At 38.2% G+C, this 72089-nt stretch overlaps 2 pseudogenes; one reads left to right on the top strand and one right to left on the bottom strand.

Moving 5' to 3' along the window:
* Positions 18405–43962, top strand: LOC102553648 (uncharacterized; annotated as a pseudogene).
* On the bottom strand, positions 51570–60389 carry LOC147998000 (igE-binding protein-like; annotated as a pseudogene).
* Positions 60390–72089: the final 11700 nt, after the last annotated feature.

Here is a 72089-nt window from a genome sequence, read left to right as displayed (position 1 = left end):
CAGGGTCCTCGTTGCGTATCCAGTTTGTTAATCTATGTCTTTTGATTGGGGAGTTGAGGCCATTGATATTGAGAGATATTAAGGAATAGTGATTATTGTTTCCCTTTCTATTCATATTTGGATGTGAGGTTATGTTTGTGTGCTTTCATTCTCTTTGTTTTGTTGCCAAGACGATTAGTTTCTTGCTTCTTCTAGGGTATAGCTTGCCTCCTTATGTTGGGCTTTACCATTTATTATCCTTTGTAGTGCTGGATTTGTAGAAAGATATTGTGTAAATTTGGTTTTGTCATGGAATATCTTGGTTTCTCCATCAATGTTAATTGAGAGTTTTGCTGGATACAGTAACCTGGGCTGGCATTTGTGTTCTCTTAGGGTCTGTATGACATCAGTCCAGGATCTTCAGGCCTTCATAGTTTCTGGCGAGAAGTCTGGTGTGATTCTGATAGGTCTGCCTTTATATGTTACTTGACCTTTTTCCCTTACTGCTTTTAATATTCTTTCTTTATTTTGTGCGTTTGGTGTTTTGACAATTATGTGACGGGAGGTGTTCCTTTTCTGGTCCAATCTATTTGGAGTTCTGTAGGCTTCTTGTATGTCTATGGGTATCTCTATTTTTAGGTTAGGGAAGTTTTCTTCTATGATTTTGTTGAAGATATTTACTGATCCTTTGAGCTGGGAGTCTTCACTCTCTTCTATACCTATTATCCTTAGGTTTGATCTTCTCATTGAGTCCTGGATTTCCTGTATGTTTTGGACCAGTAGCTTTTTCCGCTTTACATTATCTTTGACAGTTGAGTCAATGATTTCTATGGAATCTTCTGCTCCTGAGATTCTCTCTTCCATCTCTTGTATTCTGTTTGTGAAGCTTGTAACTACAGCTCCTTGTCTCTTCTTTTGGTTTTCTATATCCAGGGTTGTTTCCATGTGTTCTTTCTTAATTGCTTCTATTTCCATTTTTAATTCCTTCAACTGTTTGATTGTGTTTCCCTGGAATTCTTTCAGGGATTTTTGTGTCTCCTCTCTATGTGCTTCTACTTGTTTATTTATGTTTTCCTGGAATTCTTTCAGGGAATTTTGCGATTCTTTCAGGCATTTTTGCGATTCCTCTCTGTAGGCTTCTACTTGTTCTCTAAGGGAGTTCTTCACGTCTTTCTTGAAGTCCTCCAGCATCATGATCAAAAATGATTTTGAAACTAGATCTTGCTTTTCAGGTGTGTTTGGATATTCCATGTTTGTTTCGATGGGAGAATTGGGCTCCGATGGTGCCATGTAGTTTTGGTTTCTGTTGCTTGGGTTCCTGCGCTTGCCTCTCGCCATCAGATTATCTCTAGTGTTACTTTGTTCTGCTATTTCTTACAGTGGCTAGACAGTCCTATAAGCCTGTGTGTCAGGAGTGCTGTAGACCTGTTTTCCTCTCTTTCAGTCAGTTATGGGGAAAGAGTGTTCTGCTTCCTGGCTTGTAGTTTTTCCTCTCTACAGGTCTTCAGCTGTTCCTGTGGGCCTGTGTCTTGAGTTCACCCGGCAGCTTTCTTGCAGCAGAAAACTTGGTCTTACGTGTGGTCCCGAGGCTCAAGTTCGCTTGTGGGGTGCGGCTCACGGGCTCTCTGCAGCGGCAGCAACCAGGAAGACTTGTGCCGCCGTTTCCGGGAGCTTCAGTGCACCAGGGTACCAGATGGTCTTTGGCTTTTTCCTCTGACTTCCGAGATGTGTGTGCAGAGAGCAGTCTCTTCTGGTTTCCCAGGCTTGTCTGCCTCTCTGAAGGTTTAGCTCTCCCTCCCACGGGATTTGGGTGCAGAGAACTGTTTATCCAATCTGTTTCCTTCAGGTTCTGGTGGTGTCTCAGGCAGGGGTCCTACCGCTCCTGGGCCCTCCCCCACGGGAGCCCAGAGGCCTTATACTGTTTCCTCTTGGGCCAGGGATGTGGGCAGGGGTGATCAGTGTTGGTGGTCTCTTCCGCTCTGCAGCCTCAGGAGTGCCCACCTGACCAGGCGGTTGGGTCCTGTCTTTTTTCTTGAAGTTGAGTTTTAACTAGACCTCAAGCCATTCCTCTCCCTGCCCATTCTCATGAATGTTATGTTTGGCCTGAAGAAAGGATCAAGGAAATATATCCAAAACCCTCAAGTGTGTCTCTGGGAACTCAGGAATTTAGATATTACATTACTGATATCTAATGGGACTCCAGAACCACAGTCTATAGTCCATGCTGTCCTTTGTTTTACTGATATCTGGAATTTTTGGAAAATATAAGAATTTGGGAGTTTATCATTTGAAGTAGGTACACAATATTTAAACTGCTGTATCCATTATAGCTGGGCCCCCTTTGTTGCCAAAATCATTGCATAAAACTGAATTGGAAAATAACATTTTTAGTACACATACAGGAATATTTAAAAATCCCCTATCATAGAATGTACAATAAGAAAATGTAATACAATATTCAGTGAATTAAAGTTGTGTGGTGCAAATACTGGCATTTGGGAAATAGAGAAAACCTAGGAAATAGCACGGTATGTCACAGGAATGGAACTGGGAATAAAATTATTATCCTTAAGAATATCCTCCACTTTATGTACCTAGATCATTTCTACCTCTGCCAAGCCTCTGAATAACTTCTTCCATTCAGAGCATGTAGCCAATAATGAACAAAGAGAAGTCTCTAGCTTTAGAGAGATGTAGTACATAAAGGTTTCCACTGTGTCACATGATACACTCCTGGAAAAGGCACCCTCAAATCTGGTCAATGTAAGGAAAGCTGTTTAGCAGTTAGGCCATGGAATTCTCAGAGACACCATCATTAGGCCTGCCCTGAAAAATCTCTTCTATCCTGGAGAGTCCGAAGTTCTTCGGTGATGACACAAGCTTTGGCACGACAGCAACTCACAGATATTCCTTCACTACCTCTAGGGTTTACTATTTGGCTAATAATTCAGAATAAACAACAATTTGGGAGGGAGATCAGGGAGGATGAAGAGATTAGAGATGGGGAGATGGAAGTTGGCTTTCTCTCTTGGTATAAAAAAAAATTCTTCGTCCATGGGAAATTTCAGTGAGTCCAGGGTATTAGTTAAGTGTGTTCTGAAGAGATAGCCTTGATCTGAGCTTTCCACATATGGGAATCAGGAGTAGGGTGCCTCTCAAAAGCATCTGTTCTTCCCTTTTTTTTTATGGTTCCTGGAAGTCAGAGAGTTTATATCATTAACAGCTTTATCCCAAAAGTCAGGTTATTTGATGGGCACCGTTGTTCCGTAGAGCTCATGGCTTTTATTTGTTTTGCCCAGAAGAAAAAGGTCCTGAAGAAAAAGGGAGGAAAGAAAAGTATTTTGTCCTCAGCTCAGAGGAAATTCCTCATTGATTTGGATTCCTATAGTGCAGTTTATCTCTGACACTGATAATTGGGTGAGAGAAGTGCTTTTACTTGATATTTCATCATCTCAGTCTTTCCACTAGTATTACTCTATCATTGCCTGACAGTGACCCTTTAGATTTCTGAGTCAATAGGTGTGATTAGCTTGCAGTTTTCTTCTCTTTTTCTTCTTTCTTTTTTTATTTTTTTAGACAATTTCATCGCTCTTTTAAATTATTGATTATATATTTATTTCAAATGTTATTTTCTTTCCCAGTTTCCTGCCATAAGTTCCCTACCCAGAACCCTCCCATTTTCTATAACCCCATTTACTGCCCTTGACATTCTCTTTAACTAGTAGTCAAAGCTAGATTGGACCAAGGGCTTCTCCTTCCATTGGTGCCAAACAAGGCAATCCTCTGCTACATATGAAGTTTAGACATAGGTATGTCAATGTACAGTCTTTGACAATTGGTTTAGTAACAGAAATCTCTGCTTCATTTGCATTATTTTTCTTATGGTATTGAAAGTCTGTCAGCTCTTGTAATCCTTTCTTAAAATCTACCAAAAGGGGTGGGTTTAAAGTTCACTTGTCTACCACTACCATTCACTTCTTCATTTGACAAGCTCTAGCCGTGTCTCTCAGGAAAGAATTATATCTTGTTACTCTCAGTGACAATTCTCTGCATTATCTAGATTTGGTGGCTGAATATATATATATATATATATATATATATATATATATATATATATATATATATTTGCTGTCTCCTACAACTATGAGCTTTGGTGGAATTTTAATTTGGATTCTGGGAAACTAGATCAAAGATTTGGAATCGACAAAGAACAATGCCAAATATAAACCCTCATGGTATTATGAAACCAATGAGGTAATGATGTTGAGGATTCAATGGACCTCACTGATTCCTCTGCATGCCCATCCTACTGAATCTTATGTTTGGACTAAAGAAAGAATCATGGTTAAATATCCAAAAGCCTCAATTCTGCCCTTGGGAACACAGGAGGTAGATATTAGAGAACTGATATCTAGTATGGATACAGATCCACATTCTATAATTCCTGTTTTCCTTTTCTTTACTGATGTCCGGTAAATTTTTGATAAAATAGGATTATGGAGTTTATCTTTTCAAGTAGTACATAATATATACACTGGTATATTCACGCTATGGCTGGGGCCTCTTCGTTTCCTACGTCATTGAAAAATTGAATTAGAAAACAGAATTTTTGAGTACACTCAGGAATATATATATAGCAAGGAATGTACAGTGAAAAAATGTAGTAATATATTCACCCAATTAAAGATCTGTAAGGAAAATACTGGCCTTTTGGAAACAGAGATAACGTAGAAAATTGAACGGTATATCACAGGAATCAACCTGGGAAAAAAATTATTATCCAGAAGAATCTCCTCCACACATATTTTCTACCCATGTCAAGCCACTGACTTTCTCCATTCAGAGCATGTTACCAATAATGAAACAAATAGAAGTCTCTAGCTTTAGAGAGATGTAATATGTAAAGGTTTCCTCTGTGTCCCAGGAGACATCCTGTAAAGGGGACCCTCAAATCTCTTCAATGTAAATAAAGCTGTTTAGAAGGTAGGCCATTGCAGTTCTCAGTGGCATCACCATTAGACCCTCCCTGAAAAATCTCTTGTACCCTGGAGAGCCCTAGTTTCTTCAGTGATGTCAAAAGTGTTGTTGTGTCCGCATGTGCCTCTTGGATATTCCTTCAGTACCAATAGTGTTTACTATTTGGCCACTAATTCAGAGTAAACAGCCATTTGGGAGGGAGAACACAGAGAATGACAATATCAGAGATGGAGAGAAGGAAGCTTGAATTCTGTCTTGGTATAAAAAAAGGAAGAAAAATATGGTTCATGAGAAACTCAGTGGGGCCTGAATAGCCATTGAGTGGTTTCACTAAACAGATAGACTTGATCTGAGTGTTCCACATATGGGATTCAGGAGCAAGATGCCTCTCAGAAGCATCTGGACTTGCCTGCTTGTTATGGTTGCTGGAAGGCAGAGAGTTTATATCGTTCATTTCTTTATTCCAAAAGCCAGTTGTTGGGAAGTGGTCCATTGTTTTTCTGAGAGCTCATCACATTTATTTTTGTTACCCCGTAGTAAAACATCCTAAGGAAGAAGAGAAAGACAAATTTTATATCCTCAGCTCAGTGTAAACTCCTCCATGCTTTGGATTCATAAAGTGCAGTTTGTGTCTGACACGGATATCTAGGAGAAAGAAGTGCTTCTAGTCGATGTTAGATCATCTTACTCTTTCCACTAGAATTACTCTGACTACCATTCCCTGACAGTGAATCATTAGATTCCTGAGTCAATGGGTGTGATTAGCAGGCAGTTCTCTTTTGTATTATTTCTTAATTTTTTTAACATTTTTTTGCCCTTTTAGTTGGATATTTCTTTTTTTTTCTTTTCTTTTATTCAGAGATGGGGACCAAACCCAGGGCTTTGCACTTGCTAGGCAAGTACTCTACCACTGAGCAAATCTCCAACCCCTAATTGAATATTTATATATTTTCATTTCAAATGTTATGTTTATATTCAGTTTCATTTCCACAAGATCCCTAAGCAGTCCCCCTCCTATGACTCTATAACCACACTTATTACCCCTTGACTTTCCCATTCACTAGGAGTCAAACCTATGGATGACCAAGGGCTTCTCCTTCCTTTGGTGCCCTACAAGTCCTTGCTCTGCTACATATGCAGATGGAGACATAAGTGTGTTCATGTACAGTCTTTGAACATTGGTTTAGTACCAGGTTTGTTGGCATCTTTGTTCTTATTGAGTTGAAAGACCCTTCAGCCCTTGTAATCCTTACTCAAAATCTACCAACAAGAGTTCCGTTTTCAGTTCACTGGTTTGCCACTGGCATTCACTTTTGTATTTGACATGCTCTAGCTGAGTCTCTCAGGAAGGATCTATATCTGGTTCCTGGAAGAATGCACTTATTACGTTCATCTATCTTATCTAGATTTGTTACTCTCTCTCTCTCTCTCTCTCTCTCTCTATATATATATATATATATATATATATATATATATACTGATATATACTGTATATATATATTTGGTGGCTTCTATAATTATGACGTTAGGTGGAATATTGCCATGGATACTGCACAATTAGCTCAAGAATGTAGAATCAACAAATGACAATGCCAAATAGACTCCCTCCTGTTCTTAAGAACCTATTAAATTTGAGGTATACCTGGACCTCACTCATTCCTCTCCCTTCCCATCCTCCTGAATCTTATGTTTGGCCTAAAGAAAGAATCATGGTAAAACATCCAAAACCCTCAAGACTGGCCGAGGGAACACAGGAAGGTAGATATTAGAAACTGATATCTAATGGAACTACAATACTGTATTCTATAGTCTATGTTGTCCTTTGTGTTACTGATGTCTGGTAATTTTAGGAAAAAATAAGTATTTGGGAGTTTATCTTTTGAAAAGAGTACACAATATTTACACTGTTATATTCACTCTAAAACTGACCCCCTTTGTTACCAAAATCATTGGAAAAAATTGAATTGAAAAGAGGAATATTTAAGTTCACATACGGGAAAAAATATATAGAGTCCTATACCAAGGAATGTACAAAAGGAAAACGTAATACAATTTTCATTCAATTAAAGGTCTGCAAAGAAAATCCTGGTCTTTGGGAAACAGAGAAACCTAACAAATTGAATTGTATCTCACAGGAATATACCTGGAAATAGAAATATCCAGAAGAATCTCCTCCACCTTATGTTCCCAGAACTTTTCTACCTATGCCAAGCCCCTGACAAAGTTTTTCCATTCAGAGCATGTAACCACTAATGAAGCAAAAATAAGTCTCTACCTTCAGAGAGTTGTAGTATGTATAGGTTTTCACTGTGTCACTGGAGACACTCCTGTAAAGGGCACCCTCGAATCTGGTTAATATAAGGGAAAGATGTTCCCCAGGTAGGCTATGGCAGTTCTCAGTGACATCATCATTACACCTTCCCTGAAAAATGTTTTGTATCCTGGAGAGCCATTGCTTCGGCTGTGATGTCAAAAGTGTTGTTGTGTCTGCAACTGCCTCATTGATATACTTTCAGTATCTCTAAGGTTTACTAATTTGCTTCCAAATCAGAGTAAACAGCCATTTGGGAAAGAGAACAAAGAGCATGATGATATCAGACATGGGGAGAAGGAAAGTGGCTTTCTGTCTTGGTATAAGAAAAGGAAGAAATATGTCAACAATGGGATAGCTCAGTCATTCCTGGGTAGGAGTTGAGTGGGATCGCTGAAGAGATAGCCTCGTCAGAGCCTTCCACATATGTTAATCAGGAACAGGAACCTCTCAGAAGCATCTGTAATTCCCTGCTTGTTATGGTTCCTGGTAGTCAGAGGGTTTATATCATTATTTTCTTTCTTCCAAAAGCCTGGTTTTGAGAAGGGCACAGTTGTTTTACTGAGAGCTCATGGCTTTTATTCCTTTTGGCTCATGTTTGTAAAGAATTTAGTTCTTGATAACTTGAACCCTTCAGGTCTGTAGGAAGGCACATCACTTTTGTAACAGTGTTAGAATCAGTTGCTCACCGTTACTATTTGTAATACTACTCGCTGGGGACAGCACACATGATAGTTTACCTTTGGCCAACACTTAGTTTCCAAACAACATCCTTCGTATTTTATCACTTACACAACCATGAAATCTTATTACTGTCTTCATATTCTTTGAATTTTATCACTATTCACTCCATCCATTATTACTATCTTTGTCTCAAGAGTTGTTTCTTGTTTATCGTACAACAGTGTGCATCTACCCTGAGCTTTTTCTAACCACAAGTCTGTGCAATGTGGTTTCCTTCTGTTCCCCTTTCTTCAAACCCTCCCCCTCCATAGTAAACAGTATGTTCAATAATGTTGCACCTTAATTGTTGGTTACTTCCTATCTTGTCTTTCTCCCCATGCTCATTCAGTTGAATCCATTACTCTTTGGACACATCTGTTGCGTAGGGAGCTCTTTCCCAGGGTGTCAATTTGCCTTATTCTTTCCCTTCATTTAGATCTCTGTTTAATGCTGTATTCTCAGTGAGGCATTCAGTGAGCACACTACATTATATGGTCTCCTCTCTATTTTTCTATCCCTTTAGCCATATTAGTTTTCTTCAGATGCTTGTGACATGACAGTGCATCACATACTCCTGTCTCTACTTGCCACTAATATGTAAGAAATAGTTGTACTTGGTCTCAAACACCTTTATTGCTGGACTTTTGTCTCTAATCACTAGAATACTACATGCAGCATAAGAGAAGTTTAACAATATTTGGAGAAGTCTGAATGGATTGAAGAGAAAACCAATTGAAATTAAGTGATGTACAGAACTTTATTATTTCTTGGATGCTTTTTCCTCAGAATTGCCTACTTTATATCACAAAGTTATAAACCTATTTGCAAGGCATTGCAGGAACTTTCCAATTGACTGTATGTTTTCATTGTATTATTAGAGTTTTGTAGCTAGAAAGACAGGTCAGCCATTACAACCAAAACTTCAAGGTCCTCCTTCCCACTAGTTGCTAAAAAGTATTATGCACACAAATCATACAATTTAATATTGCTGAGTTATGATAATTTTTAACCAGTTTCTGTGCATGTAGGGTAATTATAGTTTACGTGTCTAGGATACATGAAACGTCTACAGTACACACGACCAACCAGATTACCAAGCTGCCATGGAAAGAGCAGAACTCGGTCTGACTTTCAGTTCCAGGTCCACCATTTATGGGTTGTTTGGTCCAATGGAAAATTCTTCTTTTCTACAGCAGTTTCCTCATCTATTCAATAAACTCAGTACCTTAAATATACAGGATTATTATAAATTTATCTTTATTTGTTCATCTATAAGTAACTTAGAACCTGAAGTTTTTGTATTATCCATAAATGTAAATGTGACCCCTGCACAGTTAGAATATCAGAGGAACAAGGCAGGCATTGTTCCCTTTTGTTTTGAGGCTGGGTTTCTCTATTGTTTACCTCGGCTATGCCATTCAAGCTGGCCTATAGGTGTCTAATATTCTCCTATCTCACCCTGCTATCCAGTGGATGGAGCACAGGGATTATAGATTCATGTTATAAAATCTTGCTTTTTATGTGGATTTCTTGCATTCAAACTCAGATCCTCACACTTGCACCTTAAGCTCTCTGCTCACTATGCTATTTCCCCAGTAAACCCGCAAGTCACCTTTATGTGACTTGAACACATAGGAACTGCCCTTGACCGCAATGAGTCTTTAGACAAAAAAAAAAAGGGTTTGGGCGTACAGAGGAAGGAGAGGGTTATGTAGTTCAGTAGCAAAATGATTGCCTGTCTCAAATGGACTCCTGAGTTCAGTCCCCAGTACTGAAAAACTAGGAGAAGTCAATCCTTAAGAGTTAAATAAGTCAGGAAAAAAGCAGATTTCTTTCTTTTCATGTGAATTAAAGGAAAGGGAGATTTTGGTTTTTTTTTATTTTTTTAACTTATTTGACAAGCTAAGTTTTTAGTAAACATAGACTGTATTACTCTGAGTTTATTTTTTTTTTTTTGGTTCTTTTTTTTTTCGGAGCTGGGGACCGAACTCAGGGTCTTGCGCTTCCTAGGTAAGCGCTCTACCACTGAGCTAAATCCCCAGCCCCTCTGAGTTTATTTTTAATGCATGCAGTTTATATATCTAACATTGTGCATTACACTCTAACCTCAGAACCTTTTTTTGTTTGATTTTTGTGAGTATTGGTGAGGGGTAGGGTAAACAGATAAGGCTAGCTGTCTGTCTTTATTTAACTCCACTCAGGTACTGAGAAGATAGCACTGTTGAGAGTCAGAGAGAAACACAGCAGCGGTAAAGCAAGTACAAGCAAGATTCTTTTCATTTTGCATTCACATAAAAATTATGTGAAAAATTGCTATGGTCTCTCAAGGGAACATGACCTAGTGTTCAATAATTTTCAATAAAAAATCTCATATCCCAGAGTTTTAATTTCATAAAAATAATTTTTTCTATACAGATTTTTGTTTTTCAGTTTTTCTTCTATTAACCTTTGCTCAATTTAAAATAATCAAATTATGCCAGATTTCACTTATGACTTAACAATTGCAGTAGACTTAAGTGTATAAAATAAGCACTTGTAAATTAATGGTAGGACTATTGATTGTTGAAATCCTTTTTGAGAATAATTGGTAGTATATGTAAAATGTTAAAAAAATTTAATTATATTGTTTTTTATAAATGTACAACCTAAGAGGCTACAATACAAAGAAATATTTTTGTGCCAATGTGCCTACAACAGTAGCAGCCTCGAAGCCTCTCACATAGCCATATATTTGGAGTGTACAGGAGTTGTGTTGCTCTGTATAGTGGCACATCTTGGCAATAATACTGGAAGTGAAAGGTAGGCATAGCACTTCAGAGTGTTGCTAGGCACTATTTACCAAAACGGAGGTAACCTATGTTTGTGGGCAGTAAGCTATGAACCTCTCTAGGAATAGAGATAAGTGCATACACCTACGTATAAGCACTCGAGAACATTAGTAACTGTACTATGTTTATGTCCCCAAACTGGAACAATACAAAGTTCTATCAACAATGTAATAGATGTTTTGTTTTGTTTTGTTTTTTCCCAATGTGATGGTGTGGAGAAGAGAGAGGAATGAACTGAAGCCACATACAGGGACACAGATGAAAGTTTATAACTGAGGTTTATAGAACATGAAACTAACCATTTAAAAATAAACAAAAGAAGCCAAACTCCAAAAATACACTTATTTCATTTAGCTCACAAAAAGATTGACAATTCGTATTAGAAGACAGTTCTTACTTACCATGGCTGGAAAGGGATGTAAAGCGCAGGCACTGTTTTGTGATGAGTTTCAACAGTGATTTAGGACCCAAAACAACAAAAGAAAACATATCCACCAACTGGACTCAATGCAGCAAAGATTATAATGAAAAGATATAGAATAGACTTCTGTTTGGGGCATTGTTTTTTTTTTTTTTTTTTTTGAGTTCACAGACATGTTCTGATTTGTAAATATTTTACATACAAGTCCAGAAGGCTCTGGAACCAGATTACTGAAATTAAATATTTGTGTCCTTAGATGACTTACTTGATTTAACTCTGTTTCTTCATTTAGCTCCTGTAAAATCATGTATGTTTTTACTGTGAAAATAAAATTATACACAGCAAGAAACATAAAACATCACTTAGCCCAAAAGATGCTAATGAATGTTAGTATCCTCTCACTAAGATTTTAAACTATGTGAGAGTTTAGAATAGAACAGTATGCAGCTTTTATTATATGGATCCATTATTCACAGAGGTGGTATTCTTATTCTTAGATAGAAACTCCATGAACTTAGCTTATTCCATAATTACTTGAGTTTTTTTGCGGCCCTCTCACATCAGCCATCAGTCAAGACCGTCTACCAGAGACACAGTCACAACACATTCTCAATAGGGGTACCTCTTCCCAGGTCACTCTACGTTATGTCAAGTTGACCAGACAGAATTAGAAATTTTGGAATGTTGGAGCAAATCCGTGAGTGGCAAACAGTTAAAACAGTTAATCTTAAGATGGAATTTCAATGTCAACTTCAATATTTTATTACTTTCCCACTTTGTAATTACTTCTTTTAGTGAAATGAAGTGTATAAAAGATGAACACTCCTTCTTTGTGTGTGTGTGTGTGTGTGTGTGTGTGTGTGTGTGTGTGTGTGTGTCAGATTCCTGTATACAGGTATACCCAGCATGTGTACATGAAAAAGCCCAAAAGAGGATAACAGATGTCTTTCTTATCCCTGCTTTATTCCCTTAGGCCAGGTTGCTCACTGAACTTGAGGCTGATTATTTTGCTAGGCTGCTGGTTAGTGAACTTTCCCGGCATGACTGGCTTCATGATACAGCACTAAATTATAAGTATCTATGACAAAGCCTGTTTTTATATGGTGCAAACTCACTTTGTCATGCTTGCTTAAGCTGTTTTTTGACCTCAGAATTAACTATTTTACAAGAAGATGTCAATATTGTTATACAATCTACCTAAACCTTTTATTGTCTTAGAAGGGAGCCCAGTCACAAATTTCTATTGCTCCAGCTGTCGACAACTACAGAACTTTTCTGTCTTTATGGATATACCTCCAGTAGATAGTCCATGTGATTGAAGTCTTGTGGCATTTTCACTTAGTGTGTTCTCAATATTCATTTACGTTGTGGCATCAATCCGTACTACGTTCCACATATCACTTTTTGTTTATCCATTCGTCCATTCATAGACTCTTTGGGTCTTCTAAACTTAAAATTTTTCATTGTTTCTATTATGATATTAGGACCTATGGGCATATGCTTGCTATGGCTCACATGTATTGATCAGAAAACACTGTACGGGTGACGTAGGTGAGTTGTTTCCCTCCTATTGGGGCGAGAAATGGAACCCAAGTAGGTGTGCAGGCTTGGGGCATGTTTTACTTTATAGGAAAGCATCTTATTTTCTTCTATAGAGGTTATACCACTTTCCATTACTACCAGTAATGTATGAGGGTGCTTTTACGTCCATCCAAGTGGATGTGAGGTATTGTCTTAGTTTTTAAGTTGCATTTTCCTAATAACTTATCATTTTAAGCATTTTTCTTTTAGACCAGTATGAGAACAGATGATATTTCTATTGACCAAGAGGAAACTGAGAACCAGAAATTCTAAATCAAATAATTTCTCCTACTAGGATTTGATATTTGATTTATATATTTGATTTCAAAGCAACACTTTTTCTGACCTGTTATTTTTAAGTTACTAAATATTTTTTAAAAAAATGATTATATAAATTAAGGAAATATAATTTGGTTGAGATGAAATGAAAGAGCACAGTAGGTGCTGGGAAAAAACCCACTTTTTAAAAGGTAAGATGCATTAGGACTGAAGTGGGAGTAGTGTAGCATAGGTTTGGGAAAAGTAATTTGGAGAGTAGATGTCTTTAAGAGCTTTAATTTGCAGAGCTAAAGTGTTTGAATATCAGAATTGTAGGAAGTGGAGATCAATAGTGTTCCCGAGTGGTGTGAATGGGCATATAAGCAACATAGTACTTGAGAGCACCAGCTTCGTGCACAGTTATAAAAGTTGCAGCCAGGTGTGGAGGCAGAGGAAGATGGGTACCTTCAAGTACAAGGCCAGGCCAACCAAATGTTACATTTAGCTCAATAATCCAGAGCAAATTCCTCAACCTTTCTGTGCTCTTGTTTTCTCCATCAACATAGGCATAATAATTTAAATTCATGAAGCTATTATAATGATTTAAACTATTTTACATGTAAATGTACCAAGAACAAAGTAAACTCTTAATGTTTTAAACATTCCATAGATGTCAACTATTATTATGTGACATTTGCCTTGTGTTTTGTATCTTTTCATTTTACAACAAATCTGTGCAGTAGAAGTAAGTGTAATTAGTGTAATGACAGAGACAGCAAAGTAGAAGAGGTTGTATCATATAGAAAGCTCCCATTGACTAAACTAGTCTTATACTAGGCATGGCACATATTTAATGCCAGGATACAGAAGGCAGAGGAAAGATGATCCCTGTGTTTGAAGCCAGGCTGGTCTACATAGCATGCTGCAGGATTGTCATGACTGCATGTCTCAAACAAAAACCAAGTCTGGTCTTACTGTTCAATGCCATTTAAACCTGCTGTTTTATACTTTAGAAAAAGAATGAAAATTAAAAAAAAAAACATATAGAACTATGGAATAACATGATTAAAAAAGTTTGATAGAAATTAATCTAATGGAACTCTGCAGCATAAAGAGGTAGAAGAAATATGCCTAGATGCATATTTATTGACTATTAAGATTATCTATATACAGATTGTCTTTGTAGAAATATTTTGTCCTAGGTCTGTGACTTAGAGAATTATGAGAAAAGATATTTAAAGGGAACATGGTAGATAACTAACCAATATATTTCTTTCAGTTGTTTATAAACTTGAAATAGATAGAACTGTGTGGTCCTTGATAAGAATCTACTGTGGTAGCTATCTTCTGATTGAATTCCTTTTTCTACTGAGCATCAACACAAATGGTTGGAGACAAGCTGGAGTAAATCATTTCCTCACCTTTTAACTTAATTCAAGAAACAATTTGTCTCATCATCATCCCTTTGAGGTGCTGAGTACAGCACAGAGTCTTGTGAACATGTCCTTGCTAAAAGAATGGCCAGCTCACTAGGAGTCTCCTGAGTGTTCTCCGCTCTCACAGAGCATCTGACTTACTGGTACTCCATAGATGTACTCCACTCTGAGTGACTGAATGCAAGGGTGTTCATGAATAACCTGATCAGTGCTCAAGTCAACCTCCCACTAGAGGATTATTGAACTGTGCATCATTTTATATATATTTGTTTATTAAAGGCTATTCTGTGTAATGATAATGAGGAACTTTCTCTCTTTTGTCTTCCCTCTGCTTTACAGATTGCTGAATTCCTGGTGATATTATGGTTCCTGAGACTTCTGCCGTGCTTCTTTGCTCCAATTGGTATCATCCCAATATATGTGTATTCACTTGCGCTTTATGGGTTTATGCACTTCTTTCTTATCAACCCCCCAAAAAACTTTCTACTATAAATCCAGATTTTGGTTGTTTAAACTTCTGGTAAGTCTAGAAGGCATGCACAATATTTTGAGCATAGTACATTAGCACTGACTTCCTCAAATTCCTCACTGGACTGTTGGATTGCACAGCCTTAGAGGGAGGATTCACATTGGGACAAGGGAATAGTGCCCAGATTCAGGAGTAAGTGCTTTTGTTGGATACCAGATATACTTGAACATTTATAACATGGAAGTCAGATAGTGAATTGATTGTATATATTATAATTAATTAACCAGTGTGGTAAAATATAGCACTTTTTTTTCTAAAGAAAAGAGAGTCAGGCAGAGTGTTATTGTATAATCCCTTACTTAGAATTTGAAGGTAGAAGGATCAGAAGTCCAAGGCTACTTTATACTGCATTTACCTCAGTATTCTCTTAGATTTCCTCTAACTATAAATCCCTATGAAGTGTTTATTTTTGTCTAAAACATATATGTGAGTGCCTACATATATGTATATGTATGGGTACCACATATGTGGTTGGTATTCATGAAAGCCTAATGAGTGTGTCTGATCCCTGAATTTTGAGTTGTAGACAGTGGTGAACCAAGCATGGGTGATGGGAACTAAGCTCCTTTCTCCACAAAATCAGCAGTACATAACTATAGAGCCACCGATCTAGCATTTCTATAAACTTATTTCTAAATGACGGTTTTGGAAGATTCAGAAAGCTTACTGTGATGATGTTGCAATAGCAGGAAGGTATAGATGCGTACTTTGTGAGCAGTGCCTCGGTGAGTCCTTTTTTTTTTTTTTGAGTAGGAAGCCATCATTTCATGCATAATTACTTTCTCTGATGAGTAGAATGATCCCTGTTGAATGGATGGGTATCTAGGTCTGAACTGTGTGATGATAAATTTAGACTGATTGGTTGAATAGGCTAGAGTGAGGTATAAAAAGGATTAACACACTAGTAAACGTCTTCTTTGAAGAAGTGATTTGTTGCTTTTATAATATCATTACTAAAACAGAAGTGTTATAGGGTATAGGTCATTTAAAATCAGTTCGACTATTTACTCAAACTTCCTTTATAAAAGTATTCCCTAAAATGTATGTCAGAGTATTAACTTAATGTTTTCACCATAGTTTTATTTATTGAAAATGTTTGTAAACTTTTGTCCTAAAATAAATATCTTATTTCCCTTTTTTCTCCATTATTTTTACTGAAAAATACTTGGTCTTAAAAAAAAGATTGCTCAACATTTATATTCATAGTTGTATCGGAATCTTTATAATTGACTTATGCTACCTTCTTTCCCCCCAAAAAAAATTAAGAAATTTAAGTACTATCTTTCTGCAAAGTTACTGTGTCAAATATAGTGCATTCTATTTATACTAAGGAAGTCTTTTGTCCTCTATCCTATCATTTTTGCCCCAACTAGGAATCCAATTAGATAGCACAAAGTCCCAGACTTTCCAATAGTAACATTACCTCATTCTTCTAGTAAGCTAACTAAAGTTTTAAAATAGAGTCCTTAGTTATATCATTAGCGATCAATTTGTTTGGTTTTGTTTATTTTTGTTGCTGCTGCTGCTGTTGTTGTTATTTTTCAAGGCACGTATTTCAGTGTGTCCCTGTTTGTCTGAGATCAGGATCTACAGAACAGGCTAATTTTGAACTCACCCAGATCTGCTGCCTCTGACTCTAAAGGCATGTGCAATGAGTGCCTGGGCACAGATCAGGTTTTACTAATTTTTTTGAGTAAAATTGTGTGTGCATGGACATGAACTCAAGGGACCTGGAGAGTGTTCAGTGGTTATCAGCACAGGCTGAGGATCATAGAATCAAAATATATCGGCTCCAGAGACCAGTGTCTCAAAACTTGTCATTATTGTTTCCATAGCTAATTCAAACCTTATCTGTTATAGATGATATTCAAGATTGATTCATATTATATAGTCATGTATCCCTCTGAAGAGAAATGTTTATAGAATAAAGAGAAAGAACCAACCACATCTGAGGGCAAGCCTGCCATAGTTTCCCTGGTTGAATGTGTCTACTAAATAAAAAAAAAGGATACATCCAGAGAGCTGGGAATTTAAGCTCATTTTCAGAATTACTATAGTGTCAGAGGAATGCAATATTATCTATAAATTTTCTTCTGTAATGTAAAGAAAAGGGAGACTAAGAGGATAAAGTCAAAAGCTATCTCTATCCATTCTCCTCCACGCAGGTACCACTGGGTCCCCTGCACAACAACCAGTATCTGGTTCTCCTCTGCAATGACAGGAATTTTTTTTATAATTATAACAGGTTTAAAGAGAACCAGTAAAGTTGAATTTGTGTTAATGCGAATAACAAAGGACTATCTTAGGAAATACTATGAGAAAGTTTACCGTGCCGTTACACACTATGATCCTGGCCTTACTGAGTAAAGGCAGGAGAATTTCAAGTTAGAGGCCAGCCTGGGGTACATAGTGCAGCCTGTCTCAATCTACTCCCCTTAAGAGAATTGTTATAAGAATTGAGCTATACCCATTTATAAACTCTAAGAGAATATATTGCATGAGTTAGTTGCTTAACAACACATTTATCATTATTTTCAGAATAGTTGTCAGAGGTGACTTTTGTGGAAATGTTAAGGCCAACACAGTCATTACCATTACATTAGTGAAATCAATATTATATAGTCTGTGGGTGCAGTCAAGTGGTAGAGTGCATGCCTCATATGCATAAGATCCTGGGCTTGAAACCCAATGCTCTAAGAGTGTCATTTAGGTTAGAGAATGCAACAGGCCTCAGATGATCACACTCCCTGCCTGTTTTTCTCTCCCTGATTTTGTGAGACAGGGTTTTTCTGTGCAGCTGTCCTAGAACTCACATTGTAGACCAAGCTGGATAACAATTCAGAGATCTGCATGCCTCTTCTTCCATCTTTTGGAATTAAAGGCATGAGCCACCACTGTCTGTCCCTTCCTGTCTTTTATAGGCAAAGAAGAGCTTTGTAGTCAGCCAAGTGTACCCTGTCCAACAAATGATTTGTAGTCCAACACCGGGTTGCCTCTTGTGCTTACATCACTTATTTTTCTTACTCCGTAGCACAGGCTAGCCTCAAACTTGTTGCACTGCTGCCTCAGCCTTCTAAGTGAAGGCCTACAGGAACGAACCACTATGGCTAGCATATTCTCCCTCCACTTGGTTTCTGCTTTCCCCAACGACAACCACACACTCTTCCACTGTTTACCTTCCGATTTTGCATTCAACTCCTTCCTACTTTACTGGGTTACACACCCTCGTTGTCTGGGCTTAGTGTACATGTGTTATTTATTGGTTTCCTTTGTAACAGCAGTCATTCTGAATGGTCAGCCTTGCAGTAGAGAACTGATTCTATATTTTCTCATTTTTTTTCCTTTCTTTTTCTCATTTTTGAGTATTTACTGCTGCCTTTCATAAGGTAGGCTTTGCCAATTTCTGGATGGCCGATCAGCTGAACAGCCTGTCAGTGATTCACTTGGACCTGGAATATATGATCTGCTTTTACAATTTGAACTTAAATGGGATGAGAGTAAGGGCCTGTTGCCAAATGATCCGCAAGATATAGTATGATTTTTTATTCACACTAGTGAATGCCAGCATAAACAAAGAACTGTTGGGAATGATAACAACGACAGTGAATGTCATGATGAAAACTCATCCAATAGCATTACACACGGAATTAAATGTGCTTGGCACCCTGTTAGCAATCTCCTTATCTGAAATCATTTATTCGGCATTTAAGTTGTGTTAGGATTTTAGTCAACCTATTGCCAAAACATTTACATCTTACATTTAAAGAATTCTGCAGTTATATCTCAATGTTCATATGTGTTGGTAGCTGTATCACAACTGCTAGAGTGCCAGCAGCTTGTCCTAATAGAAATGCTCAGGATGCCATTGTAGGAGCCAGTGGTCCAAGTACTGATTGCTTAGAATCAGGTCGAATGCCTGAGAAAGAACATCCTGGTCAGTTCAGAAGTCTTGACCTTATTCTGGCTCTTTACCCATGCTTAGGTGACACCAAGTTAATTTAGTTAGGAAGTTTGCATTAATTACAAAGATCTAAATGTAGAGAGACCTAGCATGTACTCACAAAAGATAATGATAAATTGGGTATGGCAGGCCACCACTCACCTGCAATCCCAGCACTGAGGAGGCTGAACCCATAGGATGGCCAGTCATCCTGGGGTGCATAAATGAAATCCTGTCCCCAAAACAAAAACTACTGCAGAGCAGCAATAAAAAACAATAATGAGCCATAAGCATTCTATGATTATGAGGAGGCCATAGAGCGTGTGCTCTGGGTGTATGTTTATAGTAACTTGCCACTTACAAAGCTGTCTCTGTACCCGTAATATTTCTACATTTTCCTATGTTTAAAGTCATAGAACAAAGCATGTGTTTTTATTCCTTTTATTCATAGACTCTTTTCCTATAGTTTTATTACACTTGAAAAAAGTACAAAATTGTTTGTTTTGGTTCTAGGATATTCAGAAATCACAAAAAGAATTGCCCAGTAGTCACCTAAGCTTCTCTCATTTTCTCAGCCACTAAAGAGGTTGTGCAAGTAGTGTCTGCATAGGAGAAAGTGACTGTGAACCCACGGGTTAGGGTTTTATGGATATGCTGATGGGTAGTTGTACTGTGTGACTAAATGGTATGAACAGTTAATTTATTTGAATTGCAATATTGTTTTTGTTCTTCTTTGAAATCTTCACAGAATCAGAATTTTGCAGCAGAAATACATACAGAGTGCGAGCCACTGTTCAGTGCATTCCTGCTTGGCTTCGCTTCATCCAGTGCCTGTGCTGGTACCGTGACACAAGAAGAGCCTTTCCTCTTCCAGTAAATGCTGCCTGGCAAATACTCTACAACTTTCTTCACCCTGACATTTCCAGCCCTTTACAACACTCACAAAGGTAGGCTGAGTTCTCCCATCTGAGCCCATACTACTGCATTCTGTTGCCCTGGACTCTGCCATCACTGCTGCTGGTTGTGCTGAGGCTTCAGAACCCGGACATCTAACTTTAGCCTTGAATATAGTTTTAATCTCATTTCAATTAACAGTTATTATCACTAAGATTTTCAGTCAATTGGTAAGAATTGTGATGCTGTTTCAATCCTGTCTGTTGCTCAGTGGCTTTAACCTATGGGTGCCTTGGGTTTTTATTTAGTGGTTTAGAGTGTTGTTTTTTTTTTTTTCTGTTTGTTTTTGAGGATTTTTTGTTGTTTTTCCTTGAGGGGGTTTGGGAGGTTGAAATTTCCTTGTTTATTAGTTAGGTTAAGAAATGGTTAGGTGCACAAGAATCCCTCTTCCAACCAAGTATTTAATATTTAAGTATTTTCTTTGATGAACATGTAAGGATTGTTTAAAGACCATTTAACTGCAAATTGAGTTCTCTGATCGCTTCAGTTTATCATTTCCATGGCATCCTGCTATGACTTGCTACTGATCTTCTGTTGGGAATAGAAAAAAAAAAGTCTTTTAAGTTTAGAACCAAATGCAGACACTCATTTTGAATTTTTACCATTTCCCATGAACTGTCAGTGATTTTCCATCCTTGCACTAAAATGTATTCCTTCTTTGTCTGCTGAGTAGAGAGCATCAGCCCACACCTTACAAAGTGCAAAGAGCTTTGACTAATGCAGTTTAGTAAAGAGCTTTTTAAATACGCACGTAAATTGTTCTCAGTAAACTTTTCTGTGCGGCTCTATTGGGAGATATATTCAGAAGTTCAAAACTGCTGTTGCTGTAATATGTATCTGATGCCATGTCAGATGAGGTCACTGTTAGTACCGTGATATTGGTGTCCCTGAACTTTCACAGTATGACATAAGGTCTGTGCTAGAATAGTATTGATAAATGTAGCCATTCTTGTTAAGTGTTAGAATTTAATTGAGTACCTCAGTGAAGGAAACACATCCACAGGAATTCCATAATTTTAGTTCTTGCTAAGGAATGCCAGTACTCAATACCAGTATGCACCTTGATTTATAGATTTGACAGTTGATTTGGAAAAAAGATGTGATACGGCTTCTTTTACTAAATTATCAGAAACATCTGCCTCCTGTCTTAGATATAAATGAGTGCTGGGATAGATTATACCAGTAATATATTTATTAGGAAGTTAAAATTGCTGGAAGGTACTATTGACACAAAATACAGCACTTACCTCAGGAAATAAGGAATAGTTAATTCTTGAGGCAAACCTAAGTGCTAGTAGCCTGGGAGCACAGACTCAGGTTATAAACACTGGAGGTGATCACATAATATTTTATTTGATACAAAACAAAGAGAAACATAAATAAGTGCATTTATCACATTGATGATCACTGCCAATAAGCAGGCTACAGCAAAACAAGTGGAACTCTGTATAGATCTAGGATGTCTGATAACATGTTTAGCTTTCAGATTGGTAAAGGATGGTGCCCTGCTGAGCATATATTTTAGGGCTGTAGTTAATTTGTTCCCCAACACCCATGTAAAGGCTGTGAAAGGCAGCAAACACCTATAACTCGAGCTCTGGGGAGATAGACACTGTGACTTACTTGCCACTCCTATTATGGTATCATTGAGCTGCAGATTCAATCAGAGACCTTGTCACAAAAAATAGGGTGGAGAATGCCTGGGAAGACACTGATACCAAGCTTCCCACACACAGAGAAAACATTTGACAGATTTGGATAGTCACAGGCCCATTCAGATAAAGGAGTGAACAGTGAGTGACTTTCAAAGGGAAAGTCTAAGGTAGTCTGGTTAGGTTCTTCACACCATCTTCAATCACGAAGCTCGTTATTGAGACTCAGCCTTGAGGAACTTATGTTTACATAAAGACCTTTAACAAACCAAAAGGATTACAAGTCCAAGCCTGTCTTATTTACAGAGTGAGTTCAGGCCAACCTGGCCGCATAATAAAATCCTGTCCCAAAATAAGTAATATATAGCTTACCTCTAATTCATAGAACTCTGTGGTCTGTCCTTAGCACGGTGTAAGAAGAATTACAAAGAAGGTTGGGATGAGCCAGTAAAAATGGCTTCACAAGTAAAGGCACCTGAAGCAAAACGTGACAGCCTGAGTTCAGTCCCTGAGCACGATGGTAGAGAAAAAGAACTACCTCCATCAGGTTGTTTTCTGACCTCTGTGTTTGAACAGTTGGATTATGAGGAAATGGATGCTTTGTCCCCAGTATCACAGAGGGCTGGGGTATGTGAACAGAACTTTGAGCCAACATAATTTACCTATACATGAAGCAGTCCTGTACTAGTAAATACATATATTTCCTATTCAAGTATAGTTTAAATTGGTACAGTTTTACATTGATATATTTGATGCATTGATGACTTATCTGTTATATATATATATATATATATATATATATATATATATATATATATATATATATATAATTATATTCTTTTCTCAAAAACAAAAAAAATATCAGATTACATTATTCTTTCATTACAAGGTACTAAGAGAAGTTTCCTTATATCTGATTTAAAATTATAGAGGTATGTTTAACTGTATATACTAAGGAATGGTTAAAGTGGTAAATTTATGGAGGTTTAAAACCACATATTTTTGAAAGGCTTCAATTATACTATTTTGTGTAAGCAGTGATCAGTAAAACCCTTAGCACAAAACTCTCACACAGCTTGCTAGGCCACAAATAAAAGTTGACATTCAGAGGACATGCAGGTGAGAATGACCGTGAAGGTCTGATCATCCTGCCATAACCACTCAAGTTCTGGGATTACAGAAGTGAGTAACCCTGCCTGGCTCCTTATTTTTATTTTGTGATACCAGGCTCGTTCTCAGGGGTCTGAGTGTGATGTGCCATGTGGTCACTGTGCCATGGGGCTCATTCTGCCCCACCATGCAGTGTAAGAGGTAATTCTGCTTCCTTCTCCTGTTTCCCTTGACCCCATTTGTCATGGCTGTGTTTGTCTTACACATTGCTACATCTTTTACTTCACATAATCATTGTAAGAATTGTCCTGAAATCATGGTATAGACTTTATAGGTGTACATGCTGCATGAATGCCCTGGAGAGAAAAATGGTGTGGCCATTTATTAATTTTGTTTATCATATCCCTAAAGTTTTAAATATATTTTAATATTGCTACATATTGGATACATAAATAATTTTTGTACCAAAAAGTCAAGAACTTGGCATGGCAAAATTTTGACTTTGAATCGTGTTCAGGTTTCATTTTCTTCCTTCTTTTCTTCCTTCCTTCCTTCCTTCCTCCCTTCCTTCCTTCCTTCCCTTTTTTCTTTCTTTAAGATTGGGTCTCATGTCAGGTGGTAACAGTGCATCCCTTTAATCCCGACAGAGGCAGGTAGATCTTTGAGTTTGAGTCCACCCTTGTCTATAGAGAGAATTCCGGGATAGCCAGAGTTACGCAGAAAAGCCCTGTCTCGAGGGAGAAAACAAAAAACAGAACAGAACAGAACAGAACAAAACAAAATGTGCAAGTCTCAAATAAAAATTAAAAAAAGACAGGGCTAGGCCACACATAGGTCTTACTAGCTTCAAATTCATTATGTAGCAAGCATGACTTTGAACTTCCGACTCCCTTCCTTCTATTTCCCTCTTAAGTGCTGGGATTAGAGGAATGTGCAACAACAACATAACCAGTTTTATATGGTGATGGATATCAAACTCAGGGCTTCAGTTTGCTAGGCAGACGTCCTACCAGTTGAGCCATCGCCCCAGCCCTAGTTAGGTTACTTTATTGGACAGTGTCCTAAAAAACAAAGTCTTTAAAAGTAATTACTGAGACAATAGAATCTAGTCAAAATTACTAATTATCTAGATACTGTTCTATTGAGGCTGTTGCAAAGGAAACATTTGTGAGGAAAAAAGAGTAAAAGACCACGACGTGACCTTGTTTAGACTCTGATGTGATTCTTTCAAAGAAGTAGTCTGCCTGGGTTACCATAGTAACAGCACTGTACTAAGTGAACTTTGAAAATTGCTACTGTGCTTATTTTTTTTTTTTGTTTTGTTTTTCTGCTGCCTGATTTGTTAAGATGGAGGATTATGCATTAACTCTGCACCTAGAATCATTGTAGGTGAGGATTTAGGTAAGCTATGTAGAAAGATTAATCATGAGGGCCCAGGAGCGGCAGGACACCTGCCTGAGACACCACCGGAACCTGAAAGAAACAGACCGGATAAACAGTTCTCTGCACCCAAATCCCGTGGGAGGGAGAGCTAAACCTTCAGAGAGGCAGACAAGCCTGGGAAACCAGAAGAGACTGCTCCCTGCACACACATCTCGGACGCCAGAGGAAAAAGCCAAAGACCATGTGGAACCCTGGTGCACTGAAGCTCCCGGAAGGGGCGGCACAGGTCTTCCTGGTTGCTGCCGCTGCAGAGAGCCCCTGGGAGGCACCCCACGAGCGAACCTGATCCTCAGGACCACAGGTAAGACCAAATTTACTGCTGCAAGAAAGCTGCCTGGTGAACTCAAGACACAAGCCCACAGGAACAGCTGAAGACCTGTAGAAAGGAAAAACTACACGCCCGAAAGCAGAACACACTGTCCCCGTAACTGACTGAAAGAGAGGAAAACAGGTCTACAGCACTCCTGACACACAGGCTTATAGGACAGTCTAGCCACTGTCAGAAATAGCAGAACAAAGTAACACTAGAGATAATCTGATGGCGAGAGGCAAGCACAGAAACCCAAGCAACAGAAACCAAGACTACATGCCATCATCGGAGCCCAATTCTCCCACCAAAACAAACATGGCATATCCAAACACACCAGAAAAGCAAGATCTAGTTTCAAAATCATATTTGATCATGATGGTGGAGGACTTCAAGAAAGACATGAACACACTTAGGGAAACACAGGAAAACATTAATAAACAAGTAGAAGCCTACAGAGAGGAATCTCAAAAATCCCTGAAAGAATTCCCGGAAAACACAATCAAACAGTTGAAGGAATTAAAAATGGAAATAGAAGCAATCAAGAAAGAACACATGGAAACAACCCTGGATATAGAAAACCAAAAGAAGAGACAAGGAGCTGTAGATACAAGCTTCACCAACAGAATACAAGAGATGGAAGAGAGAATCTCAGGAGCAGAAGATTCCATAGAAATCATTGACTCAACTGTCAAAGATAATGTAAAGCGGAAAAAGCTACTGGTCCAGAACATACAGGAAATCCAGGACTCAATGAGAAGATCAAACCTAAGGATAATAGGTATAGAAGAGAGTGAAGACTCCCAGCTCAAAGGACCAGTAAATATCTTCAACAAAATCATAGAAGAAAACTTCCCTAACCTAAAAAAAGAGATACCCATAGACATACAAGAAGCCTACAGAACTCCAAATAGATTGGACCAGAAAAGAAACACCTCCCGTCACATAATTGTCAAAACACCAAACGCACAAAATAAAGAAAGAATATTAAAAGCAGTAAGGGAAAAATGTCAAGTAACATATAAAGTGAGACCTATGAGAATCACACCAGACTTCTCGCCAGAAACTATGAAGGCCTGAAGATCCTGGACTGATGTCATACAGACCCTAAGAGAACACAAATGCCAGCCCAGGTTACTGTAACCAGCAAAACTCTCAATTAACATTGATGGAGAAATCAAGATATTCCATGACAAAACCAAATTTACACAATATCTTTCTACAAATCCAGCACTACAAAGGATAAAAAATGGTAAAGCTCAACATAAGGAGGCAAGCTATACCCTAGAAGAAACAAGAAACTAATCGTCTTGGCAACAAAACAAAGAGAATGAAAGCACACAAACATAACCTCACATCCAAATATGAATATAAAGGGAAATAATAATCACTATTCCTTAATATCTCTCAATATCAATGGCCTCAACTCCCCAATAAAAAGACATAGATTAACAAACTGGATACGCAACGAGGACCCTGCATTCTGCTGCCTACAGGAAACACACCTCAGAGACAAAGACAGACACTACCTCAGAGTGAAAGGCTGGAAAACAACTTTCCAAGAAAATGGTCAGAAGAAGCAAGCTGGAGTAGCCATTCTAATATCAAATAAAATCAATTTCCAACTAAAAGTCATCAAAAAAGATAAGGAAGGACCCCTCATATTCATCAAAGGAAAAATCCACCAAGATGAACTCTCAATCCTAAATATCTATGCCCCAAATACAAGGGCACCTACATACGTAAAAGAAACCTTACTAAAGCTCAAAACACACATTGCACCTCACACAATAATAGTGGGAGATTTCAACACCCCACTCTCATCAATGGACAGATCATGGAAACAGAAATTAAACAGTGATGTCGACAGACTAAGAGAAGTCATGAGCCAAATGGACTAAACGGATATTTATAGAACAGTCTATCCTATAGCAAAAGGATATACCTTCTTCTCAGCTCCTCATGGTACTTTCTCCAAAATTGACCATATAATTGGTCAAAAAACGGGCCTCAACAGGTACAGAAAGATAGAAATAATCCCATGCGTGCTATCGGACCACCACGGCCTAAAACTGGTCTTCAATAACAATAAGGGAAGAATGCCCACATATACGTGGAAATTGAACAATGCTCTACTCAATGATAACCTGGTCAAGGAAGAAATAAAGAAAGAAATTAAAAACTTTTTAGAATTTAATGAAAATGAAGATACAACATACCCAAACTTATGGGACACAATGAAAGCTGTGCTAAGAGGAAAACTCATAGCGCTGAGTGCCTGCAGAAAGAAACAGGAAAGAGCATATGTCAGCAGCTTGACAGCACACCTAAAAGCTCTAGAACAAAAAAGAAGCAAATACACCCAGGAGGAGTAGAAGTCAGGAATTAATCAAACTCAGAGCTGAAATCAACCAAGTAGAAACAAAACGGACCATAGAAAGAATCAACAGAACCAAAAGTTGGTTCTTTGAGAAAATCAACAAGATAGATAAACACTTAGCCAGACTAACGAGAGGACACAGAGAGTGCGTCCAAATTAACAAAATCAGAAATGAAAAGGGAGACATAACTACAGATTCAGAGGAAATTCAAAAAATCATCAGATCTTACTATAAAAACCAATATTCAACAAAATTTGGAAATCTTCAGGAAATGGACAATTTCCTAGACAGATACCAGGTATCGAAGTTAAATCCGGAACAGATAAACCAGTTAAGCAACCCCATAACTCCTAAGGAACTAGAAGCAGTCATTAAAGGTCTCCCAACCAAAAAGAGCCCAGGTCCAGACGGGTTTAGTGCAGAATTCTATCAAACCTTCATAGAAGACCTCATACCAATATTATCCAAACTATTCCACAAACTTCAAACAGATGGAGCCCTACCGAATTTCTTCTTGGAAGCCACAATTACTCTTATACCTAAACCACACAAAGACACAACAAAGAAAGAGAACTTCAGACCAATTTCCCTTATGAATATCGACGCAAAAATACTCAATAAAATTCTGGCAAAACGAATTCAAGAGCACATCAAAACAATCATCCACCATGATCAAGTAGGCTTCATCCCAGGCATGCAGGGATGGTTTAATATACGGAAAAACGTCAACGTGATCCATTATATAAACAAACTGAAAGAACAGAACCACATGATCATTTCATTAGATGCTGAGAAAGCATTTGACAAAATTCAACACCCCTTCATGATAAAAGTCCTGGAAAAAATAGGAATTCATGGCCCATACCTAAACATAGTAAAAGCCATATACAGCAAACCAGTTGCTAACATTAAACTAAATGAAGAGAAACTTGAAGCAATCCCACTAAAATCAGGGACTAGACAAGGCTGCCCACTCTCTCCCTACTTATTCAATATAGTTCTTGAATTTCTAGCCAGAGCAATCAGACAACAAAAGGAGATCAAAGGGATACAGATCGGAAAAGAAGAGGTCAAAATATCACTATTTGCAGATGACATGATAGTATATTTAAGTGATCCCAAAAGTTCCACCAGAGAACTACTAAAGCTGATAAACAACTTCAGCAAAGTGGCTGGGTATAAAATTAACTCAAATAAATCAGTTGCCTTCCTCTATACAAAAGAGAAACAAGCCGAGAAAGAAATTAGGGAAACGACACCCTTCATAATAGACCAAAATAATATAAAGTACCTCGGTGTGACTTTAAACAAGCAAGTAAAAGATCTGTACTATAAGAACTTCAAAATACTGAGGAAAGAAATTGAAGAAGACCTCAGAAGATGGAAAGATCTCCCATGCTCATGGATTGGCAAGATTAATATAGTAAAAATGGCCATTTTACCAAAAGCAATCTACAGATTCAATGCAATCCCCATCAAAATACCAATCCAATTCTTCAAAGAGTTCGACAGAACAATTTGCAAATTCATCTGGAATAACAAAAAACCCAGGATAGCTAAAGCTATCCTCAACAATAAAAGGACTTCAGGGGGAATCACTATCCCTGAACTCAAGCAGTATTACAGAGCAATAGTGATAAAAACTGCATGGTATTGGTACAGAGACAGACAGATAGACCAATGGAATAGAATTGAAGACCCAGAAATGAACCCACACACCTATGGTCACTTGATTTTTGAAAAGGAGCCAAAACCATCCAATGGAAAAAAGATAGCATTTTCAGCAAATGGTGATGGTTCAACTGGAGGGCAACATGTAGAAGAATGCAGATCTATCCATGCTTATCACCCTGTAAAAAGCTTAAGTCCAAGTGGATCCAGGACCTCCACATCAAACCAGACACACTCAAACTAATAGAAGGAAAACTAGGGAAGCATCTGGAACACATGGGCACTGGAAAAAATTTCCTGAACAAAACACCAATGTCTTATGCTCTAAGATCAAAAATCGACAAATGGGATCTCATAAAACTGCAAAGCTTCTGTAAGGCAAAGGACACTGTGGTTTGGACAAAACGCCAACCAACAGATTGGGAAAAGATCTTTCCCAATCCTACAACAGATAGAGGCCTTATATCCAAAATATAAAAAGAACTCAAGAAGTTAGACCGCAGGGAAACAAATAACCCTATTAAAAAATGGGGTTCAGAGCTAAACAAAGAATTCACAGCTGAGGAATGCCGAATGGCTGAGAAACACCTAAAGAAATGTTCAACATCTTTAGTCATAAGGGAAATGCAAATCAAAACAACCCTGAGATTTCACCTCACACCAGTACGATTGGCTAAGATCAAAAACTCAGGTGACAGCAGATGCTGGCAAGGATGTGGAGAAAGAGGAACACTCCTCCATTGTTGGTGGGATTGTAGACTGGTAAAACCATTCTGGAAATCAATCTGGAGGTTCCTCAGAAAATTGGACATTGAACTGCCTGAGGATCCAGCTATACCTCTCTTGGGCATATACCCAAAAGATGCCTCAACATATAAAAGAGACACATGCTCCACTATGTTCATCACAGCCTTATTTATAATAGCCAGAAAATGGAAAGAACCCAGATGCCCTTCAACAGAGGAATGGATACAGAAAATGTGGTACATATACACAATGGAATATTACTCAGCTATCAAAAACAAGGAGTTTATGAAATTCGTAGGCAAATGGTTGGAACTGGAAAATATCATCCTGAGTGAGCTAACCCAATCACAGAAAGACATACATGGTATGCACTCACTGATAAGTGGCTATTAGCCCAAATGCTTGAATTACCCTAGATCCCTAGAACAAACGAAACTCAAGACGGATGATCAAAATGTGAATGCTTCACTCCTTCTTTAAATGAGGAAAAAGAATACTCTTGGCAGGGAAGGGAGAGGCAAAGATTAAAACAGAGACTGAAGAAACACCCATTCAGAGCCTGCCCCACATTTGGCCCATACATATACAGCCACCCTATTAGACAAGATGGATGAAGCAAAGAAGTGCAGACCGACAGGAGCCGGATGTAGATCGCTCCTGAGAGACACAGCCAGAATACAGCAAATACAGAGGCGAATGTCAGCAGCAAACCACTGAACTGAGAATAGGTCCCCTATTGAAGGAATCAGAGAAAGAACTGGAAGAGCTTGAAAGGGCTCGAGACCCCAAAAGTACAACAATGCCAAGCAACCAGAGCTTCCAGGGACTAAGCCACTACCTAAAGACTATACATGGACTGACCCTGGACTCTGACCCCATAGGTAGCAATGAATATCCTAGTAAGAGCACCAGTGGAAGGGGAAGCCCTGGGTCCTGCTAAGACTGAACCCCCAGTGAACTAGTCTATGGGGGGAGGGAGGCAATTGGGGGAGGGTTGGGAGGGGAACACCCATAAGGAAGGGGAGGGGGGAGGGGGATGTTTGCCCTGAAACCAGGAAAGGGAATAACACTCGAAATGTATATAAGAAATACTCAAGTTAATAAAAAAAAAGAAAGATTAATCATGATAATATTTATTTGACCTCTTTTGTTACATTAAAAAAGAAACATATTTGAAATAAGTTATTTGCTGTCATTAATTTTTGGAGACAAAAGAATTCAGCTAGCAGCCAATCTCTGTTCAAAGATTCATATTTCATTCATGATCACATTTGAAACAACTCCAAGTGTTTTCTTGGAAATTTGGATTGAAAAATGTGGTTATTATTTTAATTAGGTTCTCATTTCCTTAAGATTTCTTTGCTTTGGAAAGAAAGGTATTTGGGAAATATAGGAGAAGAAAGATGTAACACTATTGATTCTAGCAAATTTTAAGGAGAGAGTATTTCATTAGATTGTATGGCATTTGTAGCTTATTTTTTTCAGAGCTGAAGACTGAAACCAGGTCTTGTGCTTGCTAAGCAAGCAGTCTACCACTGAGCTAAATCCCCAACTCCAACTTCTGACGTTTTGTAATTCACATAATATCCTAGTGGAATTAGAACCTTACTGTTCACATACATAATAGGGATTGTTGGCAGGTGAGTGTGGGGGAATTACATGTCATGTTTCCTCAGACTTCTTAGGTTGAGGTAGGATTAGCTATTACATTTTTGAAGGAGACCCTATGTAGAGCTCACTCATATCCATGTTATTGGTGCCCAGTTCTTGTCTGGGTATCTTTGTGCACTCTGAAGGCTGATGCTCTCAGAGAGGTTTTCTCGGCTTCAGTCTGGACCTCTGCAGAAGTAGCTGCTTTATTATTCTGAATAAGCACACATAGTCCTGAAGTGCTGCTTCTCTGGGGTTCAGCCAGTTGCTCCTCTTTTGCTGCCCTGAAAAATAGACTTCTCATCCACATTTTAATCTGCTTATACTATAATAAAAATGGTAATTTTGGCTTTTAATTTTCTAGGTAAATCTTTGTTCTATTAACGTTAAAAGATATGTGTGGTATTAGCAAAAAAAAAACTCATTTGGATAAATGTTCTCATTTTTGCCTTACTATTGAAAGTAGCTCAAAACATTATCTCTTTTGGAAGTTATTACACTCTTTTGTAATGCCCTCACATGGGAAGGAACGGATTTACAATCTGTCTCAAAAAATTGGCTAAATACCTGTGGATACCAGGAAACTAAAATATAAATATACTCGGATTTTCCTAATTAGTAATTGCCATTTTTCTGCTGTTATTATGCTGATTTTTAAAAAAAAAGTATAGTTGTTTTTTACATATAAATCATGTATACATAAATTATGTCTCTATATAATATTAACTATAGCTTTGAAAAAATTTAAACCTTTATCTTCTTCTTCACTGAAGACTTGTAAAAAGTAACAACTGTGTTGACACCTAAATTTTGCTTTGATTCTTTTCTCTTGTCACATTGATTTTCTTAATTGTTCTTATAATAAAAACAACATTTCAACTGGATAGTGGTGGCACATACCTTTAATTCCCACACTTGGGAGGCAGAGGCACACTGATCTTTGTGAGTTCTAGGCGTGGTCAGGATAATCAAGGCTATACAGAGAAACCCTGTCTCAAAAAATAAAAACAAAAAGAAAAACAAAAAAAAAAACAAAAAACAAAATAAACTAAACAAAACAACCACAAAAAAACAGCAATTTAAATATAAGTTATATAGCTTTGTAATACTCCTACAAAATAGTTTAAAGATTGTAAAGTATCTATAATATTTTATTGTTCAGAAGTTGTAAGATTTTTGAGTCTTGAAGGAAGCAAAGTGATTGTTATTTGAGTTTAACTTATACAACAATGTCTGATTAGAGAGAAAGTTGAGACTTGGTAGAATTCTAAATTTTCATTTTAATCTGTACATATGACTTCATATTGATGCTATCAGTGAAAACCAATGAATTTATTACATTGACATATTTTAGCTGGAAAAGAAAAGGCAGAAGAAATGAGCAGACAAATAGACAATAAGGCCTCATTTCTACTATATCGTATTTTGGGAGCAGACAAGACTATATACGAGTCTCTTCAAAGTCTTTTATAGTTCACCATAGTAAGAATACTCATCAGCTGTTGTTGCCACATATAAATGCACCCAAAATTTTGTAAATTAAATAATTGTAAATTGTTCTTGCTGGAAACACTTTGGGTCAGCTGGAAATTCACTGGAGTAGGTTGAACTCATCCAGTAGAACTGCTTCTGCCCTGTTTTATTTGTGCTTAGCTCTTACCTTTCAATTGGGAGTGGGGTTGTTTCATGGGTGTTAATTCTAGAGCCCCACCCCATGAAGCAAGCCTTGGGAAGGGAATCTCCACGTGTGGCACTGAGGAAAGCAAGTCCTAAGGCACAAATACTTTTAAAGCATCTTTTCTTGCTGTCTAAGAAATCCCACAGCAGGACCAAAGGAAGCCTGCCCTGCCTAATGCAAAAGCAATCACCAAACCCAGCATCAGTGAGGCAAAGAACACTCTTGCCTTGGGAATGGAGAGCTGAAAGGAACGATATTTCAGCTGCAGCCAGACCTCTACATGGAAAACATTCCAAATTGACTCCTTAATTGGCAAGGTCTTAACCATAATTTTGCAGAATAAACACATTAGCAGTGTTTCCATTCACTAGTAGCAGAATAATGGAAGTTAAGATAATATCTGCTGGGTGATGATGTCACTGCCAGTAGAGTTACAGGGTGGTGATTATTTATTCTCAGGCAGTTATTATTTTGAAAAATATGTCTTCTATGCAGGTGTGGTAGTTCATGCCTTTAGTCCCAGCACTTAAGTGGCAGAGGCAGACACATCTCTGAGATGGAGGCCAGCAAGGTCTACAGAGCGAGTTTGACACAGAGAAACCCTGTCTCGAAAAACCAAAATGTATATATATTTCGATCTAGTAAATCCCTTTCCATAACTAGAATAGGAAGAGAACTTGGGGAAAGCTAAGACATGATTATGGCATTCTACAGTAAGAAAATGAAAGCATGTAACAAGTTTACAGTAGATTTAGCAGCTGCAGGACATGAAACATCACATGGTAGCCTGACAAAGGATAATTCCATCACCTGGAGGAGTAGGCCAACCAGCCCTACTTGGGAAATTTAAGGGTAAGAGAGGCCCTATCTCAGGGGGTAAATGAAGATGGATGTCCCTGATCAAAGACCAATAACATTGTCCTCTGGCCCACAGAAGACAGACTGTGCCCATGGCTAGACATTACTGGAAGTATTTACATGTACTAATAGCAGCCCTGGATACGAAAAGCAGAGCTAGGCAGGTCTAAAGGTGGCGTTTTATTGAGAAACATTGCAATTGTGGAAAAGTGATTATTATTCTTCTGTGTTTGCAACTCGACTTACAATAGTAACAAAGAAATGAGGGCTTATAGCCAAGCAGTTAAGGAAAGGAAATTCCTAAAAGGAAACATTGGATTATAGACCCTGTCTAAGCCAACCTGGCAGATTCTTGCTGAAGACAGGTGTAAGTGCTCCGATGAATGTTGGTTTTGCACAGTCTAGACTTACTTAGAAAGATGCTTGTTAGGACTAGGTGACATAGACCCCATGTACAAATTACAAGAGCTAGGACTGTGGCCTGGAGAGGTTAAAGAAACTTAGCTAAGCAAATCAAGGAGAAAGTCTTTGAGAGAGACAAACACTTGACTTTCATTTTATAGGGAAGGGAATTAAAGCAGTGGTTAAGATATTTGCAAGCCCCCCAGTTAGGAAGTAGAGGAACCAAGGGAATGAATATGCATAAAAGATTGAACTTCAAAATCCACACTACCAAATGGATAACAGTGCTAGAATTCACTTCAAGGACTTGTGATCATTTCTGTTGTACTAATATTCTTTGTAAGCTTGCCAAATGCCCTGAGTACTACCCAATGTCACAGTGTTAAAATCTAGGTAAACAATAGAGAACCAATCAGATAGGGTGTTGTGGTTTCATTCTATGTTACAGAGCTGTGTTTGAGAAAGCACAGAAGTACAGTGAGCAAGAATAATGCAGGTGTGTTTATCAGAAGATATACCCATTTCCTGCTTCCTTGTCCTAATCACCACATCCACTGAGTGCCAAGCCAGGAACTTGCCAGTCACACTAACAGCCACAGCATTGGTTCAGGCAGTGTGGAGTCAGCTCCAATATGAAAGTAAGTCCTCCCTCTGCAAGGGAATACATTATCTCTGAATAAGAGGAAAATAGAGACATTAATGCTATTTCAAGTTGGAAATGATTTAGCTAGTATGTTTAATTTGCCTAGCATTATGATCTTTGTACATTTTTATTTCATTTCTAACATATATGTAATGGGGGCTCTGTGCTTGCCGTTATCTGCATGTGATATGAGAAGACAACTTTGTGCAGTCTGTGTTCACCTCCATTTTAAGTGGGGAGGGAGATACATACATACATGTGTGTGTGAGTTTGTGTGAGATATATATATATATATCTCAAGTTCCAGAAGAATATATATATATATATATATATATATATATATATATATATATATATATATATATATATATATATATATATTCCTGGATTTGCAGACAGTTGTAAGCTGCCATGTGAGTCCTAGGAAATAAACCTGTATCCTCTGGAGGAACAGCCATTGCTCTTAACATCGAGCCATCAGTCTAGCCCCAATAAAATACATTTTAAAGGTAGTATTGGAAAAAAATTAGGAAGTTGGCTATTGTGCTAATAAATAAGACATGTCATCTATATACCTCTTAGAATCCAGTGGACAAAAAATGTCCACACATTTCACATACACATGTTGGGGATTTACAACAAAGTCTTGAGCATGCTAAGCATATCCTTATACTCAGCTATGCTGTGGAGTCTTCAGTGATACTCTGAATAGTATGCAGTATATGGTTTTCATTGAAACGTTGAAAGAAAATTTGTTTTGTACAGTAAAATAGTGCTTCTGTTCTATTTAGTGGAGAAGAAAAGAAAAATTTTATCATCACCTAGTATTTTACTGACACATAGCATTTGCATTTGAGTCAGGCAGGCTTCTCAGTGCTTAGTACATATTTTTAATGGCTTTGAAGGATATCCTAGAGCATATATTCTTTAAAGGCAAATTTTTTACCTGTTTACACAAGGGGAATCAACACTTACCAAATAAAGTGAAATATTATCACCTACTCAACATATTTAATCTCTGCTACAGAAAGACTAAAGCAAAGTAAAGTGATACAAAGTGTAGAAACTGCTGGGTGGTTCTTCTTGTCCCTGACACTTACACACACACTATTCTGTTTCCTATATCAAGAACTTCACAGCTGGGTGTGGGTGCATAGCTCAGTAATCCCAGCACTTGAGAGCCTGAGTCAGGAGGATTTTGAGTTTGAGGACAGCCAAATCTACACACCAAGACCCTGTCTCAAACACCTCCCCACCCAAGTCTTCCTCCTCAAACAAACACAACTCAAAAGATTCTAATTGTTTTTTTTTTCTAATCTCCCACCTAATTTTGCATTGCCTACAGTAAGGTTTAATTACCTTCCTCTTTCAATTTAACCAAGTCCTCTGCCAGAAAGAATTTTAAAGAAGCATTTGAGTGAAAAGTCCTCATGTGTCAAGAGCTGAAACATGGTCTTGGGATAATAGACAGAGTGGGCCTGGCTTACTTTGCTCCCTTATGAACTGTGCTACCCTGAAAGAGGCACTCATCTATATTATAGGTTTATAAATGTGAAATACCCGTCTTTTGCTACCTGTAAGATTTACCTTCTGTGTAAGACTCCTGTTTCTGAGTTTGGTTGGTTGAGCTCCGTGGTGTGACACAAGCATGTAGAAAACACAAGTGAAATACCAGAGAATGTCTCTCTCTTCCTTTAATATTTTTATGAATGTGAACGTTGAGCTTGGATGTATGTCTGCACCATGTGTGAGCCTGATGTCCTTAGAGGTCAGAAGAGGATAAGGAACCTTCTGGAACTGGAGTTCTAGGTAGCTGTGAACAACCATATGGATGCTGGGAATTAAACCTGGGTCCTCTGGAAGAACAACCAGCCATCTAAACACTGACCCAATCCCAGAAAGAAGCTTTGTCTTGTTTTTAGCACACTTCTGGCGAACTTCAGTAGATCAGAGGTTGCTTCAGTTCTCATCTGTCACTCTGCAGAGCAATTTGTAAGCACAGGTGCCACTCTGCTAGATGATAAATTTGGAATTTAGTCATTTCCTTTGGAATTTCTTGTTTTTTAAGGAATTATCATTGTATATTTTTAATCCACCCTTTGTTGAATTTCCTCTTAGTTTTTTTTAATTTGTTGAGTTCTTTACATATTAGGTAGAATTCATCTGGTAGTTTTTAAAATCTGGAAGTTTTTATAAATAAATATTACCCGAGACATGCTGTGGAGACCCATGCCTTTAATCCCAGTGCTAGGGAAGCAAAAGCAGGTGTATCCCTGAGTTTCAAATCATTCTGGTCTACAGAGAATTCCAGGTTTGCCAGGGCTACAGAAAGAAGCTTCTGCTGCAGCTTTTCTCCTAACGTGGCCTTTAACAGGCAAAGTTTAATTTATCAATATTTCCTTGTATGAATGACTCTTTACCAAGGCCTTGTTCTTAAGATTTCTTTTCTTTTCTTTTCTTTCTTTCTTTTTTTTTTCTTTTTTTTTTTTCTTTTTTTTTTCTATCTCGGTCTTAACATTTTTATTGGTGTCCTATTTTCTTGTTTTACAGGTAAGTCCATAATCTATTTTGATTGAATTCCCATGTAAGTTCTGAAATAGTCAAAGTTTCTGTTAGATCTCTGACTGTCAGTTTTGAGTAACACTACTGTTATTGCAAAGAGCTGTCTCTGCTCTATTGAATGTCCGCTTTAAAAATCAATTAGGCATTTTGGCGGCAGTGGGGCCCATTCCCAGATTCTCCCTTTGTGTTTCTTTTTTGCCAATACTGGAAAATGTGTATTAAATCTCAATTTGGTAAGAAGATTCCCCATGCCTTACTATTCGTTTCCAGGTTGTTTTGCCTCTTTTAATTCTTTGCATTCTTTTCCTAGTTTTAGAATTATATTATATTTAGAATTATATATATATATATGTTTTTCCCATTTATTATTATTTTTTTAAATTAATACACCTTACATCCTGCCCACTGCCACCTCCTCATCACCCCTCCCACATTCCTTCTCTGAATTCCCCCATCCCTTTTCCTCTGACAATTAGGGTTCCTCCTGGATTTCCCCCTACCCTTACACGTCAAGTGTCTAAAAGGCTAGGCATATCCACTGCCCCTTAAACCAGACATGGGAGCCCTGTTAGAAAATATCCCTCATGCAGGCTACAGCTTTTGGGAACACCCACCCCAAGTTATTCAGGACTGATATGAAATCCAGGCTGCATTTGTGCAGGGAGGCCAAGGTCTAACCTGTGTATGTTCTTTCATTGGTGGTTCAGTCTGTGGGAGCTTCAAAGTTCCAAGTTAATTGCTTCTGTTGGTCTTTTTATGGTGTGCCAGTCCCCTCTTGGTCACCAAATCCTTCCTTCTAATTCTTACATAAGAGTCCTCAAGTTCTGCCTGCTGTTTGTCTGTGGGTACCTACATATGTCTGAGTCAGCTGCTCGTTGGAGCCTCTCTGGCGACAGCCATGCTAGATTCCTGTCTGTAAGCATAACAGAGCATCATGAATGGTGTTAGGGATTAGTGTTTGCCCATGGGATGCATCTCTCGTTGGGCCAGTTATTGGTTGGCCATTCTATAAGTCTTTGATCCATCCCCTGTCCCTGCATTTCTTGAAGACAGGAAAGATTTTGGGTCAAGTTTCTTGGATGGGATGGTGTCTCTGTTGTTCCACTGAGGTTCCTGCCTTGGCTACAGGAGGTGGCCTCTTTGGGTACCATATCCCCAATGCTGTGAGTAACAGCTAAGGATGTTTCCATTGATCTTGGGGACCTCCCTTATCGCAGGTCTTTCTCATCTTAGAGTTGCCAATGCCTACCCCTGTCAATTGCAGTTTTCCACTCATTCTCCTGTCCTTTTGGCCATCCCTCCTTCTCCTCCCCACACCTGTTCCTGAATTCCCCCACATTTCCCTTCTTATCCCCTCTTCCACCCAGTTCCCTCCCTCCATCTGACTCTAATGACATTTTTATTCCCCCTCTATGTGAGTTCCAAGCATTCTCCATTGTGCCTTCCTTCTTGTTTAACTTCTTTGGGTTTGTGGAATGTACCATGAGTATCCTGTATTTTATGGCTAATATCATTTATTAGTGAATACATACCAGGCATGTCGTTTTGGGATTGGGATACATCAATCAGGATGATACTCTCCGCCCATTTGCCAGCAAAATTCATGATGTCTTTTTTTTTCAATAATTGAATAGTATTCCATTCTGTAGATGTACCACATCTTCTGTATCCATGCCTCAGCTGAGGGTCATCTAGGTTCTTTTAGCTTCTGACTATCATGAATAAAATTGAGCAAGTGTTTGTGGGATGGTGGAGAATCTTTGTTTATATGCTCAGGAGTGGTATAGCTATGTCTTGAGTTAGAACTATTCCCATTTTTCTGAGAAACCTCCAAATGGCACTACCAACAGCAATGGAGGAATGTTCCCATTATCCACATCCCCACCAGCTGTGTTTTTATTGATGTGAAGGTCAAGTCCAGATCTCACACAGGCAGAGCATTGCTCTACCACAGTACTGCTCCCTTAGCCTCTATGTATGGTTTAACATAATTTCCCGGAATTATCGTAGACATATTTTAATGGTACTCCATACTCCAAGAATTCCTTTTCACTTTAAATGTCAAAGCGGATCAGGGAAGCATTCTGTGAGGTACAAAAGTGTGTAAATAGAATTGCTATTTCCCTTTTCCTCTTTTATTCTTAGTACTGGTTAGCCCCATTCTATTTCCAATTACGTAAGTGTACAAGTCTCCTGTAAACATAAGTTTGGGAAGAGACAGAGTCTGGATTCCAACTCAAATCTAAACCATTTATTTTTTTTACCTCCTGTCTCTAGGATTGTATTATATTTAACTGTGAATGAAACTGAGAATGGCTGCTTTTCATACTCCAAGATGAAAATTGTCATAACCTAAGGAGTACCATGTGCAATCATATGTGCACATAAACTTACAGATGACCAGTGACAGAACACCCATACTTCTGACAGATGAGAAAGTTGTGTCCTGTAACTAATGGGCATTGAGAATATGGTCAGTCCAAGTGGATTTCATGCACTTAGACGACCACAAATCATAGCTTTTGCACTGGGGAGAACCAGCTGCTGGAAGTCATGAACTCATGACCGCTGGAGCTGTGCCCACTATTGCTGCCTGTCATTATGAGAATGTCAAGCAGCATATAACTAGTCAGAATACAGGCTATAATTTCTTCTGAGGTCATACAGATTTACATTATTATATGTTGCAGATTTTCTGTCTATTTCTCAGAGAACAGTAGTAATCTCAAAAATCAGTAGTTTGATCTGGGGGACTATAGGACAAAATCCAATTTTTTTTTAGGTGAAAACCTTATGCATAATTCAGCTTACTCCAAAGCTTGGACTTTGAAAACAATGTCTGCCCCATTTTACTTTTCATCTAAATTTGGGTTGAAAAGTGTTTATTATCAGAGTGGGTGACTTTTGAGAGACTAAACACCCTTCACATGCAGACCCTTTAAGCACCCCTCAAAAAGAGATGGATTGCTATTTGGTGCTCTGGTTTCCTACCTTTCACTTCTCTCCCTTCTTATTTCACTTTCATTCCTATCATGGCTATGGCTCCGCAGCTCTTATGAAATTTATATTTATTTTAAACTCAATAGATGTCAGTTCTATAAATTAGTTCCATATATTATGCTTCAAATTTGGCATATGTGTAACAGAGAGACTCCTCTGGTAGAATAGCAATGATTTGATTTACTGTGATTCTTACCATTACTGAAGTGGACTAGCAGGGTAACCCAAGGAAGAATAAGGTGTAATTGCTTGACTAAAGTGGTGGTCGCATCCTTCCAGGACATCCTCTCAATACCAAAGAAGGAGGAGGACTTAAAGGAGGAATATTCTTTATTAGGGAAATAGGGAAGATAAAAAATGAGACCAAAATGTAGCATGGGTGCATCATTGGAATCTGAGGTAAATATTACCTACTCTGGAATAGTCTGTGAAGATATTTAAAAGCCAGTACATCTACATGTGTTTCTCCTACAAGTGTCATAGAATAAATGGGCTTAGAAACAGGAAGCTGCTAACACCATCTTAAAAATTGTATTATAAAGACAAGGCAAAATTATAGAAATACAGGAAGATTAGTATACTGTGTTTTGTTTCAGTATTAATTTACTTTCTTCTGACAACAATTTATATTTATTTCTTCAGTAACTAATAAAGAGCATCCGCTTTCAGTAATAAGACTTGATACTACTTATGCTCACTAGACTAACACCAGCGTGTGACTTACTGAATATATGCCTGTTATTCTGTGCAAGTCCTCACTTACTAGTAAGCTGGTTAATTTATTATTATTATTATTATTATTATTATTATTATTATTATTATTATACTTCCATTATGAGAAATGAAATAAAATGTGTGGATTACATGACTTAACATACACATTTCATTTTAAAGGTTTCTAATTTATCATCAAATATCTTGTCTTTTAATCTCTATATTCATCTTATTTTTTAAATATTGAAGACTGGATTTCATTCCATTCCTGAAATTGCTTTATTTTTGCAAACCTTGGTAGATAAATTGTGAGCGGGTTTTAATGACCCATGAAGCTGGTAATACCTACTACTTAGCTGACCTCTGAAAAAATTCAAACATACCTAGATAACAAATTATGTGTTAGACACATAGAATTCAAATTCAGTGTTCTAATATAAATATTTAGACCAATATGCTTCTGAAGAAAATTCTTATGACTTTTCAGGACTTTATTTCTGTGAAGAAACAATATCATCACAGCAATTCTCATAAAGGAAAACATTTAATTGGGGCTGGCTTACAGTTTCAGAAGTTTAATCCATTTTCATGGTGTGAAGCATGACAGAGTACAGTCAGACTGACACTGAGAAGGAGCTGAGAGTTCTAAACCTTGATACACTATGAACATAAGGAAACTGTATATTACACTGGGCCTGGAATGAACATATTAGACCTAAAAGCCTGTCTCTTCCACCAAGGACACACCTCTTAATAGTGCCACTCTCTTTGGACCCAGGTTTCAGTCTGTTGGGCCAAAACTATTCAAATAACCACAGTGATTATAATTTAAACCTGAAGATTGTTTCCTATCCAAACAGAGACTTTCTGTTCTGTTCTTTCTTTTCTTCCTCCTCTCCCTCCTTTTTCCTTCTTCCTCATCTTCCTCTATTTTCTTCTTTTTTTGATAGATCCAATTAGGATCACATGCCTTTACCTCCTACTAACTGTCTAAAAAAACGCTAAGTAAGTGATATGCTGGTGTATATTTATTTAATAAACCAGCTCTGGTGTGGGAGTATAGATTGAGAACACTGGGTTGTAGTGTTTCTTGATTTCTTTGATATAAATTTTTCCATCAGACCCAGTTTTTGCCACTGACTGTTGCATGTGGAGTTGAAAGAAGATGTGCAGTGGAGCAGCAATACACAGTGTCATGCAGATAGAATGTATGCAACCTGGGAAGGGTAGAGAACAACACAGTTTACACCAGGAAGAAGTGATAAATTGTGAGTGTCTATTATTTTAACATATACCTAGGTGTAAGTTTATATGCCTTACCATTTAATAATGATTGTGTCAGCAAACAGTTATGTATCTTATGAGATAAGACATACTGAATCCAGTTTTTCTAGACCTGCAAGGTATCAGGTCTTTCTGACTGTGCAATTCTGGTGTCAGTAAATGTCTGAGCATTTATTTGACTAAAATAATGATCCTAAGGTCCAAGAAGGCATTCAGAAATCAAGGCCTATGTCTCTTCCAATGTTATTTCAAGTGGTTACAAACTATCTTGTGTGTTGTCTTATGTCTTATAAACCCTATATAAACAACAATTTTTTTTTCTTTTTTTCGGAGCTGGAGACCGAACCCAGGGCCTTGCACTTCCTAGTCAAGTGCTCTACCGCTGAGCTAAATCCCCAACCCCAACAACAATTTTTTAAACATAACACACTTTTATACCTTAAACCTTTTCAAAAATGTCTTCAATCTTGAATGACATCACTTTATCCTCCTAGCATTCGCACTATTGTATATTTCTATTTTTAGAAATATCACAAATGCTGCGGGCATCCATTACCTTCTGTGGGAAACTCCCATTCTCCTTGATGTTTTTGCAGCTCTTTGTAGTTCATTTGAACTCAGCTTCACTTATGTAGCAAACGTCTGTTACTCAGCAAATTATCAGTTACCCTTGTATCATTCCATACTCAACTCATTAATAACTTTAAAATGATCTGTAAATACTTGTTTAATAGGACAAATTGTGGAGAATGCATGAGACAGTATGAGAAACTGACCAAAATTTAAAACTTTTTGAGGTTAGATGATGTGATCATTATTTTTCCTGGTAACGCAGAACCAGTTTATTGGATATCTAGCCATATCTTGAAACTGGAGAACATCATGGGGACTCAAGAAGTTACCAGAGGAGGATTTCAGAGAACAAATGGCACTCAAAACCAAAAAGTTCAAATTGTATAACTATGTTTACAAATTATTTTTATTCTGATTTGATGTGCTTTATTGTGTTCTCAGAATAAAGCCAAAAGTTTCCAGCATAATGACAGATTAGCCTTTGTATGGGTGATGCCTCAGTTGGGGGAAGCGGGGAGTGAAAGGCATGGATCTCTGTAGCTTGAGGGAAGCTCGGCTCCATGAACATAAAGGGCAAGAAAGTGCCTCATCACAGCCTCTGTTGTGTTCTCAGCGCTTTCTCTTGGGTCCTCTGTGCTCCTGAAGGCTAAGCATTGATGATCCAGTGTGTGAAGGAGGCTCTAAAGTAAAAAAACACCCCAGGTGCTCTTGGAGAGAAAGTGGTGCAGGATCTTCCTGTGGTTCTGCATTGTTTTTTTCTCCCAATCTTTTACCCTAAGCTGTCACCTAGTATTAGAAGTTTAAATTTCATGTTTAGACATCCAAAGTGTACACTGAAATGTTGCAGACCCCTAGTAAACATTTGTATAATTTTGTTTATGGTTAGTTCAATGATTGTAATGGCACATCAAAGAAGTCATATTTCTTATTAACCATTGTTTCATAATGATTCTTTTAAGGATGTTTATTTTAACAGTTTGATTTCTTTCTGGTGTTATGAAGAATCTACCTTTACTAAGGAACTATAATTCAACCTAGTAATTTTTTCTTTCCTTTTCCTTTTCTCTCCTCTTTCTCCACAATGAGGTCACTCTGACACCATGGTGTTCTCTTACCTGCGGTCTTCTTTTGTATTATCAGTTCCTGCTATGCCCTCATCTGCGATCTCAAGATGGACTGGGGTCTCTTTGATAAGAATGCAGGAGAAAACACTTTCCTCTGGGAATAAATTATATACCCTCAAAAAGCATGTATGGAATATTCACACTTATCTTAGATATATCTGCAGTTAGGTCATACAGCAGTACTGACACAGGTCTAGTTAACTAATATGATTACAAAACAATTATCCCAGATGCCAATCTAGTCCCCAAAACACCTTATCTTGTTTTTCTACTGTTTAGTAAATGCAGTGGGACATTTGTTAGAAGTGAGTACCAACCCAATCAGAGTGGGAGAAAAATATATATGTTATATATTGTATATAAAATATTTTATATATAATATAATATTTTATGATTTTACTGGTATATTAGAGTTACAGGACTATGAGATGCTGAATTTTAAATTAAAAGAAAAGATCCTTACACAGATGATTTAGTAAAGGTAAATGTGGTGATTAGATCTTGAAAACATTAAGCCAAGAACTGGGAATCTAGCTGTCTGTATCCAATCCCAGCTGTACAACAACTAGGCCATTCAGACAGAGAAGTCCATAGAAGATTATTAAAGTAAGGATGTTAGACTACATTAGCTCTTTATATTTTTATTGGCCTAAAGTTCTCTTTGGATAGCATAGATATATAGTTAATAATTTTTAAGATTTTTATATTTATTTCATGTATATGACTACATTGTAGCTGTCTTCAGACACAGCAGAAGAGGGCATCAGATCCCCTTACAGATGGTTGTGAGCCACCATGTGGTTGCTGGGATTTGAACTCAGGACCTCTTGAAGAGCAGTCAGTGTTTTTAACTGCTGAACCATCTCTCTAAGCCTGAGTTAATGTTTTGATCTATATCAAAATGTCACCATTATGTCAGATTTGTGTTTTGAAAAGTATGTGACTGTGGGGTGCTGGGTAGAGAAAGTTGCATGCGAGGACTGGAGCAGCATGCGTGAGCAGAATGCTGTATGCATAGGGGCCTCGGGTGAACCCTTGCAGGGAAGCAGTGATCCTGACATGAGAATTTAGGAAACATCACTGTTCATTGAATATACTTTTTATAATTCTAAAATAAAGGGAAATAAAGGGCAGGGCCAGGTGACAGCAGGCAGGCACAATCAGGCACAGGATGGAGATTTCAGTCCCTAATACTGTTAGAAAGAAAGAAAGAAAGCAGGGTCAGGTAAAGCTGCTTCATATTCACCACATGTGTGCTTCTTATTACTCTTGTGCTGTTTGGTAAAAAATGGGACACATTTGTTTCCTGTGCTGACTGTTTAAGATCAGTGTCTCTATATGAATGTAGTTTGTTTTCTGTCATAGACTTCTCATTTATAGACTTCCATACAGTGAGATTGGCGAATAGATTCTGTCAGTCAGTTTCTTTATTATTACATATTTAATGTGATAGAAAATAAAGTTATACTTTCTTGAAATATAATTGCAAATTTTTAAGAAAAACGTGAAGAAGCCAGTGTGCAGTCCAGTTTACCTTCATTCTGAAATTCTGTTACAGTCCTCATTCAAATTCTGCCTGCCTCCTCTCAATGGGGAACCTAGGTTCGGTGTGTGTGTAATGAAACTGGGAAGGGGACCACGAAAGGGATAAAATAAGCTGTTAAGCCAGGAGGGCATGGGAGTGAACACCACATGTGACATGAAAATAGAAGAGCAGCCACTGTGTGGCAAGAAGAGGGGTTAGGGCTGGGGGGCAGGAATGAATCTGAAAAATTCAGAATGGAGATTGTGGAGATGCCATACCAAAAACTTTTGCTGATTTTTGCTGGCATAATTTTTTTATTTGAAAGCTAATTGTCAGCTCATTGATAATGTTTAATACTGAATAATCAAAACATTTACAGTTATGGAGTCAAATGGGATGGATAATTACAAATGTTTGTCTCTAGGGAGTGGAAAAAGAAAGCAGTACAAGGGGACTGATTGTAGGTTCTTAACTTTCTAGTGGTGATGAATACACTTGGTTAAAGTTAAAATAGGGTTGGAGGAATGGCTCAGGACCTAAGGAAACCTGCTGATCTTTGAGAGGAACTTGCTCAGTTCCTAGTACCACATGATATCTCACAGCCATCTGCAATTCCAATGCCAGGAACTCATTCTCTTCTCCTAGCTTCTAAAGGGACAAGGTACACACAAGGTACACATATATACATGACAGCAAACACACACATAAAAGAAGAATACTTTTCAACAGTAAATTAAATAAATACTATAGCTTAGTACCTAGGAGTTCTATTTACCAAAATGACACAGCCGTGAAATACACTTTAAAGTGCTAATTTTGCTTAGTAATAAGTAAATTATACGTTCTGGGATCTGTTGGCAGTTGAATTCTTAAGAATCTTGGATAAACTGCATTAGCAGAATACTATGATCAGTGATGCTTCTCGAATCCAAACCTCGATTTATTTTTCAACATCAAAATAAAAGGCAACAGTTATGTGTGGGATGAAGAAATTACAGTCTGCACATTGTGTCTGACACTAATATCTGGGAGAGAGAAGTGTTTGTAGTTGAGACTTCATCGTCTAAATCTTTCAATTAGTATTACTCTGACTACCATTCATTGACAGTGACTCTTTATATTTCTGGGTCAATACATGTGATTAGTAGGCAGTTCTCTTTTTTATAACTTTTTTCATTTTCTCTCATTTTAACATTTTTTTTGCTTCTTTAATTGTATATTTCTATATTTTCATTAAAAATGTTATGTACTTTTCTAGTTTCCGGTCCATAAGATCCCTAAGCAGTCCCCATCCAATTCTTCTATAACCAACCTTACTGCCCCTTGACATTCCCATAAACTGGGAGTTAATCCTAGGAATGAAACCAAAGGGCTTCTCCTTCCTTAGGTGCCCAACAAGGCCATCCTCTCCTACATAAACAGTTGGAGCACTAGGTCTGTCCATATACATTCTTTGAATATTGGTTTAACCTGAAACTTCTGTTTCGTTGGCATTATTGTTCCCATGGTGTTGAACCCCCTTCAGTTCTTGTAATCCTTTCTCAAAATCTAACAACAAAAGGTCCATTCTCAGTTGACTGGTTTGCCACTGGCTTTCACTTCTGTATTGGACGTGCTCTACCTGTGTCTCTCAGGAAACAACTATATCCTGTTAATGGCCGCATGCACTTCAAAGCTTCAACCCTCTTATCTAGTTTTGGTGGCTGGTATATATATATATATATATATATATATATATATATATATATATATATATATATATATATGATAATATAATAGATAATATATATACATATGATAATATAATAGATTATATATATATATACACACTCATACACATATATATTTTGGTGGCTCCTACAAATGAGATTAGGTATAATTTTGACATTGATTCTTTGGAACAAACAAGCTCAATTATTTAGAATCCACAAATGACAATGCCAAATAGACTCCCTCTTGTTCTTATGAAACTAGTAATGTTGAGGTGTCCCTGGACCTGAAGCCATTACTCTCCCTGCCCATCCAAATGAATCTCATGTTTTGTCTGAAGAAAAACCATGATAAAATATCCAAAACCCTCAAGTCTGGCACTGGGAATACAGCATGGTAGTTATTAGAGAACTGACATATAATGGGACTACAGAACCACATTCTATGGCACATGTTGTCCTTTGCTTTACTGATGTCACATAATTTATGATAAAATAAGGATTTGGGATCATTTGATGTAGGTACAGAGTATCTACACTTTTATATTCATTCTATAGCTGTGCCACCATTGTTGACAAAATCATTGCAAAAAAATTGAAAAGGAAAACTGAATTTATGATTACACATTAAGGAATATTATAAAGTCCCCTATCAATGAATGTACAATAAGAAAATGTAATAAAATATACATTCAATTAAAGGTAAATACTGGCCCTTGGGAAACAGAGAAATACTAGGAAATTGAATTGTACGGCACAGGAATGGACCTGGGAATAAAATAATTATTCAGAAGAATCTCTTCCACTCCATGGTTCTAGATCCTTTGTACCCATACCAAGGCCCTTTCTTTCTCTATTCAGAGCATGTAACCAATAATGAACAAAGAGAATTCTATAGATTTAGAGAGATGTAGTATTTAAAGGTTTCTCCTGTGTCACAGTAGACTCTCTTGTAAAGGTTACCCTCGAATGTGGTCAATGTAAATATAGCAGTTCAGCAGGTAGGCCATTGCAATTCTCAGTGTTATCATCATTAGGCCCTCCCTGAAAAATCTCTTGTATCTTGCAGAGACCTCGCTTCTTTTGTGATGTCACGAGTGTTGTCCTGACTGCAACTGCCTTTCAGATATTACTTCAGTACCTCTAGGGTTTACTAATTGGCTCCTAATTCAGAGTAAACAGCCATTTGGGAGTGAGAACAAAGAGGAAGATGATATCAGAGAAGGGGAAAAGGAAGCTGCCCTTCTGTCTTTGTATAAAAAGGGAAGAAATACATGGTCTATGGGAAAGCTTGGTGAGTCCTGCGTTGGGTTTGAGTGAATTCACTGAAGAGATAGCCTTGATCTGAGCCTTCCACATATGGGTATTAGGAGTTGTGAGCCTCTCAGAAGCATCTGTATTTCCATGCTTGTTATGGTTCCTGGACATCAGAGAGCTTATATCATTAATTTCTTACAAAATCCGTGAGTTAGGAAGGGCATAGTTGTTTACCTGAGAGCACATGACTCTTATTCTTTTTCTCACAGAAGAAAAAGTTTCTAAGGAAGAAGGGAAAGACAGGTATTGTGTCTTCAGCTCAGAGTAAACTCCTCCATGATTTGCATTCATTTAGTGCAGTTTTTGTCTGACCCTGTTATCTGGGATAGAGAAGTGATCGTATTAGACACTTCATTGTCCCCGTCTTTTCACTAGTATATCTCTGACTACCATTCCTTGTCAATGATTTTTTAGATTTCTGAGTCAATAGGTGTTATTAGTTGGTTGTGCTCTTTTCTTTAATTTCTTTCATTTTTTTATTTTTTACCATATTTTATTCCTTATTATTAATTGGATATTTTTATATTTATATTCAAATGTTATTTCCTTTCCCAATTTCCTGCCCATAAGACCACTAGCCATGTTCCTGTTCTTGTTCTATTTTGCCCCTTACTCCTCATTTAAGATCCGTTGACCTATGAGTCTAACCCAGGGAGAACAAATGGGTTGTCCTTCCATTGATGCTTAAGAAGGACATACTCTGCCACATATGCAGTTCCAGCCATAGTTCTGTCCATGTACCTATTTTGAATATTGGTTTAGTACCAGAAAGCACTGATTCATTTGCATTGATGTTCATATGTGGTTAAAGCCCCTTCACCTCTTGCAATACTTTTTCAAAATCTACCAACAAGAAGTCCATTTTAAGTTCACTGGTTTGCCACTAGCACTCACTTCTGAATTTTTTCTAAGGAAAGATCTATATCTGGTTCCTGGCAGAATGCACTTCTTAGGTTCATCAATATTATCTAGTTTTGGTGTCATATATATATATATATATATATATATATATATATATATATATATATATATGGTGGCATATATATATATTCACACATTGATGGCTCCTGCAGTGAGGAAGTAAGGTGGAATTTTAACATGGATTCTGTTCAACTAGGTCAAGAATGTAGAATCCATGTTGGGGATTTGGCTCAGGGAAAGAGCGCTTGCCTAGTAAGCGCAAAAACCTGGGTTCGGTCCCCAGCTCCGAAAAAAAAGAAATAAAAAGGTAGAATTCACAAATAAAAATGCAAAAGAGACTCCCTCCTGTTCTTATGAACCTACTGAATTTGAGGGTTCCCTGGACATCAGTCATTCCTCTCCCGGCCCATCCTCCTGAAACTTTTGTTTGGCCTGAAGAATGAATCATGGAAAAGCATCCAAAACCGTCAAATCTTACATGGGACACTGGAAGGTTGATTGTCCCATGCTTCGTCTGGCCAGCAGTAACGACGCGGCACACACAGGATCCTACTACAGAAAAGCTTTAATGCGTCTTGAGAGGGAGAGCATAAGCTTACAATGCGGAGACGGAGAGTGAGGAATAACCGTCCCTTATATAGGAAACTATCCTCGCCTAGGACGTGTCACTCTCTGACTGGTCGCTGCCAATTATGCCAGATGACGTACCAAAACGTACGTGTCCCTTTGAGTAGGGAAGTTACCAAGCGCCTGCATATTGCCCTTTTTACTAGGTGCGTTCTGCCGGATGCCGGTGCCATCTTGTAATGGAGTTTGTTAGGACAGCTCCTCGGACAGCTCCTCACATCTGTGAGGACAGCTCCTCGGACAGCTCCTCACATCTCCCCCTTTTCTGTTTTTTTTAAGCAAACAGGACACCCAGATATAGGAGTGTGAAGACAGAGGTCATATCCTCGTACAAAGTTGGCGAACCTCTACAAGAGAGATACCCTTAGGCTGTTGTTGGGACCCAGGGCACTCCCGACCCGTCGCACTGCCATTTTTTGAGGGAGGGAAAACTGGCAGGAACCCTCATGTAATATGACATGCCTTCCAGGGAGCATATTTGGTAGAACTTCCGTGTGCAATGCTAAGCTCGTCACCCCTCATGGGCTGCTCAAGCCGGACACTCTAATCCTGTGCAATGAACCAAGGTTCTAGGAGTGCAAGAGCTGTCCAGCCGGCGACCTGTTGCTTGAGCATGGTCAACCAGATATCGGCTGACGCTCCTTGTTCAAGGGCTACAAGCGCCTGGGCGATCACTACTTTGTCCTTTCTTGTTTGAGATCTCAATTTGCAAAGCAACCAGAGGAGTAACACTAATCCACAGCAGAGGATCACTCCAAAAAGTCCCACTCCCACCCATTCCTTGAAATAAGAGACTGCTGAGGTGATCCAGGACGACAATCCCTCCGTCAAAGACAGGTCCAGTCGGGTAGAATTTACTTGAATGATGGTCGCTCTCAGCTGCCGAAGTGTCTGTTCAAACTCCGAGGTCCAATTCTGTAACAGATGCTGTGAAAGACTCTTAGATTAGCAGCTCGGGTAAATTTGTCATATTATATGGAGGTGACACAAAGGCCTGGGAGTTTTTGCTCACAGCCAAGCTGGGCCAGTTGCCATAGAATGTCTAATTGCTCTCGGACCAGATCTATACGTTGGTTGACAAGCATAAGGCCTCCCTATATCTGAGTATTGGCTGAGGCCTGTCTGTCCCGAGCCACAGAGATGGTGGCCGATAAATCATTGATAGTTTGGGTTGTCTGTACTGAATTTGAGAAGGCCAATGCCGAGGCAGTAACCGAGGCAGCGACTGCTGTTGTAGCAATAATGCCAGCAATAATTGCAGAAGTACCAAAATCTCTTTTTCCTCTAAATAAGGTCATGGTCCCCGGGGCATCAACAGGGATCGGGATAAAGCGAGGCATGCGGGTAACTACTGCGATATTTTATATGAGTAGCTGTCCAGACAGAGGCAGCAGGTTTGATGTTGCCCGTCCAGGAAAATGACAACTGTCCCTTTTCGCCCTTTTCTCCAAGTAGCATCGCCATGGGCGTAAGATCAGTGCAGCTACCATTAACACAATGTAAGGCCACCACCATAGAGAACTGTGGCGTTAGCCACAATGTCCTCCTCACCAGTTCCCCACGAGGCCTCCCTTAACCAAGCAGAAGATTGATTATATAACATAATGCAAGGGAGATCAAAAGATGTTTTCTTGAATATGCCAAAACAAAGGCTGCCCTTAAGGGGAATAGTCCTATTTTCTTTCTTTTTTTTTTTTTTTTTTTTTTTTAGTCGATCAACCTGTGGATCCTTAGGTAAATAGGCCAACCCTAAATCCCTGTTAGTGGTACATCACCGGCATCGGGAGTGGAAAGGTTGACATTATTCCCCATCGTAGCTCGCTCTGCACCGTTGCTGGCATCCATGGAAGAAGAGTGAGGAGGTGCAGGAGTCCCAGTCCCTTCTTGATCACTTGCTGTGATGCTCCTAGTAAGTTGTCCTGGGATCCATATGGGATTTTCATTGTCCTGTGGAAAAACACAGACAGCTCCCCTGGATCTTATTAAAACAGGATCCGGGCATTTCCATTCATTTGTTAATACATCCTTCCATTTAACTAATTCTTTTGTCCTCTTGGGCTCTGAGCAATGTCGCTCAGCCGCTGTTTGTCCAGCTTCATCAAGATTTAAAAAATTTAAGGTTAAAAGGGCCAGAGCAGGGGCTGGGGATTTAGCTCAGTGGTAGAGCGCTTACCTAGGAAGCGCAAGGCCCTGGGTTCGGTCCCCAGCTCCGAAAAAAAGAACCCCCCCCCAAAAAAAAGGGCCAGAGCAGTTGCCACTCGGGGTGTTGGGGGGAGTTCTATCATATTTCCCCTTCTTTGTTTTATTAAATATGATTTGAGCGTCCGATGAGCACGCTCTATGATTCCCTGTCCTTGAGGGTTGTAGGGCAGGCCCGTCAGGTGGGTAACCTGCATCTGAGCACAAAACTGACGGAATTTTTGAGATGTGTAGGCGGGGCCATTGTCAGTTTTTACACATTTTGGCTTTCCCCAAGCACTCCATGCTTCAAGGCAGTGCTGAATGACATGTGTTGTTTTTTCTCCTGTAAGTGGGGTGGCGTGTAGAATGCCAGAACATGTGTCTATAGATACATGCACATACTGTAATTTTCCAAAAGAAGAATTATGAGTAACATCCATTTGCCAGATTTGCAATGGCTGTATTCCTCTCGGGTTGACCCCGATGTGAGGAACTGGGAGGAACTGGCAGCACTGTTGGCATTGGGTGACTATATCACGTGCATCTTTTCTAGTTATAGAGAAGCGGCGGCGTAAAGTTTCTGAGGTGACATGGAAATTGCCATGAAAGGCTTTAGCGGCCTCTAAAGGAGAGGCCAGGGCCACAGCTATCATTTTTGTGGCTTTGTCAGCCAAATCATTCTCTGAACTCATTGGGCCAGGGAGTCCAGAATGGGCCCGTATATGAGTAATGTATACAGGGAATCTTCTATTTAATAGGATAATTTGGATTTTTCGGAAAATATCTGCCACCTTACTAGTCGTTTTAATTATACCAGCGGTTTCAAGAATACTAACAGCATTAACCACATAGGAGGAATCTGAAACAATATTTAGAGGAACCTGGAATTTTTCAATGACCTCCATGACCACTAGGCATTCTACCACTTGGGGTGAGGTTTCAAAATATTGTCGTGAGAATACTTGGGAGTTTACCACATATGCTCCCACCCCTGTTTTTGACCCATCCGTATACACCGTTATCCCCTCCTTTAATGGTCTGTGGGATGTGATGCGAGGGAAAACATTAGGTTGTGATCTTGCAAAACACAATAGGGGGTGTTTAGGATAATGATTATCTATCTTCCCTGTAAAGGATGTGAGCAGCACTGCCCAATCATCAGAGGTAGCGGCTAGAGTTTGGACCTGATAGGGTGTATATGGGATAATCAAGGATTGGGGTGGAGTCCCAAAATGACAGATGGCAGCTTTTAGGCCCTTAATAGCCAGATGTGCTACTGCAGCTGGATACCAATCAATAATCTTCACAGGGGAAGCATGTGGATGGATCCATAAGAGTGGACCTTGTTGCTATAAAACGGCAGTGGTAAATCCTTGGTATCTAGTACACAGAGTGAAAAAGGTAGAGACCAATCAATGCGTTGCAATTGGGCCTGTTTTATGGCATCTTCTACTTTTAGTAAGGCCTTGGTTGCAGCGGGAGTTAGCACACGAGGGGAGGTGATATGGCTGTCCCCTTCCAATATTTCGAACAAAGGTTTTAATTCCGCGGAAGGGATTTTCAAAAATGGTCTCAACCAGTTGATATCTCCCAAGAGCTTCTGAAAGTCATTAAGAGTATGGAGGTGGTCTCTACGGATTTCCAGTTTCTGGGGTATAATCTTATCAGGGAAATAATGGATCCTAGAAAATGACCTGTGTCAGGAATTTGGACCTTTTCTGTAGCAATATGTAAGACCCATTGTTTAAGGGTTTTTTGTAATAAGGAATAGGCTTGTTTGAGTAATTCTAAGTATTTATGACACATCAATATATCATCCATGTAATGGATTAACAGTAAATTTGGATAGGTCTCCCTGATTGGTTTGAGGGCTTCCTGAACATATAATTGACACATCGTAGGGCTGTTGGCCATGCCCTGAGGTAGGACCTTCCACTGGTATTTTTATCAGGTTCAATATGATTAATTGATGGGACAGTAAAAGCAAACCTGGTCCTATCTGGGGGGTAAAAAGGACTAGAGAAAAAACAATCCTTGATATCTATTATTACCAAATTCCAATCTTTTTGTAGGGCCGAGAGTATAGGAAGGCCCCGCTGAATGGGTCCAAGGGATTCCATCTGATCGTTAATGGCCCTCAAGTCATGGAGTAGTCGCCATTTTCCTGATTTTTTCCTTATTACAAAAATTGGGGTGTTCCAAGGAGAGGTAGAGGGCTCCAAATGTCCCAATCTTAATTGTTCATCCACCAGTCCTGTAGCTGCCTGTAATTTCTCAGAGGTTAATGGCCATTGGGGAACCCACACTGTGTCTTCCGTCCTCCATGGTATGGGTCGTGCTGCCCCAATGGCGCCTAGGAAAAACCCAGGCCTTGTTTATGGGGGTTGGCGATCGGTTCAATGGGCGTGAGACAACCCTGTTCTAATAGCCCTAGGCCTTTCCCTTCCTTATAGCCCATCCTTGACATCATGTGGGCCACTTGTGGGGGTATTCATTAGATAAGGTCAGTCCCATGGTCTGCATAACATCCCTCCCCCAAAGATTAACAGGCAGGGGAAGTACATAAGGAATAAATTGTCCCTGTTGGCCATCGGCAGTTGTCCAAGTTAGAGTGGCAGAGCTGATCATAGGGCATGACTGGTAGCCTAATCCTTGTAGTGAGTGAGAAGATTTTGTGGTAGGCCATGATTGAGGCCACCATTTTGAGGAAATTATACTTTTATCAGCCCCAGTATCCAGTATGCCTTCGAATTTCTTTCCATTAATTTCTAAGCTCAATTTTGGGCGGTTGTTAAGGTGAACCACCAAATATGCCGAATCATGACCAGTGGACCCCATGGTTCCCTTGGTACCCTGTATCGTGGCCTGGAAGCACGGAAGGAGTAATAACTGTGCTATTCTATCTCCTTTACTTATAGAAAAAAAACCCCATGGGGACTTGAACAAAGAATCTGAATATCAAGAGAGCGCTGAGCTTCAACAAGGCCTGGATGGACTATCAGTCCTTGTAGGGCGAGAGATCCTCTCCCAAGGACAAGGCCTATGGTTCCCGGGGGTAGAGGCCCCACAGTCTGAGCAGGAATTGGCTGAATGCCCATCTGGGGCATTAGAAAGAAGTCTGAGGCGGCTCGCAGGTCCAATTTTGTGTCGCCTCTTGGGGGACCTCCTCTGCCGGGGTCGTGGCCCTGTGAAAGCAGTTCCCATATCTTTGAGGGCCCTGGGACCGGGGGCCCACCAGCCCGTTTTTTGACATCTCATTAGGTCGAGTCTCCAAAGGAGGGACTAGTTTGCCTTTAATGTCTCTCACTGATTGGTACTGGTCAGCCCTATGGTAGCCTTTGCCACATCGGACACAGAGGGTTGCAGACCCCCTGTCTCTTTTTGACATCCTGTGTCTCTTTTTAGATGGCCTGTTTTCCCACATTGAAAGCATGATCTTTTATCCGTCCCTTTAATGTTGCTGGAACTGGAGAATGGCAGCCGCCAGGCCTGAGTTAGTAAGGGGCCCTCCAAGTTCCCTGCGAACTCTAAGCCAATCCTGTAGCCCTTTATTTCTTCGGGGGGCTATGGCTGTTCAGCACTCCTGGGTGGCTTGCTCGAAAACGAGCTGTTCTATTAGTGGTGCTGCTTGTTCAGGATCGCCAAAGATTCGTCCTGCAGCCTCTGTCATTCTAGCTACAAAATCTGAGAAATTTTCCTGGGGTCCCTGAACGATTTTGTAAGTTGATTATCAATCCCTCCTCTCCTGGACAGTGCCTTCCAGGCTCTAATAGCTGTGCTGGAGACCTGATCATAGGCGCCCCAGTGTTAAGCAGACTGATCAGCTGCAAAGCGGCCCTGTCCTGTTAAGAGTTCGAAAGTCCATTCTTGTTGCTCAGGTATTAAGGCCGTAGCATTCACTCTGGCCTGTGTTTGGGCTGCCTCATAACAGAGCGCTTTCCATTCCATGTATTGGCCCATGCTGGCAAGGGCTGCCTTAGCAATCATCTGCCAATCAGCTGGTGTCAATACTGTCATGGCCAACCTGTCGAGTTGTGTTAGAGTAAAGATGGCCGTGACTCCATACTTTCTAACTGATTCCGCTAATTCCTTAATCTGATTATATTCAACAGGGGCATGGACCCGTCCTCCCTCTGGAGTCTCAAAGATAGGAAATGTCATACTCAGCTTTCTTCTCACCCTCTCGGGGACTAGTGAGAAGGCGCGTGAGCGTGTCTCATATGGAGGAGGCGCCGTTGGTGGCGGCCGCGCTAGAAGGCTTCTATTACTTCCCCTACATTCATCTGGATAATATCTTTCCTCCTCATATTTAGCTGCTTCCTCATCTAGCTCAGCCTCCTCCTCTGAGTCTAAGGTTTTATTTTCAGAGCTTTCAGAACTGTCGAGGTTCAGCGCTTCTAGCTCTTTCACAGGGTATAGGCTGGCTCCCCCTCCTGGTTTATGTGTAGAGGAGGAAGTGCTGGAATCTGAAAATTTCAACGCTCCCTTGTCTGTGGACTTACCGGGAGGGCACTTTTTCTTTCTTAGAACGTCTTTTTTCTTGCGCGCGCCCAACCTCTCACTACGTTTGGTTTCTGACAGACTTTCCCGGACTACCTTGAGAGTGGCCTGTCCTTCTACTACTGCTGCCTTACACGTTTCATCCTTTAAACAATTCTTAACCAGCTTTCATATAGCTTTGGTCCCTAGGCGCAGATCCTCTTCCGCCAATTTTCTGTCAAGGTCTTTTCCAAGTTTGTTCCATGAGGCAATCGTAAACGAGCCTGAACAGGCAAACCAAGGCACCACCCTCTCCACCTCCTTCACAAAGTTTTTAAGTGTTCCTCCTCCAATTTTGATGTTCCTCTGCTTTAACACTGTTTCCAAGGCCATGACCACAGACTGTGAGGATCCCATGATGGGCCAGGAACGCCGGCGGCTTATCTACGTCCGTCTGACAAGGCGTGAGGTGAAAGGGTAGAGACGGACACGCTGCTCTCTTATGTATGGGAGTCTTACACGCGCCTCCCCGGACGGTGCCGCTTATCTACGTCGGCCTCATCGCGTCCTTGTTCCTCAACAGTCAAAATCGAAGGTAAAAGGGAGCTGCGCGAAGCTCACTTATATACGAGAGACTGAGACGCGCCTTCAGCTGCTGTGATCATCCATTTAAAAGCGAAAAAGGTGAAAACAGAACATAAAGAGTAGGGTGGCTCCCAGGACAAATACTATAGCCTCAACAAATCCTTCCCAAGGCGGTGACAACCCCAGACCAAATTCCAAGAAAGGGCTGCCTCTCCGAACGTATGTACCTGCAGTTCTCAATCCTCCTTGTCGCCAAGGGATCTCCGAAGGTGCTGACGATGGCGAGGTCGTTCCCGGGTTTCAGCACCAGATGTCCCGCGCTTCGTCTCGCCAGCAGGAACAACGCGGCACACACAGGATCCTACTACAGAAAAGCTTTAATGCGTCTTGAGAGGGAGAGCATAAGCTTACAATGCGGAGACGGAGAGTGAGGAATAACCGTCCCTTATATAGGAAACTATCCTCGCCTAGGACGTGTCACTCTCTGACTGGTCGCTGCCAATTATTCCAGATGACGTACCAAAACGTACGTGTCCCTTTGAGTAGGGAAGTTACCAGGCGCCTGTATATTGCCCTTTTTACTAGGTGCGTTCTGCCGGATGCCGGTGCCATCTTGTAATGGAGTTTGTGAGGACAGCTCCTCGGACAGCTCCTCACATCTGTGAGGACAGCTCCTCGGACAGCTCCTCACAGTTGATACTGTAGTACTGATATCAAAAAGGTCAAGAGAAAAAAATTCGATACTCCATGTGGTCCTTTGCTTTACTGATGTCTGAAATTTGTTGAAAAAAATAAGAATTTAGGAGTTTACTATTTGAAGTAGGTACACATTATTTACCCTGTCATACTCACTGTGTACCTAGTCCCCTTTTTTGGCAAAATCATTGAAATAATTGAATTGGAATACAATTTTTGCGTACACATTCAGGAATATATATAATGTCCCCTCTCAAGAAATGTAGAAAAAAATTATTACAATATTTCATCAATTGAAGGTCTGTAGGGAAAATACTTGCCTTTGAAAAACAGAGAAAACCTAGGAAATTGAAGAGTATGTCACAGGAATGGACCAGTGAATAAAATTATTATCTGGAAGAATCTGTTCCACTCCATTTTCCTAGATCCGTTGTACCATAACAAACCCCTATCTTTCTCTATTCAGAGCATGTAACCACTAATGAAACAATAGAAGTACTTAGCATTGGAGAGATGGAGTATGTAAAGGTTTCCACTGTGTCACAGGAAACACACCTGGAAAAGGCATGGTCAAATCTGTTCAATGTAAGGAAAGCTGTTTAGCAGGTAGGCCATGGCATCTCTCAGTGACATCATCATTAGGAACTGCCTGAAATGTCTCTTGTATCCTGGAGAGCCCTAGCTATTTCTGTGTTGTCACAAGTCTTGTCCTGACTGCAACTGCCTATCAGATATTCCCTCAGTACCACTAAGGTTTACTAATTGGCCTCTAATTCAGAGTAAACACCCATTTGGGAGTGAGAAGAAAGAGGGTAAAAACTACAGTGATGGGGAGAAAGAAGTTGGCACTCTGTATTTGTATAAAAAAGGAAGAAATACTTGGAACATTGGAAAGCTCAGTGAGCCCTGGTTAGGGGTTGAGTGGGTTCCCTGAAGAGATAGCCTTTATCTGAGACTTCAACATATGGAAATCAGGAACTGAGGTCCTCCCAGAAGCATCTGGACATCCCTGTTTGTTATGGTTCCTTGAAGTCAGAGAGTTTATATCATTAATTTCCTTATTCCAAAAGCCAGTTGTTGGAAAGGACCCAGTTGTTTCCTGAGAGCTCATGGCTTTTATAATTTTTCCCAGAAGAGAAAGATCCTAAGGAAGAAGGGAAAGAAAAGTATTCTTTCCTCAGCTCAGAGTAAACTCTTCCTTGCTGTGGATCCCTATAGTGCAGTTTGGGTATGACACTGATATCTGGGAGAGAGAAGTGTTTCTAGTTGAGTCTTCATTATCTCATTCTTTCCACTAGTATTATTCTGACTACCATTCCCTGTCAGTTACCCTTTAGATTTCTGAGTGAATAGGTGTTTTTAGCTGGCAGTTAACTTTTCCTTTTTCTCTCATTTTTTTTATTTTTTATCAATTTTTATTGCTTTTTCTAATTGGATATTTTTATATTTACATTTCAAATATTATTTCCCAGATTCCTGTCCATGAGATCCCTAAACAGTCCCACTAACCTTCTTCTATAACCCCCTTACTGCACCTTGACATTCCCTTGAACTTGGAGGCAAACTAGGGAGGAGAAAGGGCTTCTCCTTCCATTGGGACCCAACAAGGCCATCCTCTGCTACCTATGCAGCTGGAGCCATTGGTCTGTCCATACACAGTCTTTGAATATTGGTTTAGTACCAGAAAACTCTGCTTAGTTGAATTGTTGTTCTTATGGGGTTTAAAGTCCATTCAGCTCTTGTAATCATTGCTACAAACATGAGGTCCATTTTCAGTTCTCTGGTTTGCCACTAGCATTCACTTCTGTATTTGACATGCTCTAGCTGTATCTCTCATAAAAGAGCTGTATCCAGTTTCTGGCAGAATGCTCTTCTTAGCTTCAACAGGCAGAATGTTCTTCTTAGCTTCAACAATCCTATCTAGTTTTGGTGCCATATATATATATATATATATATATATATATATATATATATATATATATATATATATATATTCTTTTGCTGGTTCCTACCACTATGAATTTTGATGGAATATTTACTTGGATTCTGTGTAACTAGGTCAAGAATATAGGATCCACAAATGACAATGTCAAATAGACTCCCTCCTGTTCTTATAACCTATTGAAGTTGAGGTTGAGGAGTTCTACTCCTGGAAAGGGCACCCTCAACTCTGGTCAATGTAAGTGAAGCTGTTCAGCAGGTAGGCTGTGGCAATTCTCAGTGACATCATCATTAGGCCCTCCATGAAATATCTCTTGCACCCTGGAGAGGTCTAGCTTCTTCTGTGATGTCACACGTGTTGTCATGACAGCAACTGCCTCTCAGATATTACTTCAGTACACCTAGGGTTTATTAATTGGCCTCTAGTTCAGAGTAAAGTGCCATTTGGGAGGGAGAACAAATATTATGAAGAGACCAGAGATGGGGAGAAGGAAACTGGCCTTCTGTCTTGGTATAAAAGAAGAAGAAATATGTGGTCAATTGGAAAGCTCAGTGAGATCTGCGTAGGGGTAGAGTGGGTTCTTCAAGGAGAGAGTCTTGATCTGAGCCTTCCACATATGTGAATCAGGAGCTGGGAGCCTCTCAGAATCATCTGGACTTACCTGTTCTCATGTTTCTAAGAAGTCAGAGAGTTTATATCATTACTTTTTTTCTCCCAAAAGGCAAGTCTTTGGAAGGGCATCATTGTTTTTCTGAGAGCTCATGGGTTTTATTCTTTTTGCCCAGAAGAAAATGTGGTGAGGATGACAAAGTATTGTGAACGTATTGAAGACGAGAATTGTGTCCTCAGCTCAGAGTAAACTCCTCCATGCCTTGGATTACAACAGTTCAGGTTGTTTCTGATACTGATATCTGGAAAAGTGAACACCTTCTGGTTAAGACTTCATCGTCTCAGTTTTTCCACTCTTATTTCTCTTATGTCTCACACACAAATAATTGACTTACTCTTTGTTGTTGGGGGATGCTGGACTGATCCAAGAGATGAGGCGTAGACTCCACAAATTAGTTAAAACCAATGTCAATAAAAGAAATCAGAATTCCTCTTCTCTCTTGAGAAAGCGTTCAGTGCATGAGCAATGCTTACATTTTAAACTTTAAGAGCTATGACTTGAAAACAGTAACAAATGAATCCCACTTTTCAAACAGCATTTCTCAGATGTCTAGTGACTCGACTTTGATTTCATGTACTTGTAATTGCTCAGTTCTCATGACTGTAGGATTGAACTAGGTCATTACTGGACATAATTGTGTATGGACAGTAAGAGCTTAGACAATACTTCAAGTTGGAAAACCTAAGAAACCATCTTAGCAACAGCTTAATCCAAAATGGAGAAATCTGTGCTTGTGTAAAGTCCAGAGTTCTTGGACACTCCAATCTGTTGAAATATTAACTCTGCCAAACCCATTATACTGCTTCTGTTACTCTTAACTGTTTTAATCTCATGAAATTTTTGCCTCTCTCCTTTTCTCTCTTTATAAATATCCCTCTAAACATGTAACACTTTGCACTTTAAAAGTTGTCTTTTGTCCTATAGTAGAATATTTATAGTCAGATTCTTGAGTTTCATAAAAGTCAGTGATTTATTGTAGTAAAATATTCTATTCACAATTTATTGTATTAATTTTATTAATTCATCAAAACTGACCTATTTATATTATCTACTTATCCTTTAAACTATAAAAGCTTTGATTTATTGAAGTCTTTACAGTCTTTCAGAATATTGGCTGTATCACTCTTATATGTATTCAGGATAGATCATGTGTACTTCTTATGTCTTCTTACTAATAGTATGCTTTATAACTATGCCAATCCATGATTTTTGTTATATATTTTAAGACTATTTTGAGTGCAATATTTCCCTGATTTCTCTCCCATGGTTAGAAATTGTAATACAGAAGAGATAATGTGTTTTGTGTGTTAATTTTGCATTCCACTACCTCATGAATATATTTTCAGCTTTAAGAAACTTATTTTTTCAGAGAAAAATTGTCTCTATTTATGATCACTTCTAGCTAATTCACAGTGGTCTTGGCATTTTAAATATCCACAATATGTTTTATCCACAATATTTTATTATATATTATAAGATTATTGTGAGGGGTATATTTCAATAGATTTTTTAAAAGTATGATTTGGATTGGTGAAAAGGAAGGCTAAGGAATTTTGTGTGTTCCTATTGTATTCTGCTTTTATGAATGTATTTTGCACTCTTAAGTGACTGATAAAATTTTAGAGTATTTAAAGTGGTACCATGATATCTGCATATGAGAACAATTTAACTTCTTAATTTTTATTGTATTACCTGGATCTTCTTCAGTTGTCATAGAGCTTTAGCTAAAATTAAAAATACTGTATTACATAGGTATGAAACCAGAGTATATACTTTTCTTGTTCCTGATTGCAGTGGAACTGCTTTGAACTTTTCTCCCTTTATCACAACGATAGTGGTGGGCTTGCTCTACTTTGCCTTTATTATGTTGAACTATATCATCTATAGCTATAACTTCTCCAGGACTTCTGCCTTGAATGAATATATTATTTTTTACCAGTAATTTTTTAATTTTTTTTGCACCTAATAAAATAATGGTGTCTTTGTGCCTTTTATCATTCTATATACTACCGTACATTTGTGTGTATACATATATATATATATATATATATATATATATATATATACACACACACACACAAAAACACACACACACACACACACACATATATATATATATATAATATGATATATATATGTGATAAACCAACTTGTATGTCTCGCATTTAAGAACGCTTACCTGGTTGAAGAATAATTTTAACTTCGTCTTGAATCTGTTAACAAGGATTCTATTGAGAATATGTATGTATCAGTGGAAATTAGTCTGTAATACTCACTATTCCTCTCTTTCTGTCAGTAGTCTGTAATTCTTTCTCCCTCTCTCTGTACCTTTCTGTTTTCTTCTTATCCTCCTGTCTCAATCTTTCTCCTTTTTTCTCTGTCAATTGTTGGATAATACCAGATTTAAAATAGAATTTTAATGTATTCAATGCTTTTGTCCACTTTATGGAATAGTCTAAGAAACTGTCAATGCTCTTTAAATGTCTAATCAAATTTTTAAACTGAATACATGTGGTTCAATGATATTTTCGGTGGGAGATATTAAATACCTGACTTTGTGTCATTGTTTAGTATAGTGCTGTTTAAATTATGCACATTGAGCTGATTTAATATTGGTATAACAAATACATATAGTAAATCATTAATGTTTTAAAAAATATTATAGATTTCTGACTGTAAATATAAAAAGTGTTTTCTCCACGTCTCCTCTCTTATCTTTTATTTTGTTAATCCCACTCTTTCTTTACTTAATTTGGCCTGAGGTTATGAGAATCTTGTTAATACTTTCCAAGAATGAACTCTTCTTTCATTCATTATATTGTTGTGTTCATTTTATTGATTTGAGCCATGATGAGTTGGATATACATATTATACCCCTTCCAAAAGGCTTAAAAGCCATCATGAAAAAAGGGCAAAGAGACTGTAGGTGCAAAATTGTGGGTTACATCAGAGGGAAATCGTGTCTTCAGGATATGAGGAGTGCTGTCCTCATGACACATAGAAGCTGTGGTTTTCTGCACAGCATCAAGCCAGTCAACAGTCAAGAATGCAGTGAAAAGGCCTGAAAGCTGTTACTCCTAACTGACAGACTATGGACAGTTAGTGTCTTCTGATGGAGGTTTGATCATTAGTTGTAAGGGTTTATCATGGGGTTATTAAATAGTATTTTAATGTAGAAGTTACAGAAAAGTAGGATTCGAAGAAATAGAGTGTTGTGGGTAAAATTAATGGGAAAAGTGTCATCAAAATATTTTGGTGGAAATTCTCAAAAAATTAAACAATTAACGTCTATTCTACAATTTTATGTACATACAGAATGTTTTATTACATAGGGAGATTTTATGAAGTGACCTTAATGAATTTTGTTAGCTACAACAGATCTGCCAATTCTGTGAGTTTATTGGGAGCACATTATATGATTTGACCTTAGTAAATTTAATTTAAAGTGGCTATTTTCAAAAATACTAAGCATTATTTGCATGTACACATTCAGCAATGAGCTTCTATTAATCAAAATAAAAAACTAAAGAACTATATATCAAGAAAAAATAATTAAATTGGGCTACATATCTAAAAAATATTCACAATTGAAGAAACTCAAATCAATAAGAATCTTATGGCAAATATGTATCATCCTTTTACATTATGGAAATGCAAAACGAAATTATTCTGAGATTTTTCATCCCTTTCAGAATACTTAGTTTAATAACACATGAGCCAACTTACCTTTACTGTGTTATGGAGAAAAGGGGAATATTCCTATTCTCCTGGTGGGAAGGCAAACTTCTATAACACCTTTTAAAATCAATATGATGTTTCTTCTGTAATATGGAAATCAATATGCCTAATGATATAACTCGAGGGTATATGTCCAAATGTTGATTCATCCTAGTATATAGACCCTTGATAATTTGGAAATATTCTAGTTGTTCCTTAACAAATGAAGGCATAAAGAAAATGTGGTGCTTTTACAGATTGGAAAAAAGAAAGCATGTAATTTTCAGGACAAGGAATGTATCTTGAGAAAGTCATCATAATGAGGTAATCCAGATAAAAAAAGAAAAATGGGATTCAAATTCACTTTAATCTGAATGTTAATTCTCAAAACGGTGTATCTTTATGATCAGCTTAGTGCCCCTTCTGCATTTTGGGAAGTACAAATGTTCTTAAGGATTTCTCAGGGACACAGTCAGGAACAGGAATGTCAAATGTGAAGAAAAAGGGAAGAGGGCAACAATGGAGGGAATATAGAGAAGTACAGCAAAAATTGAGAGGCATTTGAGGCATTGAATGGAAACCTAATGTGATAGAAATACAAAATATTTTTTTAATTATAAATCGAGGAAACTAAGGATTTATAGCTATAAGGACAGGAGATAAAACGTTGATTGGGTATATCTACGTAAAATTTCAAAACTAAGTATTTTATGAAAATTATGGATTGCAACATTAAGTACACCTGAAACAGTACAGATAATGAATAAATAGTCCTTAAGGGGACAGATGTGATTATGTCTATTTTAAAAATAATATCTTATATTATAAACAGTATATTCATTTGTTTATATTTTGAATGTCATTGCCCAAACTGGTATTTTTCTTGAATTCCCAAACCCATTTTGATCCTCTTCGTTTCTAATATGGTACTCCCCCATCTCCTTGCCCACTTCCACTTTAACCCTCCAACATCCCCCTTCTCTGGGATATGACGTCTCCACAGGACCAATTGACTACCTTCCCAGATATGGCAGATGAGGCAGTTGTCTTCTCAATATGTTCTACGGTCTATGTAGCAGAAGCCATTGCCTGAACCAAGTATTTTCTAGTTGGTAGTAAATTTCCTGAGTCTCTGAAATGTAAACTTAATGAGTCTGTTGTTCTACATATTAGACTCCAATCTCCTTCAGATCCTTCAGGCATTCCCCTAACTCTTCTTTTCTGGCTGTCAGGTTCTGTCCAATGGTTAGCTGTATCTACATCTGTCATGGTCAGATGATGGCGGAGCCCCTCAGAGGACAGACATATTAGGGTCTTATATGCAAGCACATCTTGAAATCAGGAATAGGGCCAGGATTTAGAGTCTGTGGATGAAATGATTCTTATAATGGGGTGGTCTCCTAAGGGTCGTCCCTTCAGTCTTTGCTCTGTTTTTGTATTTGCATATTTGTAGGCATTGGATATATATAGAATAAAGATTTTGAACTGTGTGGGCAGCACCATTCCTTCACTGGGGGGGCATTCCTAGCTACAGGTGGCAGTCTCTAGTGGTTCTATCTCTTTCCTGCTTGGTATTTCAACTACCATCATCCCATTAGGTTTATGGGATCCTCTTGCATCCCTGGCACCTGGGACATTCCTGGGGATACCCAAGTTCACCACCCAACACTGATGCTTATTGTCATTTATTCCACTTTTCCGCTGGAATCCTCTCTTGTCTCTTTTCATTGTTGCAAATCCCCCCACTTTGTCCATCATTCTCTACCTCTAAATAAGTCCTTCCATCCCTCTGCCTTCCATGATTATTTTCTTCTCCCTTCTAAGTTGGTTGCAAGCATCAGCAATTTGGCCTTCTAACGTGTTACCCTTCTTGTGGTAAATGGTCTGTATAGTGGGAATTCTGAGCTTTGGGGCTAACATCCACTTGTCACTAAGTTCATCCCGTGTTATTTCCTTTTTTATCTCTAACTTCACTAATTTCCAGCTCCATTCCTTTGCCTAAAAATTCTAGGTGTCCTCATTTTTAATACCTGAGTAGTGTTCCTTTGTTTAAATATAACACACTTTCTCTATTTATTCCTCAGTGGAATTGAGCTATATCACACTTGTTTCCAGCATTTGACTATTGTAAGTAAGGCTACTGTGAACCTGATCAACCACATGTCCTTGTTGTATGTGGATCATGTTTGTGTATATGTGTTGAAGTGAGTGGTAAAGCTGGTTCTCCAGGTGAAGCCATTTGCAATTTTCTCTGAACCTCCACATTGATATCCTAAGTGGCTGTACAGGTACTAATCTCACCAGCAATAGACGAGTGTACCACATTGTCTACATCCTAGCTTAGTCTGCTACTGCAACAGTTTTATAACTTAATCATTGTTATTGGTGTAATGTAGAATCTCTGGTTCATTTTGATTTGCCTTTTTCTGATAACTGTGGATGTTGAACATTTCTTGATGTTTTTCTCAGCTATTGATATACCTCAGTTGAGAATTCTTGGTTTAGCTCTCTAACCAATTTTAAAAGTTTGGATATTTGGTTGTCTGGGACAGTAAGGAAGGTGATATCAATGTGGAGGGGACAACCACTATAAAAGGTGAGGGGAAGAGTTTAGGGGTGATGGACAGGAAATATAAAAAGAATTAAAATGCACATAATTACACAATTTAATAAAAATGGAAAAAAGTAATCTTCCACTTCTAACATTTTACTGTTAAATAAATGTAGCTTTGAGATTTTATAAAATTTATATCCTATGGAAATTAAAATTGTATATGCACATAGAAGACAAGTGCTCAGCACTGTGTGTGCTGGTTATCTGGAGCCTGAGAATTATACTTGTGTTCTAGATCTAACTTTTAGAATATTTTTAGGACTGTTTTTAAAAATTATTTGTACAAAATATCTGAGCCTGACACTTCTATGTTGAATATGTCCATCTGTTTTTACAAAGATACAGAAAAGTTACTTAATCTTTTCAAAAATTTGTCAAATATATTTCAACACTGACTCAATATGAATTAGGGTGGATATTATAAGGTATTATTAACCTACTGTTTTCATATAAAAGCAAATTCTGTCCCTAGTAATTTATTGAATCTTTTTATTTTTTATACTTTATGAAATATCAAAATCTACATTTGCATCCCATTATCATTTACTTATAATATTAATTTCATATATTGTAATATGGCATAGATGCAGTGGAAAATGGGAGAAATATGAGGACTGCTGAGAAGCATACAATCTCCTCTTTGTGAAGCTTGGCATATATCAAAATCAGAAAAGTAGAGTGACTGAAAGTCATATGTAAAAACGAAATTATTACAAATTGTGTATATGTATGAAAATGATAAGCAAGCTTCATCTTTAAGATTTTTAGTATTTAAAGGGAAAGTTACTTTAGATTGGTTTTATTGGAGGTCTTTCTGAGGAGATTATTAGTTCTTAGTAACAAATGCCCACAAATATGATACTGTGCTATGTTTATTATTTTAAATTAATAATACCTGGATTAGGCACATGCTGGAAGAAGTTTCATCCACTATACTCCTGTCTGTTTAGAGATTGGATATACCAAAGATGAAAAGGGTTATCTTCGGTTCCTTATTGAATTTATTTAAATAAATGAATGTTTTAAAAAAGAAATATTAAAGAATATAACCATAACTGAACAGGTTTTTGTCACAGATTATTGTTTTGTTCTCAGTATAGAGTTATTTCATTAAAGAGTCATGCATATTGTTAGTTTATCTGAGCCATTCATCACATTAAATCATCCAATAACCTTCAGCATGTTCAAGTTATCAACATCTATATTGTAACATGTACCAAATTTCAACTTTATTTTCTTTTCTGCTCTATTACACTTTGATGCCATTTTTTCTAGTATTTACCATGGATTTATAAATAAACCTGCTTATGTAATCCACTCAGTAACGTGTAAATATTCTTCAACAACTTTCACTCAATATGAAAGTTCAGGTCTTTTACACTTTTTTTTTTTACAATTGCATGAAGCACTTCCCTGCATGAGGTCTTCTACAAACTCTTCTTCTTTTCCACAAGTGTTCCTCCTATGCTTTCTGTCACATAGACAACTTTCAGTTTTAGGTCTGAGAAGAACCAGCACTTTGAAACAACTTTGTTTTTCTTGTCTAAAATTTCATTGGAACAAACTGTTGGTACATAATTTACTAGGGGAAAAATAGATCATTTTGGTTTTGGGGATTTAGCTCATTGGGAGAGTGCTTGCCTAGCAAGCTCAAGGCCCTGGGTTCGGTCCCCAGCTCCGAAAAAAAATAAAAAGATCATTTTATTATCTCATATAACGAGCATTTAAAAAATGATTGATGTTGAAAATAGTACTGAAAACAGAGAAGGGGATAGTGATCACATTTGTGACAGAGAAATAATATTTACCTCTATGAGAGCAATGTTAGTAAAGATTAAAAGTGATTCATCATGAATAATTTTCATGATAGTATATGAGGATCTATTAGAGACTTATATAGTGATAGGATTTGAGGTAGAATTCAGAGCAGGGTGTAAATTGACGGTTGATTTGAACATGGATAAAAAGTATGATGTTATGCATTTAAGGAACAAAGACAATATGATGGAATAATTTGACAGATTGATGTAAATGAGGTTAAGTATTTCATGTTTTTATCTACCTGGGTGGAAGTGTCAAATAGACATTTTATTTTAAAGATTATGTCTGATATATCTCCCTTAGGTATTAAAATATGAACAAAATTCACATTTAAAATTTTGCTCCATATTAGTAGATATTTTAATCTTTCAATACTAATTATTTCATAATTGATGATTCTAAGTTTGTGATATTTGTCTACTTATCATCTGTGATCTTTCATCAATGTAACTATGCATGTATGAATGTATGTATGTATCTATATATCTATATATCTTTCTATCTATCACTCTGATCTATCACATATTGAAGTCATTTGATATAGTTTCTACCTCACATAGGTCTAATAGTATCCTGAAATTATATCACATGCTGGAAAAGCTAATTAGTTATGTCCCATGCTTAAACATATATACAGTCACATAACTAAAGTAAATATTTGTGTTTTTATGAAAAAGATAAAAAATTTGATAGCAAAAAAATTAATGACCCATATTGAATCTATTTTCTGAGCAGTACTTTAAAATGAATCAAAATTAATGAAGCAGCTTTTAAAATTCTTGAGTCCTGATGAATATATGAGAAAAATTTCATAATATTAGAAAATAAAGTGTATTTGTATGTTACATATATATACACATATACACATACAAATATATATATATATATATACTCATGTGGCCACATACACATATATACATATACACATATATAAACAAGTATACAAAATATAAACATATGTCCTTATGTACACATACACATATATACAAATATACACATACATACATACATACATACATACATACATACATACATCTATACCTACATACATACATGCTTTTACAAAGCAAAATCCTTGCTTTAAAAGAATTTGCCTAGGCATGACGTATATGGTTTAGCCAAATAAGAGTAAAATGATGTTATTGCTAAATGGCTCTGACTGAGTACTCATTTCTGCTGGTTTAACATGATGATGGTTCTACCAATCTGACTTCTATGTACTTGGGGATTGAAATGATGTCCTTTGCTACTCTAACTCAATCATACACTTTCTCCAAAAATAAGTCATTCCTTATCCCTACAACTAGATGACATGTGCCTTTAACCACACATAATAGGAGAATTAACAGAAGAGCCTCATGTCTTACAAACATTATTTTATAAACTTGCTTGAAATCATAGTTTTGATAATTATCATTTTGACCAAAGGCACCATCAGGCTTACATATTCACCTTTTTCTAACTAACTGTATTTTATTTAATACAACGGTAAGAATAAGTTACTGCTTTTGAGGTGGTTTTAAGAGTTTGCAGTACCATTACAGATCATAGATTGTAAGTGTTTTTAAACTTTTTATATTGGAAACATGATCAAAGGATCTACACTGTCTTGATTTTTCTCCTCTCATCACATATTGAATTACCCATTTCAACATTAGCAGCAATAGGTGTAAATGATTGGAATACCCTCATTCCCTCTGAGGAGAAAATGATGCACAGGATTACTCAGCTACAGTAATATATTTGTAGCAGCAACAAACATTGCCAACATCTTATATTGTTCCAATCGAAATCTGGCTATGCAGACTTAGAGAAATAAATAAAGCAGCAGCAACAATGTTTGTGGATCTTGAGTCTCTGCTGATCTTCAATTCCCTGAGAGAAGCACAGAATAAAACTTCTCTCTGTCCAGGTTACTGACAGAAGCCTGGCTGTCCTACTAGGTTGTGCCACTGCTGCTGTTTCCTGTTTGTTATGACAACTCTACAGAACTGAACTAATAGTGTATTCATGAAATGTTTGCTAATGGAACAAGCTACGTATTCCAACTTGAGAACAAAAATTTTGCTTTCCAGAAATCACAGATCGGAGTTGCTCCAATGAACTTTTCTAAACAGGGCCACCACCCACAATCCACAATACCCCCCATCCTTTCTTTTACCTCTGGTTGCTGGAGGGCTACAGGGATGTTAAGCTTTTAAGAGTCATCAGCAAATATTGATATTTGGAAAAAATTAAGTTTATCTTGAAGAATTATGAGCTGTGGGCTATCCTTGGGGTGTAATATCACTCAGGCATTTGACGTATGCTACATGGAAGGAACCTGAGGATGCCAAGTTAACAGCAAAATGACTGATATTTTCTGGTGCTGCATATATCAATGAATATAAAGTTTTTTATCAACAGTGGTAAGAAGCAGGAGGTTTGGCGTCTGGGAGGAGAGAGAAGGAAGATTGTTACTATGTGTAAAATGCATGGCATCTCAGCTCCATAAATTCAAAGAGATCTGGGTCAGAGAGGGAGTGACAGGCACACACCAGAGATTCTGAGCACTATACCAAAAGTGGTAAAATGCTAAGTTTTTTGCTGTATATATTTTGATACCAAACCAAACCAAACCAAACAAAACAAAACAAACAAAAAAAAAAAGAAATAAAGAACCATGATTGTGTATAAAGATCTGCTGGAAGTAATTTGTCTGAGGCTCTCAATATTCAACACTAAATAAATAATCTAAAATAAATGATGACCCACTCACTCATGGAGCTGGCCACCAAGTAATATTGGCAATAGTCTTTTGAAACAGCACTGAAACCCATAGCAAGTGTTCACTGCACAATATGTGGAAAATATTTGCATTTTTTTTTCAGTGTGAATCAAGCTCTGGTTGCATGTGTTCATGCATTTGTGTGAACATTCAGCTTCCTGAGGTTCAGGCTCACTGACCATTGTTTTCCTGCTGCAAGGACAGCACTGTCAGCATTGAATCATAATAAGCTGTTGTCCAGTGAATGAAGAAGGAAGTGAGGGACTAGATACCAATCAAAGAGTACACATGGAAGCATCCATGACTTCAGCCTCATATGTAGAAGAGGATGTCATTTTCCGGCATAAATAGGATGAAAGGCCTTGGTCCTATGAAGTCTGGTTTCCCTTGTTTAGGGGAAGGCCAGAGTGTTGAGGTGTGAGTGGACAGGCAGGATTGGCAGCAAACTCACAGAAGCATGGGGAGGGTGGATGGGAAAAAGGGGAACCAGGAAGGCTATAACATTTGAAATGTAAATAAATAAAATATCCAATTAAAAAAGGACATGAGTGAGAAAGGAACAGGAGGCTAACCTCAAAGAAATGAGAGCTTCTAGATGCTGGCTTAAGTTAAAAGATTCAAGCATCTTCATTATATATGAAAGACAAGGGTCAGCAGACTATAGCATTTCATGTTTTTAAAGGAAAGTAATTGAAATAACAGTTCCATTTTCTTATATGAACACACAAACTCATTCGAAAGAAAAATAGACAGTTGGTATTATTGGTTTTATTGGTTAAGAA

Source organism: Rattus norvegicus, chromosome Y, assembly GCF_021556685.1.
Source record: "Rattus norvegicus strain SHRSP/BbbUtx chromosome Y, alternate assembly SHRSP_T2T, whole genome shotgun sequence".
Classification (NCBI taxonomy): Eukaryota; Metazoa; Chordata; class Mammalia; order Rodentia; family Muridae; genus Rattus; species Rattus norvegicus.
This window is presented reverse-complemented; position numbering and strand designations above follow the sequence as displayed.